The sequence below is a fragment of the Nilaparvata lugens genome, chromosome 11 (assembly GCF_014356525.2).
Source record: "Nilaparvata lugens isolate BPH chromosome 11, ASM1435652v1, whole genome shotgun sequence".
Lineage (NCBI taxonomy): Eukaryota > Metazoa > Arthropoda > Insecta > Hemiptera > Delphacidae > Nilaparvata > Nilaparvata lugens.
The window spans coordinates 14,759,321-14,821,416 of NC_052514.1; the positions used below are offsets into that span (position 1 = coordinate 14,759,321).

General features: G+C 34.7%; 2 protein-coding genes across 2 annotated transcripts; both read right to left on the reverse strand.

Moving 5' to 3' along the window:
- Positions 1 to 12,494: 12,494 nt before the first annotated feature.
- LOC111059961 (heat shock protein 68-like) lies at positions 12,495 to 14,673 on the reverse strand. The gene has a single exon (XM_022347587.2). It carries the CDS (start codon positions 14,599 to 14,601, stop codon positions 12,670 to 12,672), a length of 1,932 nt encoding a protein of 643 aa, XP_022203279.2. The 5' UTR covers positions 14,602 to 14,673; the 3' UTR covers positions 12,495 to 12,669.
- A 9,279-nt stretch (positions 14,674 to 23,952) lies between these two features.
- LOC111059960 lies at positions 23,953 to 58,598 on the reverse strand. The gene is made up of 7 exons (XM_039438204.1): positions 58,463 to 58,598; positions 47,263 to 47,576; positions 39,414 to 39,768; positions 32,224 to 32,634; positions 30,706 to 31,164; positions 27,790 to 28,341; positions 23,953 to 24,306 (listed from the first exon to the last, which is right to left on the reverse strand). The coding sequence occupies exons 1-7, from the start codon at positions 58,484 to 58,486 to the stop codon at positions 23,953 to 23,955; spliced, it is 2,469 nt and encodes an 822-aa protein (XP_039294138.1). The 5' UTR covers positions 58,487 to 58,598.
- Between the last annotated feature and the right edge of the window lie 3,498 nt (positions 58,599 to 62,096).

Consider the following 62,096-nt stretch of genomic DNA (forward strand, 5'->3'; position numbering starts at 1 on the left):
AAATCTTGTGGTTCATCTTGCGTAGAATATCAGCTACGGTATTAGGGGAAACAGCTCATTGATATTTATTTTACTTTTTGAATTTCAATTTCAAATATTTCAAGTTGAATTTCATTCGATCACCATTTAATATCTTTGCAGCAAGCCGAACATCTGAGCCAGCGGCAAGTTGAATACTTGGCTGCTATTCCTATCGAGGAAGGTGATACCGTTGCAGGCGAAGGCGACCTAGCCTGCATCACCTGCGGAGTCCACAAGCGCTCCTACATTACAGAGCCTTGTGGACATTTTGTCATGTGTGGAAGGTGCGTGACTGTACATCGGCACTCGGTGAACGAGAATGACGTGCCATTACCAATAGTGTGCCCCGTCTGTAGAAGCACCTTGTCAGGGTACCGACGGGTATATCAATAAAGTTATTTTACCGAGAATGAGTTTGTTTTGCTTGAGTAATCTTTCACCTATGTATTTCAAAGCCGCCAGACGGGTCGCCGCCAACCTGTCTCCCCGACAACTAGTCTCCTCGCTATTTTGATCGCAGGCGTCAGTAAATCCCCTGGTAAAATATACCATTGCCGTCAACTAGTCTCCCCGACAGTAAATCCCCTACTGGTTCAGAGGGGACTGGTTGTCGGGACCGTAGACGACAACTAGTCTCACCGTCAGTAAAGCTCCTCTCTCAGGAGCTCAGTTGACGCCGTCAGTAAATCCCCTCGAATGTGGTTTTAAAAGGAGCTTTACTGTCGGGGAGACCAGTTCCCCGCCAGACGCTGACTAAAAATGCCTAAAAACGTATTCCTGAAATATCCTGTTGTGATCCAATCCCACCAAATTAATGATGAGTTAAAAATAATAGAGAGAATAATAGTTCATTTGAATGCAAAATGTTTTTTATCTCTCATAGTTTTCAACTATTACATGAATTTTAGTAAAGTACTCTCACTTTGGGAATATTTCAAGTCTATATTTTCCGTTGATGAACAATATTCAATTGTTAATGTAGCTTTTTGAATATTGACACAGAAAAGAGATATTGATGGAGATTAGTTAGAAATATTGCCATATTGATGCACTACCTCCGTAAACAAAGCCACAGTGCATTCTGGTGAAGTCAGCACTGGTAGGGCTCAGGGCTCCTACACCAATAAAAACACTAGCTGATATAGATCAGCTGAAAACCACAGATTTTTATTGGTGTAGGAGCCCTACCTGTGCTGACGTTACCATCAACCACCTGTCATGCACTATGGCTCTGTTTACGGAGGTAGTGATTGATGCAGATTAATTGATAAAGTGCCAAGTGTATGAGGCATGAATTATGATGTTTTCCAATTTTTCTATGAAGTTGTGAAAGAAGAACTTGAGATTCACGAGAATAGTAATTGGTAAGCTTTGTGAAGTTCTGGAGAGCAGTAGGCTTATTTTATTATGTTCTACCATAGAAAAAGGTAACGCTATTGAATTAATTATCATTAGTTTATTTTATGTACAATCGCATCATTGGTCTCTGGTATTATTCACAAAGCGGACATCTCTTTCTAAAAAACACGAAAATATTCTAAGAAATTATAATTATTAAACTAAAATCCCGATTGAATGCTGTAAATCACTCCGAAGACTTCTGCTACTGCAAATATTGACAACAGGGTTATTTAATTGGGATCTTCGTTTAATAATAATTATTTATTTATTTGCATTTGAACAAATGCAACTTCCAGTTTATTTCCATCTGTATTCTATGTAATAGTCTCCATTCATTCAAATTATCATATTCTGAGTATGTAGTTTCCCAATGAATACCAGATAGAATATTGTATATGTTTTAATCTTGTAATACTTCAAATTTCTTCAGAAGAAACAAAACGTGACATTATTTCCAAAAAACGTATACTGATAAATAAAACAAAAGAAAAACTAATAAGAGCAATGAAAAGATTAGGAATAATTCAAAGCAGATAATTTTATTCATTTTCTAATGCAGCACCGATGATAAACTCTTCAAAATTTTTCCTCAGGCTCCTTATATTCATAAGTAGAAAGTTAATAAATTCATTTCCTATATTACAATTCGTATGATGCGAATTTTAATATAATCGTCCAAACTTCAATCTAATAAAAGAAGTTGAGACCTGGACAACTTATCCTCTTTGCCAAATTTGTGATTCTTCCATTCACTGTCTGACTTGTCGAATTTAATATTTTCAACCGTATGCTGGTCTTGCATGGTATTGCAATTTGGCAACGCAGATATTTTGACCGATTCTCGATTATCCAGATTATAAATTGGATCAGCTAGTAGTTAAGGGCTTATGGGTTCACCGTATGTCTCCGCTACCTTCTACCCTATATTGGTTGCTCCACTATGTTTTACCACTCTTGAATACATCATGCTTACTTGAACACCCTCTCAACTACTTTCTCTACTACACTCTACCTTCGCCCCTCAACTATGTTTCTACCCAAAGTGAGATGATTAAAACTATACCGGGTGATTACAAATGAAATAGACAGTTTGAATAGCTTGTAGAGAATTTATTATTTAAAAGTTTAGATCATTACTTACATGATTACATAGAAGAATTCTTGAAGTTTTTATTGAAAATTTACAGATGTTCAATGTGTGCACCATTTGCAACATGACAGATATCAACACGGTAGTCAAATTCTGACCACACACGACTAAGCATCTCACGGTTTACTGTAGCAAGAGAATTTGTGATTCGTTGTTTAAGATCATCGATATCAACAGGGAGCGGTGGTATGAAAACTCTGTCTTTTACATAGCCCCACAAGAAAAAGTCGCAGGGCATTAGGTCCGGACTACGAGGTGGCCACGGCTGAAACACAACGTTTTCCTCACTTGCACGGCCGATCCATCGTCTAGGAAGATGTTCATCCAGATACCCTCTGACGTCTGAGTAACAGTGAGGCGGAGCTCCATCTTGTACAAAAATGAAGTTACAACTATCTTCATGTTGTTGAGGCATTAACCATTCGGTTAACATGTCCAGATAAATTCTTCTGGTTACTGATGGTTCTTGGAAGAAGAAAGGCCCGTAAACCTTTTCACAAGATAAAGCGCAAAACACGTTCACTTTAGGAGAATCGCGTATATGCTGTACAGTCTCTCTTGGGTTTTCTGTTCCCCATACTGTACTCGTACATTATGTCTGTTAACTTTTCCACTAATGTGAAAAGTGCATTCATCACTGAAAATTAGGCGATTAAACAATGTGTCGTCATTTTCAAGACAATGTTGCATCTCTTGACAAAAATTTTTACGTACTTTATCATTGTCATTTAAACTTTGTACTAACTGCAATTTATAAGGTGTCATTTTCAAACGTTTCCGCAGAATTTTCCACACAGTAGGTTGAGGAATTTGCAATTCTAAACTCGCTGATCTAGTCGATTTTCCTGGACTTCGTACAAAAACATCACGAACACTATCAATTTTTTCTTCTGTAACAGAAGGTCTTCCAGTACTCTTCTCCATAAACACACATCCACTGCTTTCAAAACGTTCATACCAGTCATAAATTGATTGCATTGTTGGTGGTGGTTTACCGTATTTTGTTCTGAAATGACGCTGCCCAACAGTAACAGAGTTTGTTTTGGCTAATTCAAGAACACAATAAGCTTTCTCCACTTGAGTAGCGGCCATATTGCTAAACTAAACTGGCTGTTGACCTGTTGTAACACGGAGCAGCCAACAATAGCCAGCAACAGTTCTACCAACATAAACTTTAAGAAATTCCCTACAAACCTATATCACTTACTATGTTGAAATACACCAGTTTAATTTTGTACAGGCTATTGAAGTTGTCTATTTCATTTGTAATCACCCGGTATTATCATACCTAATACTGTAATATGTTGGCTGTATATCAGCGTGTGGCTGATGATATTTGAGGAGGTCAGGAGCAAAACCGGACATATCCACTTTTGGTCAAAATGGAGTATTATATATCTATTTAAACTGTGTTTCGAACTACATCATAATAATATTATGGAGTATCAGTTGCAAAACTTGACGTTTAGCCTACATATATTTTCTTGTATCAAAAATCAGTGTTGGATGCAAAATCGGACATTTTTAAGTGAATCTAAGGCCCAATCCACACTGAAGTGGCACAGTGGTGTGGCACAGAATTAGTGACACAGAAGTGGCTTATTTTCACTTCCACGCCACTCCAATATGAACATAAATGGTCCAAAGCAAACTTAAGTGCTTCCATGCCACTTCTGTTTGCATTGAACCATATGTTTATATGAGAGTTAAAAACTCTCACTGCCACGCGACTTCAGTGTGAATTGGGCTTAAGTATCTCACGTAAGGCAATCAATTCGTTCATAAGTTAAGGTCGTTCATAAGTATGTTCGTTCATAAATACGGAATTCAGATAGGATTTAATTATAATTTATTGGTAAGAATTTTTTATAAATTCGAGGTGGTACTGAATGAGCTCACTATTCTCAAACAATTACTTGAGATCAGTATTCTATTTACCCAATATCAGCTTGTCATTTTTGTAAAGCGTAATTCAATTAGTAGTTATTGATGCTTATGGGAGCATGAATAATAAAATATGGTCTTCCATATTTGACCGAGCGAAGTGAGTTCTAAAATTCAAGTCGACGGTTTGGCATTTCTCTTAATGTTTAAATGTTTATATGTTGCGAATTTACGGCGAAGCGCGGTAATAGATTTTCATGAAATTTGACAGGTATGTTCCTTTTTTAATTGCGCGTCGACGTGTATACAAGGTTTTTGGAAATTTTGCATTTCAAGGATAATATTTTTTTTTATTATTACCTCCATTAAAACTAGTCACTAGGACTAACCATTAATTTTGTTCTCTTATTTCTTATCCTAAAATATTAATTTTTATTGCTAAAGTCTTCCAGTGAAGCCTACAGTTCTAATCTATAATTTATTCTTCTACTTTAAATTCTTTCGCTACACATTTATTTAATTTATACTTTTTTCACTTCACTAGCACTACACCAACTCGAAGGGCTTTGTTCTCTTCAACCTCCTTGTGAGTTCAGTGCTGTCTAGGAGTTGGATGACTTCGGTGTTGTCGTGTTGATGAAGACGTGACTCATGATGGGCTGCCAATCGTCTTATTTCACTGGTCACATAGGGGATGTGTAGATCTCGGTGCAAATCGCTGTTCCTTATGTACCAGGGCGCATTCACCATGTTCCGCAGTACTTTGTTTTGGAATGTTTGAATCTGATTGATGTTAGATGTTCTAGAGCAGCCCCAAAGCTGAACTCCATACGTCCAGACAGGTTTTAGAATTTGTTTATAGATCAATATTTTGTTGTCCAATGAGAGTTGTGATTGTCTGCCCAACAGCCAATAGATTTTACTGTATTTGAGTCCCAGCTCACTCCTTTTCATCTTGATATGCTCTTTCCATTTCAACTTGGCGTCAAGAGTCATTCCAAGGTATTTTGCTGTGTTGCTGTGTGGTACTACATTCCCATTTAGATTTATACGAATCGGATCATTGATATTTTTGTTTGTGAAGTTGATATGAATGGACCTCATCTCATTCAATCGGATTCTCCATTTCTTTGTCCAGTCACTGAATTTGTTGCTAGCATTCTGTAGTTTTGTGGCTGCTTCTTGTTTCCCCTTCTGCCAGTATTGCAGTATCATCAGCAAAAGTAGCAATTGTCACTGCATCCAATTCAGGAAGATCGCTTGTGTACAGCACATAAAGAACTGGTCCAAGAACACTACCTTGTGAAACTCCAGCCCTTATTTCCTTTAATTCAGAGACGTCATCACCTTGTTTTACTCTGAACAATCTGTTAGTGATGTATGATTTTAAAAGTTTTACAAGTGGAGTGGGAAGAATTTTATGAAGTTTATTGATCAGTCCTTCATGCCACACTTTGTCAAATGCCTGTGCCACATCAAGGAAGATTGCTGAGCATATATATTTTTTCTCTAATGAATTCTCTATTACATTAGTGATTCTATGTACTTGGTCCAGGGTTAATTGCTTCTGCCTGAAACCAAATTGATGGGCTGGTATCAGATTCCTGCTACTTATGATGGGAGCCAATCTCTTCATTAGCAATTTCTCAAAAAGCTTTGAAATTACAGGTAGAAGAGATATTGGGCGGTACGATTTTGCTTCTTGAGGACATTTCCCAGGCTTTTGCAGCATAATGACTTCTGCCACCTTCCAAATTGAAGGAAAATGCTGTAATCGGAGTGATGCATTGAATAAATATGTTAGCATGATAATACCTTTCCTTGGAAGTTTCTTCAAGATTTCACCTGTAATCAGATCAAACCCAGGTGCTTTTTTGGTATTCAGATTATTTTTTATTTCTTCTTGAACCTCATTTGTAGAAACTAGATCAATCTCTGTATCTAAATCATCTATTATATCTTCTTCAGGATCAATTTCAGATTGAATGTTGTTTGGCTGAAAGATTTCTTCTAGATGATTAGCAAATATATCTGCCTTTTCTCTGTTATTTCTTGCCCAAGTACCATCTGGTTTTCTGATTGGAGGGGATTGTGATATTGGTCGCTTAATTCTTTTTGTTGCTTTCCATAATGAATAATCTGTACTGGCATCAGCTGTCAAATTTTGAAGGTAGTTATAATTGGACTCCTCAGTTAGTTTCCTTATCTCTCTTCTCAATTGTTGTGTTTTGTTATTCAATATATTTTTGTCAGCAGGATCACGAGTTTGTTGCCATCTTCTTCTTGCCCTTTGTTTCTCTAAAACAAGTTGTCGAATCTCCAGTGGGTAATTGCATCCTTTTGTTTTCCTGGTGTATTGTCTAGTGTTTTTCCAGGCTGATTTCTGGATTAGCCACATGAAATTTTCTGCGGCTTCATCTAACTGCTCAGCTGTTCTAAGTGAAATATTCAAGTCGATTTCATTCTCCAAATCCACTTTGAAAGCTTCCCAGTCTGTTGTTCTGTTGACTAACATTGGTCTGTCTTCTTTCTTTATTATTCGTTCACTGAGTGTGAGAATTCAAGGATAATATAAAGGGAAAAAGGAGCCTCCTTCATACACCAATATTAGAGTCAAAATCAGACTATAGAATTATTCATCATAAATCAGCTGACAACTGTCAAGTTTCTTCAATTATGGAAAAGATTCACAACATCAATATTCACTCTACAAACTTACTCCAATTTAAGGTTAAACAAATATTTAAATACTTAATATATGTTTAAATATGCTATAATATATGTTAAAATATGAAATATATGTTAAAATAATCCAACACAGGTAATTTAGGAAAGAAAAAACTATTACAAAATGCATCTAATAAGGTTGATAACAATTTATCATCCAATATTTTATACAAATACAACACAACTTTAACAGATAATTTCTTCAAAATACTATAACAGTTTTGTCCAGAGATAATTTATACACATAAAAATTTATTTAAATAATATAAAATTACAAGTCTTTCAATAGTATAAGAATGCCGCATAGTAGAATGACGAGAAGTCTAGTCTACCCCATAACTAAATTTACAAGATTTTGTGGTTTTCTCTGACCATCTGTCCATCTCAATAGTTAATGCTGCAATAATTACAGGTTGGAATTTTGAATTGAATAAATTGAACAAGGTATGCTACAGAATGGATCTAGGGGTAAAAGGTTTTTGATAATGATGAACTCATACAATTTTTCAAACCTAGAAAGCATTAATCTAAATTTAAAATTTCCATATCAATGAAAGATGGAGGCGATTCATAGTTTTTCTTTTTGTTCAATAAATTATCGTACACAACTTAATCAGTCAAGATTAAAATATAATAAATAAGAGTAATTTTCAACAATAATTGAAAACAGTTTCTGAATTACAAGTGATAGTATCACTTTAAATTCAAATTATTTACTACCGTATGCATAAAGTTCATGTTTTATTTTTATGAGTTTCTTTTCAATAGCAAGCGGATTCCAGAAAGTATGAGTTAGAAAGACTTTTGAAAAGCTAGAGCTGCCTGTTCCATAAAAGTTAATGATTCTTTAAATGCGGGAGTATCAATTCAATATTTTCACAGAAATTTACAATTTTGAACATTCGAATAACGTCAAACAGCGATTTTAATAAAAGCGGTTCGTGTGCTTGGTGCTGGCTATGAGTAAAATTATTAGATATTCAACTGATAAATCAGCTTGAAATCAATATGAACATTGATCTGACTAGACGTAGGTTGGAAGCCTTTTTCCATACTAAAAGACTTGTAGTTTTTTCAAACTGGCCCATGCAGATTTTTCAATGATTGGTGATTGATTAGACAATAACATGAAGCAATATTTCAGCTAGTAGTTCTCCTACACATAAGATCATAGAAAAAATTTACGTTTAAAATTATAATAATTTTCCATTACATAATTCTAAAATAAACGTTCTAATTCGAATAAGTTATGACTGAAATAATTTAAAATCACAAAAATACCAAATATAGTTCTATGTTAACAAATCCAAGGACAGATCAATGTTGACAATACGGCCTATAACATACAACCACTTTCGTTGACAAAGTTTTTGCAAAATAGGAGGTAATGTTAATTTCCTATGATAATATAGTCAGAGGATATGGTTTTCTTGTATCATTCCCAAAACATTATCAAATATATTTCCTTCTGCAAAGAAAAAAGAGCTAGTAAAAACTATGGTCCTGAACTTTAATTTCTATATAGTGAAAGCAACAACACCTTCAATCCGTTCCAGTAAATTCCATAATATAACTTGATATGAATTCCATAAAAGTGTAGGTTTCAAAAAAATCAACAATCATTTTTACGTACAATACTTGATTTCAACAATAGTAGGCCTACCTTGTCGAACTGACGTTTCCTAACAATAATCTTCATTCTTAAATAAATACTGGTTCCCTATATAAGTAAAATATCTTTGAACTGAAATTCTCAAATACTTATAGCTCCATGTATTCAATAAGAATGGATGATCATGAAATAAAGAAGGCAAAAGGTATTCAGTCTGCTGCATTGGAGAAGTACATCAAGTTTGATGACTACCTTGATTGCCTTAATTTGAAGGAAGAGAGTAGGCTAATAAATACTTGTATCAGATCCAAAGAACACCATGTGTACACAGTGGACATTAATAAAACAGCTTTATCATCAAGTGATGATAAGGGAATCATATTGAATGATGCTGTGTCAACAGTACCAATTGGTTATAACCCTTGAAGAGTTATGCATATTATGTATCTTCTCGAACATAATTGTATACATTTAAATATTTTGTGAATTGAAAAAAATTATTCTTCCATTCCAACCCTTTACTACTCACATCCAGGAGCGCTCCAGTGGTGGATTGAGTAGTCACTGTCTCTCAATTCCCCCCTTTTCCATGATGTCCCCTTATTTTTCACAAAAAAGTTTATTATAATTTCCAAGTTTTCTTTTTATTTATATGGAGGCAATTCTGAATTACTATTATTTTATTCATAATTTGAATTTGAAACATTTATTATAAAAGTTATTTGAGTTTTTAAAAATATTTGTTTATATTATTAGTCTTTATTCTCGTCTCAATTGAAAAAATTATGTTATTTAGAAGTATTGTTTTGTTTTGAAAGCAGAGTAAATTTTTATTTTTGTAAAAAAAGGGATATTCTTAATGAGAAAATGTTACAGTAAGTCATATTTTGAAATTATCCTAGCAGGATAGCTAGATATTAATGGATTTCCTTGTTTATTGTAACTATTAATATTTGAATACTCAGTTATTATGCTGATTCATTTTGTTTTAAAGAGTTTTTTTTATTCATCTCATATTCTCATTAGGGATATCTCCTTTTAAACCCCTTTGATGTTTCCCCGCTTTGATGAAATAAAGGGGCTTGAACCATTTTTACAATGGTGACCAAGAGGGAAACATGTTGTAATCAATTCAATTATGAATCAATAAATATAGTCTTGAAATTTATTTGAGATATTTATGTGTTAATAAAACATATACTATAGTAAGTGAATGGTTGATTATTTCACCTTACTTACCTTATACACAAATAGTGAACATTCAAAATGGAACATAATATATTCGATTAATTCATACATATTTTGACACTATTATAAAAAGGTGGTATTGAACAAAATACTGTATTCTATTTGGTATAGTAGGTATCTATAAAGTGGAGAGGTGTGATAATTTTTCCATCATATTGCTATATTATTAAAAATAGACAGTTTAATAGTTGATGTAGTATACTTACAATTGGAGATAGAGAGTTCCGAATGATCTCATTTCATTCAGAATTTTAATATCTAAAAAAAGGCAAGTGCAATTTTGTCAATCCGATTACGGGATTTGGCAGAAATAGCTGAAACTGGAAAATGAGCCGAATATACGAGGTTGTTGGGCCACTCTGTATCTAGCACAAGGAAATTTTGCATGAAGAAATTGGTTCTGGACTTCTCTTATGTACCCAAATAATATATTAAAAAATCAGAACTACAATATAAATTGCAAGCACATCCCCTTTTTTATGTCTATATTGACTGGACTACTAGTCGTAATATTTTAAATAATAAAGGGTACTTCAAGTTTCAATATTGTTTCATTAACTATTGCAAAATATAACATTCTCAGCCCAGCTTCATTTAGTACTCACCTTTTCTTAAATAATTTGAAGAATATGAATTTTATTTTTTTATTTTGTTGTGAATTTTGTTTCATTATTTTCTATTTCGTTTATATATTTGCTTCTGTGCTAAACCAATTTAAATCAGGTTAAGCGTATTATAATTTTATCTCCTACCCCCACTGGCGAACAAGAGTCATCTTATGCCAGTGATTTTTTTACTTACCGTTTATTATTATTACATTTTGGTTGGATTTTGTTGTCATGTTGAGCTTTGTTTGATTCATGTATATGTATTTATGAGTGTGGAATAAATAAATTTGTAAAAAATTGGAATTTGAAACCTATTAAAAAGGTAATTTATGTTCCTTCCACTTAAAGCCCTTTCCGATTATGACACCGAGATAATTATTTTATGTGCTTGTTTTCTCAATCTCAGGACAATTATATACCGTTTTTGAACTATTTCGAACAACACTACAGCCTAATTTTTGAATATTAGTTATTAAAGCTAGTAGGCCTACTCACTTGTGGAGCGCTTTAGAATTTTTGAAATTCTTTTTCAACACTTTAACTTTTCAGATTAGACTGTAGTGTCGTTGAAAATAGTTCAAAAACTGATTATTACTTGCAGTTCGTCATGGATAATGAAATAGATGAGTAAAATTATATAAGTTATTAACCATGCAATTCATATAAGAAATAAGTTTTGAAATGTATAAGATTTTCGATGAATTTCAGTAATTTATCACCGTTATTATTGCTTTCTGGTTGTGTTCAATTAAAAAAATAAATTACAAAAGCTCACTATATAGTTATTCTATATAATCCATTGATTAATATTCTCAGCTATTGTTTATATGAAGAAATGAAATCAATATAAAGATGGATAATTCTTCAAATAAATAAATCTCATCTATAAAAAGGCTAGTCTTTCGAGTATTGGAGCATAACTATATCTGCACAGAACTTTCTGAAGTGAAAATATTAAATTCAACAATAATTGAACCCATTCCTTTCTCTGTAATAAAAAATTTATCTTTTCCACATACGATGCTCACAAAATGCTGAACAATAGATCCAATATTATCTGAGCAATGGTAACCTACACATTTCATACAATTAAATCATTGTATCATTTTCCTGTAAAATTAGTATTGCATTTTTTTAATTAATGCATCCTGTCTTAGATTACCTCAAGTGGGATTTCTATTCAATTGTTCAGAAAATTATAGCTGCGAATTTTTGGTGGGCCATTTCTTCCTTATACAAAATATCAGACATTTCTCGGCGTCTGATGATTAATGACACCAGAAATTGAATAATAAATCTATCTTGCACGTACATCATAATCGTATGTGAATTGGAGAATGAAATAGGTTCTAATTTTTATAGCGAGTTATCACGAATTAACAATTCCTATGTTCAATAATTATCCATTGTGTCCTTCAGCGTTCTAATCTCAGTGCATTTAATATGCATAAATGAATATTGTCTTTTTTCTTTAGGGCTATTTGTAATATAAATAGAAATACAAATCTGAGATTTGTATTTCTATTTATTTTTGCATATGAATATATGCATATTTGAGAAAACCAAATTCTTATTAAGACACCTCATATTCAGAATTGCTCAATTCATCAATCTAATTCCATCTTAATGCAAAAAATAATACTGATTTCATCATCGCAAGCTATTTTAATAGATTTGCAATAAAATCCACAGTATCAAATTAATAAGCCTTGTATTTATTGGAATTGTAACTTGTAAAATAGAATGACTGAATTAGGCTATATTAAAATATTTATGAAGGGATGTGGGTATGTGAGTTTATGAGAGGGATATATTATTTATGTGAATAAAATACAACCATTAAAAAAACGTATAAATTTATTGACTGGTCATTACAAATACATATTTAAATTTTAAATAGTTATACACATTCATTATAATACTCATCACACAATTGAGAAATAAATAATACTATGGATAGTGTTACGAGCTATTTTACAGTCTCTGTTTTCTCTAGAAATTTTTGACTAGTTTTACTTTCAATCCACTTCCTCGACAGTGGGTCCACTTCTAGGGAATGACTGGCCTTGGTTGAACTGTTGTCCACAAGATGTCGGTCCATTCGCTGCCCCACTCGAGTAGATCTTGGCCATGATTGGTGAGCAGAGCTGCTGCAGCTCCTTCAACTTGTGCTCGAACTCCTCCTTCTCGGCGAGTGTGTTGTTGTCCAGCCACTGCAAGCACTCGTCGCATCTCTGTCTGGCTGCCGACTTGTCACCGTCGCTCAGCTTACTTCCTGCTTCTTCAAGAGCTTGTTTCACACTGAAGATGTAGTTCTCCAACTGATTTCTAGCGCTCACTTTCTGTCTTTGCTTTTCGTCCTCCTCCTTGAACTGTTCAGCTTCATTCACCATCCTGTCAATATCAGCTTTAGACAGACGTCCTTTATCGTTCTTAATGACAATGTTCTTTGTAATTCCAGTTCCAGTCTCCTTAGCTGACACATTCAGAATGCCGTTTGCATCCAGATCGAATGTGACTTCAATTTTGGGAACTCCTCTGGGTGCTGGTGGTATTCCTGTCAGATCGAACGTTCCCAGCAGATTGTTGTCCTTGGTCATTGCCCTCTCACCTTCAAATACTTGGATTGTCACAGCTGGCTGATTATCTGAATAGGTGCTGAAGGTCTGCGACTGTTTGCATGGAATCCTGCAGTTGCGTTCAATTATTTTCGCCATCACTCCTCCTGCAGTTTCAATGCCCAGTGAGAGAGGTGTCACATCAACTAGTAGGACGTCCTGGATTTGTGAGCTCTGATCTCCACTGAGTATGGCTGCCTGAACTGCTGCTCCATATGCTACTGCTTCATCTGGGTTGATTGACAGGTTGAGAGACTTTCCATTGAAGAAGTTCTGTAGCAGTGACTGTATCTTCGGAATGCGAGTGGATCCTCCAACAAGTACAACATCATGGATTGATGATTTGTCCATCTTGGCGTCGTTCAGGGCCTTCTCAACTGGATGTAGTGTAGAACGGAATAGATCAGCACACAGCTCTTCAAACCTCGCTCGTGATACTTTTGTGTAGAAGTCTACTCCCTCACACAGTGCATCTATCTCAATGCTGGCCTCTGTACTAGAAGAGAGTGTCCTCTTTGCTCTTTCAGCTGCAGTCCTCAATCTCCTCAGTGCTCGTGGGTTGGACTTGATGTCTTTGCGGTATTTCCTCTTGAACTCCTCACTCAGGTGATCCACAAGCCTGTTGTCAAAGTCCTCACCTCCAAGATGAGTGTCTCCAGCTGTAGATCTCACCTCAAATAAAGATCCCTCATCGATGGTGAGGATTGAGACATCGAACGTACCACCTCCCAGGTCGAAGATGAGGACGTTGCGCTCTCCTTTGAGGTTCTTGTCCAATCCATAGGCGAGGGCAGCAGCTGTTGGCTCGTTGATGATTCGAAGCACATTGAGTCCTGCAATAGCTCCTGCATCCTTGGTCGCCTGCCTCTGTGAGTCATTGAAGTAGGCTGGAACTGTGATGACTGCATCCTTCACTGGTGCACCCAAGTACGTTTCTGCCGTCTCCTTCATTTTTGTGAGCACCATTGCACTGATTTCCTCAGGAGAAAACTTCTTCACTTCACCCTTGAACTCAACTTGAAGCTTTGGTTTTCCGCAATCGTTGAATACGCTGAAGGGCCAATGCTTCATGTCCTGCGTGATTTTCGGATCGTCGAAACGGCGGCCGATGAGACGTTTGGCGTCGAAGATGGTGTTTTTCGGGTTCATTGCGACCTGATTTTTGGCCGCATCGCCGATCAGCCGCTCCGAGTCCGTGAACGCAACATAGCTGGGTGTCGTCCTGTTTCCTTGGTCGTTGGCTATAATTTCCACTTTCCCCTGTTGAAACACTCCGACACACGAGTACGTTGTTCCGAGATCGATTCCAATAGCTGGTGTTTTCACTGGCATGATGATAGAGTTTGTAAAAGTGAAATTTCAAATAACGTATAGACGTGTACTCGCACAATTCTCGATTTCAAATGATGGTGAGAAAACGCGCGGCTTGCTTATATAGGTCTCCCATTGGCCGAGAAGCTTGTAGAAAAATCTCGAAGCAGACGATTCTAGAACTGGACGCTGATTGGCTAAGAGCATATCGATTTTCTAGACTATTCGATACTTGTTTGTTTACGCTTCAAAATTTTCTACTTTGTAACGGAATGTTCTCGAATTTTCGGCATTGTTAAAATCTAAATAAGTAACCTACATATTTTTTAGGTAAAAATTCTTAGATAATATAGACCTACGTGTTTTATTTCAACACTTCTCAAATGTAAGTAATTTGTAAAGATGTGATAAATCTAAAATACGTAAATATTTTGAGGTTAAGTTATTTATCTTTGGAATGGGGAACTACTATAATTTATGAAATGTATTCATTATTTTGAAATTTCATCTATATAATTATTATACTACTCATCAAGAAACTCTTCTATTTTTCCTTTAATGCATAGATAACCTCATTGATCTAATCTAAAGGTTATCAGGAAACTTGTTTTTAGACTATATATATTGTAGGTTCAGTAATCTTTATTGCTCTTTAAAAAAGCAATAAAATCTTTATTTCATAATTTGTTATTATTTTATTGTTTCCCAGAATAATTTCTCCCTTTTTCACTCTTCCTTTCAGGGCTACTGATTATTTAAACTATTAAAAAAATCATTCAAGTAGGCCTACTGTATTATTTTTTTGCAACACTACTAGTTTCAACTCTACATGAGCAATTTAAATGTGTAAATAAACATTTTTTATTTGTGTTTTAATAGTATATTTCTATCGTAGCAATCATATACCGAATTGCAACAAATTTCAAACGTTAACAAAATATAGGGTCTATCACAGCAACAATAAGAATTATCCAGATTTTATGCATTTCAAAAGGATATTGTGTTGTCAAAATATCCTTTTTCTTTTGCCAAAGAACTACATTTTAGGTCTACTTGAAATTTTGTTATTCTATTTAATATTAGCCCACAAGAAATCAGTTTAGTAGGCTAGTCCTACTAATTAATAACATCTGTTCTGTATGTGAAAATCAATAATTACTCATTTATTTTTATTTCACAGGAGATTGAAGAAGCAAATAATATTTCTTTCCATGGAGGTTGAATTATGCTACAAGTCGCGCTCATTGCAAATTAAAGATAATGATGAAGGAGGCTGACCTTATAAACTGTGAAAAATTAAGTTAGCCTAGACCTCGAAAACAAGGTAATTTGAATTTTTCAATATTCCTTGTTAGATCTGTAAAAAGCTAGTGAATCGATTGATTAAACTTAAGTTACCGCTAGTGATTTTTAATTTTTTGTTGATAAACTTTGCATTAGCTTTGAACTCACTTGGAACTTAGTCTATAAACTCTATTCATTTTAAATTATGAATTGAATCAAATTTTACACATATTTTCCAGATTCCAGTGTTTATTCATGACATAGAAATCTGTACCTTTAATACCTTCTGCTTCATCTATTACCTACACTTGTGGGATTGATGGCGTCATAGAATTCGATTTTAATATAGGCTACATAATAACACAACAACTATTCAGATGGCAGATAAAACAGAGACCACTTTCAAAAAAAAATATGCCTCATCACAAAGCAGCTTCCTGACGGCTCTCTTGAAGGCGGCCTCATCCAACTGCTTCACACTAGGAGGCAGCTTGTTATAGAAAATTTCAGCGCAGAAACTCTTTAGCTGGCTTGTGAACGGTGGAGACGTTATACCTGTGGTCGTTATACCAGAAATGGAATTCATCTTACAAATCTTTGAAAATGTTAAATTTTAATACTAGAATATTCAAAACTTGAATATTCAAATACGGATTCAGCTTTCAATAATAAATAATAATATTGATGCTTGTAATGAAATATATACCTATGTTTGCTATCTAATCCATGAAACTATTAAAATTCGTTTTCGATTAAGTAGTAAACTGTATCTCCAATTAAAATCTTTTATGATTCATTTACAAATCTTCATTTATTTCATTGGCAATTACAGATCATAATTATAATATGATTGGGAGAAGACAACAGGCATAGCCCAAAACTGTCTTCTCCCAAATTTTTACAAATGAAAGTTTCAAAAAAGAATAAGGTTAAGATTTCACTTTCACTTTAAAAAGTCCAATTTCCACTTCAAAACTAATGACTAAACTAAAAACATTTATTACTTTTTTCAACAAAAAATGTGATCTATGGAATGGTCAAAAATTATTAGGGTGTGTGTAGTGTACACAGAGAGCAGTATGTCTTTCCAAACTCCAGCGGTCTCTTTAGCGACGAGACGCCTGGCTAGAGCTGCCGCTGCTAAAGCACATACCGTAACGTATAAATTCATAAGATTAGACGATTCATTGGATCTTTATGTGGTATGATCGTTATGGGGCAGATGAACTGAAAGTTTTGGCTACTGTATTGTTTTTATGATCCATGTCCAATGAATCATCGAATCTAATTGAAATTGAAATGAAATTGCTTTATTTTCTCTTCAAAATAGATACATAATTTACATACACTATATTATTATTGACAATAAAGTTTAATAACAACCTGCAAAGGAGATCCTGATTGCTGGTGTGAATCAATTGTAATTACATGATACAAAATAAAATCACAATAGTAATAAAGAAAAGAAAGAATACAAAACAAAAGCAAAAATATTAAATCATATCCTCAACATCCTAAAATTTAGACATACACGAATGTATCTCAAACTCTTATTTATTAGATTAATTTAATTAATTTAATGTTCCTGTCAATCTATTCCTGTATAATTCTATTTAAATTCCCAGTTATATTCCTGTTAACAAAATCTAGTGGTATTTTATTGATTAAATAATTGCAATTGTATTGAAGTTGATGTCTGCATATTGTAAACTTTATGAGATGTATGGTAAATGTATTTGTGAATTTGTGTAATGTTTTTTTGTATTTTAATGAATTTATAGGTTATATTTAGCCTCGGCGGCTCTAGCCGTGAGGCTCGAATCGTCGCTAAGGAATTTTCCCTTTAGAAGAATATAGTAGATTATAAATTCTATATGAATATCTATATTCCTATCCTCCTGAGACAGCTCTGACCGCTCTCTGTGTGCACAATCTCTCAACTGGCAATTGTAACTGCTCGAAAGTTTTTTGGACTTCCACCAAGAAAGCTATAAAAATATAGTTAATGTAAATCTCAGTAATATCATATCGCTAAAATTCTATATTTTATTTCTAGTCCAATGAACGATGGAAAATCAACAGATGAATTTCCATGATTCAACAAGGATGACAATGGCGGGAGCCCCCTATCAACAGTTGAATGCATTTGGAGATTCAGGAGGCATTATGATTGGAGGTGAGTGCATTGTGCTCGGTCATTACTTCTATTGTGGGGTTCACTTCTAACTGTCAGCATTCTGTATACCTAAATTGGGCTACTTTCTGTCAATGCTTACAGTCAAGGTGAATCTCACCATAATGTACAGATGTTCAATATGGCGGTCAATTATCCAAATTGAAAATTATCAGAAATGACGTCAATGGCACAGCCAACATGAACCTGATTTGATAGGATTACAAGAATGTTGGAAATGTAGAAATTGTTTGGTCAAGTAACTTATTTTTGGTGTGATTTCAAAATGTCAGCTTTCCCTGAAACAACATCAATGTGTACGTTCTGGGAACACGGTAAATTGTTCCAAGTGGTAAATTGTTTCAATCACAATTCACTGGTGAAAAGTTCCTTGTGTCATGAGAACAATTTCGACTGTAAGGCTATACTTACACTACCACGACTCAAATCGTACGACTCGAGATGCGAGTACCTGTATTTTGGACCTTTTGACTTGACTCATTTGAAATGGTATGATTATAGGCTTGTTCTCAAAAAACTTTTTTTAAAAAGGTGTAAAATGTAAAATTTTACCCATTTTTCAACAAATTTGATCGTGTTTGCGCTAGTTTAATTCAAATCCTAACCTCACTTTTTGATCATCCAATAATCTCAAGTCGCACGGCTCTAAGATAGGAATAAGCCTATCATTACACAATTTAAAAAAAGTCGAGTTAAAAAGTATGAAAAACTGCTACTCGCGACTGGAGTCTTACAATTTGATTAGCGGTAGTGTGGGTAGTGTCTGAATGTTTCAAAATCCAGTTCCGGTAAATAAATCCTGCCTTGCACTGTGACCGCAGTGCATTTACAATGAACCATATCGAAGAGCTCTCATTGGTCGACAGGATGAACCGTCTGCCCATGCGCAGATACCTTGTTGGTCACATATGGATACATAACCAAAAAATCAACAAAATAATGATTGATAACCATTTGTTGAATGATTTCTTCTATTATTTGACTATTTGAAAGTGATGAAGTGCACACTTTTCTAGAAGGTAAGTTTGTACAGCAGCCTTTGTTAATAATATTCATTAAGCTAGTAAACGACCCATTTTGGTGGAAATAACTTCAAAAGTGAGCGTCAAAAGCTTGAACCAAAGATTCTGAAGTAGCGTTCATGAGAACAAGTAGTTTTGCACCAGTCACGTGGCATGGAACAATCTATCACTGGAATTGGAACAATTTGCTACTTACCGTTTTCCCAGAACGTACCCAATGTTTCCCATTCAACCAATTCTGAAACCTTTGGTCGGGTGAACACTCGAGACAAGCACAATAGAGAGTTTTGTCGTGATTTTCAAGGAATTCTGACAGTTCGGGAATTACACTATTGAATTACGAGATTTGGAGTTTTTATAAGAATTTATTCATTATAATTATTTAGTAACCTTTATTCTCTTTCGAATATTTATGCCGTTTTCATTCTATTCTGACCTTTCGTGTCTTATTCTCGCTTTTGAATTATTTATCAATATTCAATATTTTCCTTGCATTGTCGCATGCATAGCCTAATGAATAGTTTGTAAATTTTTCATAAATTTAGGGTGCGTTTCAAATAGTGGGTTCCATCTTCGATGTATAGAGATACTTTCAGTAGCTAGAGATGTGTCCCAGAATCTTCAAGGCGTTTTTAATTCAAAAAAGATATAAATTTGATTCTCCATCATCAAATAGTTAGTAAACACTTCGATACAGATGAAACCCTGAGCAAAAGCTTCTGGTCATATATTATATTTTGAAAGTCTATTATATTCGTTCTGTATTTTTTAAAACTTTCTTTTCATAATAGGCTAATATTTATCCTTTCTCTGTTATAAAAAAGAATTTAACTTTGAATTATCCATTATAACCTTGCTCGACTCAGTGACTCAATTGATTTTATAACTCTTGAATATTTCTATCTCTCTTCAACCTGTAATACAGGAGGATAATGAGTGGTTTTTCTGTTTTTCTTGCAGTACAAACGACTGGAATTGGAGAGAAAATTGGAAATGCATCGTGGATTTCTGAACAATATTGTCTATTCCATCATTTTTACAAGTAATTATTTCTACTTACTAGTGGTGTGGCTCATCCCGGAACGGAAATAATTTTTATTTAATATTATATTCGTTTTATTCACTAAAGTACGGTATGTTGTGGTTCAGTATGATTTCATCTAATTTTTCAACTCATTGATTTCAGAAAAAAACATTTTTAACAATATATATTTTGGTGAATTTTGATTTCAAAGCACTTGCTGTTGTCCACACTTACTCGAATAACAGTTGTTGAGACCTGGACAACATATCTTCTTTGCCAAATTTGTGATCCTTTCATTTACCGTCTGACTTGTCGAATTTAATATTTTCAACCGTATGCTGGTCTTGCATGGGATTGCAATTAGGCAACGAACAATTTGGCAACGCAGATATTTTGACCAATTCTCAACTTGTTTTATCCAGAGTATAAATTGGATCAGCTATTAGTTAAGGGCTTATGGGTTTACCGTATGTCTCCGCTTCCTTCTACCCTATATTGGTTGCTCCACTATGTTTTACCACTCTTGAATACATCATGCATTACTTGAACACCCTCTCAACTACCTTCTCTACTACACTCTACCTTCGCCCTTAACTATGTTTTTACCCATAGTGAGATGATTAAAACTACATTATCATTCCTAATACTGTAATATGTTGGCTGTATATCAGTATGTATGGCTGATGATATTTATTAGTAATGCATCTATGTTTTATTTATTTATTTACAGACAATAGCATTTATTTTTAAGTGAATCTAAGGCCCAATCCACACTGAAGTGACGTGGTGGTGGCGTGGCATTGACTTTTTCCACTTCCACGCCACTCCTATATGAACATAAATTGTCCAAAGCAAACTTAAGTGCTTCCATGTCACTTCTGTTTGCATTGAACCATATGTTTATATGAGAGTTAAAAACGCTATCGCCACGTCAGTGCCACGCGACTTCAGTGTGAATTGTGCTTGACTATCTCACGTAAGGCAATCAATTCGTTCATAAGTAAGTTCGTTCATAAATACGGAATACAGAGATGATTTAATTATAATTTATTGGGAAGAATTTTTATTAATTCGAGGTGGTGCTGAATGAGCTCACAATTTTCATACAATTTTTTTGAGATCAGTATTCTATTTACCCAATATCAGCTTGTCATTTTTGTAAAGCGTAATTCAATTAGTAGTATTGATTGCTATGGGAGCATGAATAATAAAATATGGTCTTTCGTATTATATGACTTTGAAAGTTATTTCATTCCCCGTCATTTTGCATTACGTTATTCTTAATTGTTTTAGTCCAAATTTAAGTGGAAAAAGGGTTGGAAAATGAAAGCTTAGAAACAAGCAAGTTATTTTCCCAGACCAGACTATACATTCTGTTCCAATGTAGAAGCAACCTGAAGAAGAAGATGTAGAATCACCTTCAATACAGGGTGATATAGGAGGGAAAAAACTCCCTCCAATTCAGAATTAAAGAGACTTGAGAAACTGTCTAAAATTTCATGTTATTTTAATAAAAATTTTATTTCACAGGAGCATGTTTTGGTGTGTGCTCACACATCATCTGATGATTTTGCACAGCAAATAAAGTGGATTTTTTGACAATTTCTCAAGTTTCTTCAATTACGGAAAAGTTTCTCAACATCAATATTCACTCTACAAACTTACTCCAATTTAAGGTTAAACATATTTTTAAATACTTAATATATGTTTAAATATGCCATAATATATGTTAAAATACTCCAACACAGGGTAATTTAGGAGAGAAAAAACTTTTACAAAATGCATCTAATAAGGTTGAGAACAATTTATCATGCAATATTTTATACAAATACAACACAATTTCAACAGATAATTTCTTCAAAATACTATAACAGTTTTGTTCAGAGATAATTTATATAGACACAAAAATTATAAAAATAATATAAAATTACAAGTCATTCAATAGTATAAGAATGCATAGTAGAATGACGAGAAGTCTAGTATATATCTAAAATTACAAGATTTTGTGGTTTTCACTGACCATCTGCCCATCTCAATAGTTTATGTTGCAATTACAGGTTGGAATTGAATAAATTGAACAAAGAATGGATCTAGGGGTGAAAGATTTTTGATAATGTTGAATTCATACATTTTTTCAAACCTAGAAAAGCATTAATCTAAATTTAAAATTTCCATACCAATGAAAGAAGGAGGATTCATAGGATTTTCTTCAATAAATTATACAAAGGAAAAATAGTTGTGAATAACAATTTCTGCATTACAAGTGATAGTCTCACATTCATTCAGATTATGTTACAATACAAGGCATATTCATGTTTTATTTTATGAGGTTTTTCGATAGTAAGTGGACTCCAGAAAGTATGCATTAGAAAAGCTTTTGAAAAACTAAGGCTGCCTGTTTTGAAACAAATTATAAAATACGATTGTTAAACTCAACATAAAACAAATAAAATTTCTCATCATCCATTGAACAATCGCATAACATCAAACAGTGGTTTTAATAAAAATCGCGGTTGGTGTGCTAGGTGTTGGATATAAGTAAAATTATTAGATATTCAACTGATAAATTAGCTTGAAATCAATATGAACATTGATCTGACTAGACGGAGGATGGGATTTTCCATAGTAAAAGACTTGTATTTTTTTTTCAAACGTGTCCCTGCAAATGTTTCATTGTCAAATCCATCACCAATCAATGAACTGCGGAACTACAGATTTTTCATTGATTGGTGATTAATTTGACAATGAAAATAATATGAATCAATATTTCAGCTACGGTAGTAATTCTCCTACACATAGGCTTATAAAACAAATCTACGTTTACAATTATAATAATTTTCGATGACATAATTCTAAAATAAACATTTAAATTCGAATAAGTTATGACTTTTATAATTCACCATGAAGGTTATTGAATAATATAAACGGTAATGAAATACATACCGTACATGTTTTTACAATTATTTTACCGAAATAATTTGAAATCAAACGTTTTGTACTTGAATAAATTATAATGAGACTGAAATAATTTAAAATCACAAAAATATCAAATATAGTTCTATGTTTACAAATCCAAGGACAGATCAATGTTTACAATATACAACCACTTTCGTTGACAAAGTTTTTGCAATTAATTGGAGGTAATGTTAATTTCCTATGATAATATAGTCAAAGGATGTGGTTTTCATATATCACTACCAAAACATCATCAAATATTTTTCCTTCTGCAAAGAAAAAAAAGCTAGTATTCACATAAAACTATGGTCCTGAACTTTAATTTTTATAATATAGTGAAAGCATCAATACCTTCAATCCGTTCCAATAAATTCCATAATTGTAGGTTCCAAAAATTTTAAAAAACATTTCTACGTACAGTACTTGATCTCAACAATATTAGGTACCTAAAAATATGTCGATCTGACGTTTTCTAGCAATAATCTCCATACTCAAATAAATACTGGTTCCCAATATAAGTTGAATATCTTTGAACTGACGTTCTCTAATACTTATAGCTCCATATTCAAGTAAATACTGTTTCCAAAATAAGCCAATAGACCAACAGACATTTTCCACTTATTGTTGGCAAACCATCGAGCTTCAGTTGCCTGCTAGTGTGCCAGGGTGGTGTTGATGTCTCATAGATTTCACCTGCTGTTCAGTTAACTCAGTTGCTCCAATGTGTCTCTCTACCAATAGCAACATAGTTGCTGCAGTTTGTCCACACCCCAACTGCCATTTTCTACCGTTAGCAACTTAATTGCTTCAGTATGCTCACACCCCAATTCACTGCCGTTATCTACCGATAGCAACTTAGTTGCTCAGTGTGTCCACACCCTAACTGCCTTTCTCTACCGATAACTCCTGACACCATAAACCGTCTGCGCGATAATTGGTGCGTTCCTATTTGCCGCGTTTTTTCTTAAAAGTTCCTGCGACAGTATGGCATTGAGCACGGTCTGCTCGCCGGCGAGGTCACGTGACGGCCGCAATCCGGGCAGCAGATTACTGACGACGCCACTGACGCCGGACGGCTGCACTGGCCGCAACTGCACTATGGTGCGGTACTTGGGCGGTTGCGGTTGCGGCTGCGGTGCGGGTGATGCTTGCGGCTGATCGAACACCTGGTAGGAGAACGACGACCCTTCCGAACTGGCTGATTTTTCTGGTGAGGGTGGCTTCAGCACGTACATGCTGGTGGGAACCTGAAATGCGAGCATAATACTGTAGTTGTCTTTTTCTTTGGGGTTACTTTCAATATAAATAGAATAGTTAGTACACTTTATAAATATATCTTAGTACACTTTTAAATTATTCTATCACAACATGTTTCGGACATTAAAATGGCATTTAAATGGCCAAATAAAATGGCATGTCCGAAAAATTTGTGATAAAATAATTTAAAAGTGTATTAGATTCATGTTATATTATTATATTACTGTAGTTATATGTAAAATAAAAATTAATGTTGCTTTCCATGACGAAGCACTTTATAATAACTCTGTTGTAGTTCAGACACTGTGTTACATTTGTATATATTTGAAAACCACTTACTTTTCTTGGCGTATTGAGGAATGCATTTCACTCCTGAGGGGGAGCTTCAATGAGCATCATTCAATCTTCTCACACATTTTGTCCACACTGTCCAACCCATAGTCAACAAGCGCCCCTGGTGTCAGGCTGATGAAGCTCTTCCTCAGGAGTGAAATGCATTCCTCAATACGCCAATGAAAGTAATTGTGTTTTCAAATATTTACAAATGTAAACCAGTGTCTAAACTAAAAGTTAAAAATATATGAATGCGTAATATAGAAAAGTATAAAAATTTAAGACGTTATAATATGTACAACCGTACTATCAAAAGTACTATAATGTAAATTTATCAAGATGTTGCTTTCATAAATTGGACTGCTGAATGGCTAAACAGAAGAGTGTCTAGAGATGAGTAGGAGTACCTATAACTATAGAGTGGAGCAATGGATGAGCATCAGTTAAATAATTGTAAACAGAGAAATAAAAGTAATAGGTGTAGATTTGAAAGAAAATAGCTACTGAATAGCTTAACAGGAAGGGTTTATCTAATACCCCAACTAATAAGTATTTCAATGTCGATGTAATGATTGTTAGATAATTGGAATTAAAATATGCATAAAAGATGTAATTTTTGAACTAACTTTGAGTATCATTGAACTAGTTTTAGATTTTTCAATGCAATAATATTGACATTTATATTATAAAGTTCTTGTATGAAAACGAGAACAATTGGCATTCATTAATGTACTTAGGACCTTATATTTACAAAAAATCGACAATTGAATTCAGAAGGTGAGATTCCTGTATCATTTTCTGTGACAGGGCCAGGGCAAAGAGCTGGTTATTTACAATAAACGATATATGGATGGTTAGAGATGTTGTTAGATAATGGTGCATGTTGAGCAGGTATTGTTCAGCGGCACAATTCGGATAACAAGACTTCTTTTGATGTTTTATTGAATATATTGTTGGCAATATTTGTTAATGGTATTATTCATATATTTACAAAGCATACCGGTACCGGTACACTATTTTGTTTTTAGGGCTGTTTCTGTTTTTTATCATGCGCTACAGGCAGTTGTTTTTGTAATGTTTTGGTAATTCATTTAAAACCTTAGACTTGGCTCACATCTTTCAATTCTATTTTATACTAGTTTTTTCTTTCTATTATTTATTATATTTCATAATGTTTTTACCTTGTTAATTTTTTCGTCTATCTGATCACACTACTGGAAACGTGATCGGTAAAATTTCCAAAATACTATTCAACTTCTAATTATATGTTATGTAATTAATAATCCGCACAAAAAAACATAGTGGAGTAGGTAAATTTCCACACAGAAAAAACTAAACAAGTAGAGGACACATTATAAGAATTTTTGTAACTAACTATTGTATGTAATTGTAATTTATCTAATATTTGTGTAATTGATGTTGTAGTTTTAGTTGTTTTTGGGAAATAAACATTTATTTATTTAATTTGAGGAGGAAATAAATTCATTTCTTCATTTATTGTAGACGTTGTAACCAAACTTGTTACAGTTTCCCACCAATCATATTACTTCTGTGGTCTTCAATAATAGATTTTGGTTGCACTTTTTTTACTTTCCTTGCCCTACTACCATAGGTAAGGAAAGTATTGCTTTCCAAAAAAAATTAAGGTACCCCAATTTCAAGTTTTCTATACGTTTCAAGGTTCCCTGAGTCCAAAAACATGATTTTTGGGTATTGGTCTGTGTGTGTGTATGTGTGTGTGTGTGTATGTGTGTGTGTGTGTATGTCTGTGAACACGATAACTCCATTCCTAATCAACCGATTGACTTGAAATTTTAAACTTAAGGTCCTTATACCATGAGGACCTGACAATAAGAAATTCAATAAAATTCAATTCAAGATGGCGGAAAAAATGGCGGATAATTACTAAAAAACCATGTTTTTCACGTTTTTCTCGAAAATGGCTCTAACGATTTTCTTCAAATTTATACCATGGATAGCTATTTATAAGCCCTATCAACTGGCATGAGTCTCATTTCAGGGAAAATTTCAGGAGCTCCTTAATATTCTTGAGAAAAATGGCGGATGATGACTAAAATACCATGTTTATTACGGTTTTCTCGAAAACGGCTCCAACGATTTCCTTCAAATTTATACCATGGATAGCTATTTATAAGCCCTATCAACTGGCATAAGTCTCATTTCAGGGAAAATTCCAGGAGCTCCGTAATATTCTTGAGAAAAATGGCGGATAATGACTAAAAACCATGTTTTTCACGGTTTTCTCGAAAACGGCTCCAACGAATTCCTTCAAATTTATACCATGGATAGCTATTCATAAGCCCTATCAACTGGCATGAGTCTCATTTCTGGGAAAATTCCAGGAGCTCCGTAATATTCTTGAGAAAAATGGCGGATAATGACTAAAAAGCCATGTTTTTCACGGCTTTCTCGAAAACGGCTCTAACGATTCTCTGCAAATTTATACCATGGATAGCTATTATAAGCCCTATCAACTGACATGAGTCTCATTTCTGAGAAAATTGCAGGAGCTCCGTAATATTCTTGAGAAAAATGACAGTTACTAAAAAACCATGTTTTTCACGATTTTCTCAAAACGGCTCTAACGATTTTTTTCAATCTATACCCTGTATAGTTATTTATTAGCTCTATCAACTGACATGAGTCTTTTTCCTAGGTACTAATGGGGGGTCTACCCATCCTTGAGAAATGGACTTTCTAACCTCCTTCTCGTGCATGAGATAGGTACACGGTTTTTACTTTTTCTTCTTCCATATACCGTGGGTACGGTAGGTAGAGCAGTTTATAAAAAGAACACAGTCATAGTCAAGAAATTTCATCTGTAGAACAGCTGTTTTGACGAATTTAAAAAAAAATCATCGAATTTCACAATTTACATAAAGGAAAAGTACTCTGAAAACAATTGTATATACACATATACAGTAGTCTGATCGTAGTTGCAATATGTTGCCGTCAATCGTCATTATGTTACTCACCTAAATTATTCTCGTTTGATAATGAGGCTTATAGTTCAATGAGCAAGGAAAGTTGTGTGAGTGTACCACACCAGATTTTTTTACAAAGGAGATTGATAAGATTGAGAATACAATTCCGTATTCATGAATTGCAACCAAACTAACCTGGCGCTGATCACTGGACTCGACCGCCTTGAACCCTCCACCTCCTCCTCCCTCACTGACGACACTCCTGGTCGCATAGGGCGGCCGCTGGCGGTGGTGCGTGTGCGCGTGATGTAGCGGTGCATGTGTGTGAGGGTTGCTAGATATGGTGAAGCCGTCCAAACCGAGTGGCTGCGACGGTCTGAAAGGTTTCAGGCGTTCAGGGTGGGGACTAGCAGCTGACGCCACCAAATTTCCAGAATGTTTCTGGTGGTGATTGTGGAAATTTGAATTTGAATTTTGATTGTGGTGGTGTGGTTCGTGCCTGTGGTGATCGTAGGCATCTCCTCTGGGAGGGTGTGAGGAGGAGGAGGAAGAGGATGGTCGGTGGTGGGGGAAGAATGAGTTGGGGTGGCGGGGAAGGGGTTGTGCTGCCCCCAATGCAGCCACCGGAATGAGATAGGCGGGAATCATCTGGCCGTCTGCCCCCGTCACCAACACATGTTGCATGGCTGGCAGTGTGAGACCGTCTGCTGTCTGTAGAGTGCCAGTCGCCTGGTGGAACATGTTTTCCTGTAAAAAGGAAACCACAGAATAATTATTCATCAATAACTGGTGTAGAGATTTGAGATATAGAGATACGAAGTTGTAGAAAAGTAGATACATCTAGAGATGTAGAGATACAACATATTGTTGTAGAGAAATTTATAATATAGAAATAATTAATAAATAATTCATACTGAATATCTAAAAATTAAAATAATGAAACTAAAAATTAGTTTTCGACTTGCAGTTTTTTATTGGTGGAAAATCCCTAGAAGAGAAAGCTACAATCTATAGTGAGGTCCACGTTATAATGGCAGTGGATAAAGATAGAAGAATAGCGATGCCGATTCTCTGCATTAATTAATGATATTTCTACATTGTCAAAACATAATTGGCATCGTTGTGGACCTAGAAAAGGATAGTACCACCGGCTTTGTCGAATGATAGACTAGGATAGCAAAACCAAAGTTGATCAAATACTGTCATTATAACGTGGACCTTACTATAGAAACTTTTAGGAAAATTAAAGAGAACAAAATTTGAATAGTGCTTCTAATGGTAGACACGACTTAAAAGCTCTGTATTAATTAAACTTATTACAAATACTGCAATCTGCCTGGAATCATAAAGAACATAATCAAGGGAATCATAAGGGAAAATCATAATCACAGCCAAAACTGTAATCTCCTATGGTACACTTGAATTAGGTACCTTGAGCGTCTTATCCTTTGACAGGTTTAATTTGTATTTGAACAATTATTAAGGTATGAGTGTCTTATTTCATATCATTATTGCCTATTAAGAATAGTTTTTCTACTCATCATCAAGAGTGAATGCTATAAATAATTTTAGTAATAATAAAAATCATAACATGTATGGAATTCAATAGATTTTTTGAGGAATTCAGATGGATTTAGTGGTTTTTCTATGATTAAAAGATTCATACAGAATAGAAAAACTAACCTTTTTTTCTAGAAAATTCCACTATAGGACCTTCAAACACAATAATGAAACTTTTTAAATATTACTACACTAATAAATTATTCATGTACTAATTCAATACAGAAAAATTCTTAATTTATGAATAATAAATATTATTGAATGTGTCAAGGGAACTTGATGAAATTTCAATTAAAATGTAGAATGGGTCTGTGAAAGACGATACACAAATAGTATCAATAAACTTGGATACAAACATTTTATGATTCCTCACAACAAATTTAATGTATGTGAGTGAAATTAGTGATATCAGGGAAAGAGAGAAATAAACATATCTAAAGTTTGACTTACTTTCGTACGGTATGTATATATGGTCCTATTGATGAGATGAATCTAAAAGCGAAATGGCACTCACTCACTGACTGACTGACTCACTCACTCACTCACTCGCATAACTAAACATCTACCGGACCAAAAACGTTCAAATTTGGTAGGTATGTTCAGTTGGCCCTTTAGAGGCGCACTAAGAAATCTTTTGGCAATATTTTAACTCTAAGGGTTGTTTTTAAGGGTTTGAAGTTCATCTTTTAGCATGTATATTCTTCTTCTCCCAATCTCTTAATTATAATTGAAATTTCCATACTATAGAACCTATAGAACTATAATCTAGATAGAGTACCTATTCGAAACAGTTGTTAACTGGCAACTAAATTAATAATTTTGTGAGGTTGGCATTAAGTTGAGTTGACTTTGTTAGGTTTGCACCAAGTTGAAGATTTAAATGCATTTATCGCGGAAAAATTGACTGGTCACTGCTACTTCAATCCTGGGAATATTATATTACTAGCCGTCAGGCTCGCTTCGCTCGCTATATCCGTTTAGCCAGACGTTTAGTCTGGACCCCCGACTGGATTGTCCTAAAATATGATAAAAATGCTCAAACGAAAAATGCAGGCGAGCGAAGCGAGCCTGCTGATCTCATTTTTGGACGATCCAGTCGGGGGTCCAGGGGGCGGAGCCCCCTGGCTAGACGGATATGGCGAGCGAAGCGAGCCTGACGGCTAGTTCTTTACTATGGGCATAAACTATATTTTATGTAAATGTGATATTTCACGAAAACCATGTAATGTGATATTGAACTGTGTTTACACTTTTATTGATTTTAACTTAGTCTTCTTATCTAAGTTAAGAAAGAGACAACTGATACAAGTACCTATCTTTTCTATCTATCTAGTAGCTTATCTTACGCTATCTTTTCTTTATGGTTAAGTATAGTTATCTTGCGATCTGTATCTTGTTATCTGCAATCGCTGTTGTATTTATAAATGATTTATTGTTGATGACGAAGCGAGACTTACATTTATTGTATTGTGGGCTGAATAACAAATTATTATGATTATGGGAAATAACATTATTCTCTGAAAAATGGAACTGAGATTCAGTAAAACGTACCTGAGGCAGAAGAGTATGAACACTGTGCAAACTGGCTAATGGCTTGGCATCGCTCGGACTATCGGTGGGCTTCAGTTGCAGGGAGTGACCAGTGCGAAACTGTCCCGGGGTGACGGCGACCGGCGGCAGGCCGGTCCTAAACTGTCCCGGCGTGACGGCGACCGCCTGCGGCAGCGGACGACTGACAGCGGCCGACTGCGGCGGAATGAACACATTGTCGAATGCCGCTAGCGGCAGCGGGAAGGTGAGCGGCATCGCTAGCGGCAGAAGCGGATCCTCTACCGCGTTGCTCGCGTCGAACACGTTGCTCTGGCCGAGTGCTTGGTCGTGGTCGAATGCGTAACGACCCTGGCTCAGTGCGGAGGATGCCGACGACATCTCAACGTTGGGGCTCAGCTGTTTCCACACAGAGTTCTTCCCTTCGACGCGCACACGCTGTTTCGGTTTGCCTGTTACTACCTGTTGCAAAACAGAATTATTTTTATTTCATTGGAAAATGTATTTGATAAATATATTTATTTTTATATTATTCAATTAATCCATTCTTTTCAATTTAATCCATTACCTGTAGTAGAAATAATTTATTATCGTACAAAAGTTTTGCCTGTAGAAGTAAACTATCTGTGTAAACTAAGATTCTGAATTGAATGTGTATTTTGTGGAATTGAATTACAGATTAATAATATAAGCTATTAATTGGTTTAATCAATAGGCGATTCTATTGGTGAGAGTTCCTTATCAAAATCAAATCAAATAATTTATTTCGCCATTTAAAAAAACAATCACAAATAAAGAGCAAATCAAATATGATGAACAATAAATTTAAACAAAAAGTGTTAACTTAAAAATAAGAAAATAATAATACAAAATCATAAATTCTCTTTACGTATGTATACATGGCATCACCAGCAAAAGAATAAACTTTGCCCGCTGGTGACCGTTGCAAATCGAAAAATATTATAATATTAAAAAATAAAATCATCATTGAGTCATTTCTGAGAATGAAGAAAAAGAGAAAAGTAAAATAAATTATAAGGGATATAATAAATTTTAATTTAAATAAGGTTTTCTATTGAAGTGAAATAGTTTGCAATTATCCAATTTTTTATATCATTACTGGTATCTCTTGTTATATGTGTTAAATTTAAAGGTAATTTAAAGTTTTTCAGTTATAAAAGCAGTATGGGGCTGCCACTTCAAGCATTCATCAATAATTATTCCTAAATACTTTAAATTACATACATTTACAATACTTGGACAACTGCAGAGGTCCTTGTTTGTGCACTTTAAGTGCAGTTTTATTTTTAAGTTTCTATCAGGCTTTCCAGCTGCATTTGCTGAAAATGAAATATATTTAGTTTTCTGTTCATTCAAGCTCAATGTATTTAGTTCAAGCCATTTTTGAATTTTAGACATTTCACCTTCAGCAATCCTTATGCTGTATACCACAGAACATTGCAAGTTGAACAATTCCAACAATATTTTGTTCCCCCGAAAAATTCTCCTCAGTTCATTTACTGTCTTACTGATTATTGTGAAGAAACTTGTGTTCAATGAGAGATGTGAAAACTGTGCCGGTGTGGCGGCGACCGGCGGCAGGCCGGTCCTAAACTGTCCCGGCGTGACGGCGACCGCCTGCGGCAGCGGACGACTGACAGCGGCCGATTGCGGCGGAATGAACACATTGTCGAATGCCGCTAGCGGCAGCGGGAAGGTGAGCGGCATCGCAAGCGGCAGAAGCGGATCCTCCACCGCGTTGCTCGCGTCGAACACGTTGCTCTGGCCGAGTGCTTGGTCGTGGTCGAATGCGTAACGACCCTGGCTCAGTGCGGAAGATGCGGACGACATCTCAACGTTGGGGCTCAGCTGTTTCCACACAGAGTTCTTCCCTTCGACGCGCACTCGCTGTTTCGGTTTGCCTGTCACTACCTATTGCAAAACAGAGTTATTTATTGAACAATTTATTTAACTTATTCATTTTTTAAATATTTTCAAATTATTTTATTCCATTAATTTATTTTACTGAACAGTTTTGACTGTCACTTGCTGTGGAAAAATAATTTATTATTATCAAACAAAAGTTCTATCTCTAGAGATAAACTACCTGTGGAAATTAAGTATCTGAATTAAATGATTAATTGATAGAATTAATTTATCAATTAATAATATAAATCAAAATTGATTGGTTGAATCCATATAAATTTCAACACTTCAAACAATTTTTCCTTCCCGAGAAATTTACCTCAGTTCGATTACTGTCTTTACTGATGATGATTAGAAAAAAACTTTGTGTTCAGTGAGAGTGATGCAAACACTGTGTAGTCTTAAGAGGCATTTACACACATCCTACTCATCTAAAGTAAGCCATGATTTACACCAAAGTTATAAACAACCTGTTAATAACTTAATCCTTATAGATTCTATTAGATTGAACGGACCTTGACAAACACATATGTTCACATGTGTATGATAAGTTATGCTCAATCCAATAGAATCTATAAGGATTAAGTTATTAACATTTTATTAACAAAATGTTAATAACTTTGGTGTAAACGCAGCTTAACTATCATTCACTTATATTGATAGGTTAACCCACTTTTTATTTATTCATTTATTTAAAAGGAAAATTGTGAATTAAGCTTACTTCGACTGTTTCAAAGAGAATAAAATATGATTTCTTCATGGATCACACTGTTGAGATACATCTATTTCTTAAATTGAGTTGAAGATCACCATATTTGTTTGGGAGATCGATTATAATGTTTTAAAGATTTGAGTTTGAATTCCTAAATTAATCATGGCTGGGGATCATTCAAAAGCGGATGATTTAAATCCTAATACTACCCAATTTGGGCCAGAAGTCAACTACTTGAGTTGGAAAACAGCAGTAGTAGGTACCGGTATGATTCTGAACACATTTGAAGTGTCCACTCTTCCCAAGCCCATTGACGCATTCCCCTGAATTTATAAAAATTCATCTCTCACCATTCAAGATTCTCTTTTGAGCTCATCCCCCAAGAATTTCAAGGACATCTACGTCCAAACCTCCCCCCTGTGGGCACCGCTGGTCTCTCTATATCTACTACATCTGTTACTCTCGCATCTAATCTATGATTGTAAAACTCATTTTGTTTCATACATTATCTCATTTCAATTCGATTCTTACAGTCATCCAATTACAACACTTTTATAGCATGAACAAATTTAATTATCATACATTTTCACATTACACATCCTCTACATAAAACTTCAAAGACAATCATCCACAAAGATAATCCTCTACAAAGACATCTTCTACCAACTCCACCAAACCGGTCCTATTCGCGGCAAGCCTATATTACAAACATCGACCTAATAACAAACCTAATATAACAACCAACCTAATAAACAAATCTAATCTAACAACCAACCTATTACAAAAAAAACCTAATATAACGCAAACCCGAAATAACAAACATCGACCTTGAGTCGTCCGTCCACTTGTAGCATCCCGCAGCGTGACACGTGACTACTGGCAACAATGTATCTAGGAAATTGAATCCTGGTCACGTGCGCTGACACATTTCATTGTTTTCTGCAATTCCGTGTTGCTCCTGTCTCCTGTCTGCCTCTGACTCTGTTGCAAGGAAAATCACTTTCTCCCTTCTGGTGACAGTGAAAGTGTAAATGGAATTATGATATTAATACGGATCCAACTACGCAGCCATCTAAAGTCTGATTGATAGACACATTCACAGTTGGCTACCTGTGATCCAGTTCATTTTTCATATGTAGGCCTACTGTTCTGAATGAGATAAGTTAACTGAATATCAAATTAATAATTATACTGAAAATTACACTGAAATTTAATAATTATACTTTACAACCGTTTCCGAATCAGGTTTAATACTGATTCTAGATATGGAAATTGTTTGCCATTTGTCATTTGATTCTATTTGAGCTGAGTTTCCCTTATTTGATATCAAATTCATCCGAGAAGCGGTTTTTATCTAGATTCCCACATACCGGTATCAGAATACGTTCCGGTTCCGTGAAAATTCCTTCCATGAGTTTCAATGCAAAGAATATTTTCACTGAACCGGGAACGTATTCTGTTACTGATGTGTGGGAACCCAGCTTTTTAAAGAACATCTGATAAAGAATCTGATTAAGGGATTTTGAGGAGATAAAATTTCATTCAAAAACATAAAGGATACCTGTCCTATCCTTATTGGACCAAAAAATTATAAATTCTTAAAAATGGGTTGACAATTACACCTGCTCTAGAACATGGGTTTCCCATAGTTGAGTAGGTTAATTTCCGTAAAAATGCAGTTTATTTATATTTGTAGTAAATTTCATATTATTGTATTTTTGAATATTATGTACATTTTATTAATTAGATTGTTTATTTTTATATTATTGGAAATGAAATTTATTTGTACTGTATTGTAATAATTTCAAACGGTAATACTGAAATTACAATATTTTTAATGTAAGATAGCGTGGTTGAACAATCGGAACAGTAGAATAAAACCAGTTTTTATTCACTCGAGAACCTTGCTTGTGAATATTTTACAAATTTAAATCCAATCTAATGAGAACTGAATGGCAATGAAACATGATAATATGATTCTTAGGATTGTAAAGTTCAGAGTGAATTTCATATCATGAAGTTGATTTTTATTTAATATGAATAATTACCAGAATATCAACTTCTCAACTACACAAAAAGTAATAAACAAATCTAATCTAACAACCATTAACCATTCTATTACAAAAAACCTAATATAACAACCAACCTAATAAACAAATCTAATCTAACAACCAACCTATTACAAAAAACCTAATATAACGCAAACCCGAAATAACAAACATCGACCTTGAGTCGTCCGTCCACTTGTAGCATCCCGCAGTGTGACACGTGACTACTGGCAACAATGTATCTAGGAAATTGAATCCTGGTCACGTGCGCTGACACATTTCATTGTTTTCTGCAATTCCGTGTTGCTCCTGTCTCCTGTCTGCCTCTGACTCTGCTGCAAGGAAAATCACTTTCTCCCTTCTGGTGACAGTGAAAGTGTAAATGGAATTATGATATTAATACGGATCCAACTACACAGCCATCTAAAGTCTGATTGAAAGACATTCACAGTAGGCTATCTGTGATCCAGTTCATTTTTCATTTTCATATGTAGGTACTGTACTGAATGAGATAACTGAATAGGTATCTAAATTTAATTATACTTTACAACCGTTTCCGAATCAGGTTTAATACTGATTCTAGATATGGAAATTGTTTGCCATTTGTCATTTGATTCTATTTGAGCTGAGTTTTCCTTATTTGATATCAAATTCATCCGAGAAGCGGTTTTTATCTAGATTCCCACATACCGGTATCAGAATACGTTTCCGGTTCCGTGAAAATTCCTTCCATGAGTTTCAATGCAAAGAATATTTTCACTGAACCGGGAACGTATTTTGATACTGATGTGTGGGAACCCAGCTTTTTAGAGAACATTTGATAAAAAATGTGATTAACGGATTTCAAGGAGATAAAATTTCATTCAAAAACATAAAGGATACCTGTCCTATCCTTAATGGCCCAAAAAATAATAAATTCTTAAAAATGGGTTGACAATTACACCTGCTCTAGAACATGGGTTTCCCATAGTTAAGTGGTAGTTTAATTTCCGAAAAAATGCAGTTTATTTATATTTGTAGTAAATTTCATATATTGTATCTTTGAATATTATGTACGGTACATTTTATTGATTAGATTGTTTATTTTTATATTATTGGAAATGAAATTTATTTGTACTGTATTGTAATTTCAAACGGTAATACTGAAATTACAATATTTTTAATGTAAGGTAGCGTGGTTGAACAATCGGAACAGTAGAATAAAACCAGTTTCTATTCACTCGAGAACCTTGCTTGTGAATATTTTACAAATTTAAATCCAATCTAATGAGAACTGAATGGGAATGAAACATGATAATATGATTCTTAGGATTGTAAAGTTCAGAGTGAATTTCATATCATGAAGTTGATTTTTTATGATAAATTGGTGGTGAATTCATATTAAATGAATCACTTATAACTTAGTTAGCTGGCTTGGCAAATATGCATTTTTAATTTCTATATTTTCTACGTTTACCAGAAACATGAATTTCTTATCATAATAGGTCGCCTCCAGTGCGACAGCAAAAATGTTTTGATCGATCTCAGCAGTTAGTATCAAATTGCTTTGACTGAAAGTGCGTCTATCATTACTTTTTTTGAAGATAATATTAGTTTTATCAAAGATATGAACAGCTAAATTTAATGAAAATTGCTTCCACCGACACTGCCCCTATTATTCTTCATTTTTTCAAAGCGAACATAAGTTTTATTAATGACATGAAAGCGCACTCAAAATCAGATTTCCTCGAGGCATTTGATTTTTTTGTCGTCGTACTTCTTGTTCAAATTCAAACTAGCCGTCACCGCAGAGCCACCGCAAGTACAACAAGATAATAGCGGCTAATAACAGCACCCATTATTCATTCATACATTTTCTGTAGTGAAAGTAAAAGTTTGAAATATTTTCGGCCATTCATTCATCCACGGCCACTTTCATCTTTACAATTTCCAAACGCAAAGAAAACAACAGGCAAGAACAAAAAGTACGGTACGCAAATTTGAGTGACTGCTGCCTTCATAATCGGAGCAAATAAAAGCTCTACGTAATTTATGCGCGTGCGGCGTGCACATGATGATGAGATTGAAAGCATTTAGTTCCACCTGCTACCGCCAGAGTGCACACGGACGTGAGGCGGGAAAGTTTAAATATATTCGGGGAAACGTGATGCGGCAAAAACGCGTCTAATTTGACGTTTACACGCGCGGTGCTGGCACTGAGTGACTTAATAATGCCTGGCTTTGTAACAGACAATATTCTAAATTGGCCATACAACTCTTACTTATGTCAGGAAACCGGCTACAGGAAGTAGTGGAAGTTTTAGTATGCAAATAGTGGAACGATTTCTACATAAAATTTCTTGCGAAATAGACAACATATAGCTTTGAACACCTTCTCTTAGACAACCGTGGGCCATTCGTCCAATATTCAAATTTACTCACAAAGGAATAGGAAAGATTCATCAAGGTACATACAACATTTTTTGTTTACTCAGTAGAGGGTTTCCTACCACAATAATACTGTATTGAATATATTACTTGTTCAAATATAAATTTAAGAAATTATTCACCAAGAAACCCACAAAAAGATAAATTGGGAGAACAGTTATCCACAAACTGGCAGAAAAAAGAAAGTGAGCTTACTTCAGCTTTTCCAAGTTTTCCAAGTTCAGTTAACAACTCTCAATTTCAATAAATTTTCAACTGGACTGGTCTTTTATTTTGATGAAGTTATAGATTTTCTATTATCCAATTAAAAAATAATTATGTTTCGTAGAATACTACATTGAGGCAAAAATCTTTCATTAAAAATCGAAATTCCTTTGATATTCTAACAAAGGATTTTCAATTTTAACGATAGGTCCTCCAGTAGGCTACTCTATTCGGAAAATTTAACACTACCTAGTTTAAATAGAACACAGTTTATCAGAGTTGATCGATCAATAAAGTCCTTCAAAATTGACTTCAAAATGGAACTTTTGAATCAAACCGCTATTTCCATTTTTCAATTATCAAAATATTTCAATCACCAAAGTAATAATTTTATTTTAAACAAATAATTTAATATATTTCTTCCAAAAACCTAACACATTCAATTCTATTCTTATAGAATAATTCACTTCCCATTCTATTCAATAATGCCTATTTTTGATTCAAAAAGTGGGTTGACAAGTCTGTGAAAACCTCAGATTGCAGCATTGCTTTTATGGAGTACAGTGCTGCCAGATATCAGAGAATCCGGAGAGCATGTGAGCTAATTGTGTGAGAGAAAGAGCGAAAAATATAGCTTAGGCCTTTTTGATAGAATTAGCATAAAAACGGCAACAGTGTCCTCCTATTGTATTGTAATTTAAATAAAATATCGGGGAACCGAGTTTCGCTCGTTATTTTTATTTCTTGATAAACACAACACAATTCCCTAAAATGATCGTCTTTATATTTTACAGCTGGCTATTCGTCAGCTTATGAATTTCGGGGATGCGATACTTTGATTTTCCACAGACTCACTCGCTCACTGACTTTTCTACTATCCACAGACGACGAAAGTCTCAGCTGTATCAGTCAAGGAGGAATTATCCTTCTAATGTCGTTCAACGAGTTTTCCCAAGGATGAGACCTAGTGCAATCAAAAACCTACTATGTTCCAAATTTCGTGAAAATCGTTAGAGCCGTTTTCGAGATCCGTTGGACATAAATAACCTTAAAAATAGTCTATATACAGAAATTATTGCTCGCTTAATATTATAGGATTTAATATTTCCTCAATGTTTATGTATGTATTTTAGTCAAGTGCAGTAGCATATACTTATTAATTTTTTGTATTTTGTTTTTTTTTTGGCAAATAAATTATTCATTCATTCATTGTTGTATTGAAATAACATTGGTCATAATAAAGCCCCATGCTGCAAAATAAGGTTTGCACTGTCTAGGTCTAGACTATACTATCATCCTTTACCAGGGAATACTTATATGATTGATACTAATAATAAGATTGTTTTATTCTATGCTTATACTAATCACATAGCACTTGAATAATATTGACTAACCTCTTCATGTCCGACAAGAGCCTGCGGATGGGGTTGTCTGCTTCCTCCCCCTCCTCCTCCTCCTCCTCCACCATCCGACCCTCCTCCTCCACCTCCACCAAACCCGATGCTATATCCGACATTGAAAGCGGTCTGCTGCGACCCCGGCACCACACTCTTGTACTTCTTGGGCGGATAGAGCAGCTTGGTGGCCGCTTGTGCCACTGGTCCAGCCTGGGCCACTGATCCACCCTGGGACACTGACTCACTTCCGCCCTCGAGCTTGCCAAACGTCTGCGGCTGCTGCTTCATCAGGCTCTGTACCAGCGAGGGGTTCATGTTGCTCATGTAGTCCTCTAGTTTGGGGTGGTACAGTCTGTCAAAAGACAAGAGTCGTAGAAAATAATATTCAAAGTTATTTGTGGAATACTGTTGGAATTAGTAAACTCATGCAGTCCAGTTTAGAGCAGTCTCTTGAAGGAAGATAATCTATAATACAGGGACCGGCATATTAATCTGACGATTTTGTAGTAATTGTTGTGTTGATACCACTGTCATTGAAAAGGTGGGAATGTTGTACATCGACAGGTCTATTCATGCCATTTCAGTAGCCAGTATGTCGTGGTAAAGTGAACATCGAGCGTTTGTGATTGAAGCTTATTTTAAAAGAAGCTCAATTATTTTAACATAGCGTTTATTTCGCAGGCTTTTCAATCGTCACGCCCCTGTTCCCAGTAGGAATACGATCTTGTTGTGGGTAAAGAATTTTAGGTACACGTCGTCTACTTTATAAACAAACCCAACAGGACGAAAACGGACTGTGAGAACGGCTGAAAACATCAAACACTAACACGGTAAGAATAGCTGTTACACGGTCTCCATGACGTTCAGAAGCGAAACATGCTGTTGCGCTAGCCATTTCTGATCGAAGTGTGCGATGAATTCCTCATTCCGACCTAAAATTCCATCCGTTTAAGATAATTTTAGTGCAACAACTCAATGGGGCACATCGCAAAGCCGCTTACGAGATAATTTTCGAAAATGTCCACCAGGATGCCATTAATTATTCTTTCAAGTGACGAGGCACATTTTCATTTGTCGGGATTTGTGGATAAACAACATTACCGTTATTGGGCAGTGGATAATCCACAGAGCTAGAAGAAGTCATTCAACGAGAAATTGAAGTAATTCCACAGGTGATGATTGAGTAAGCAATGGCAAATTTTAGAATTAGCTCAAGTGAGTGTGTGAAAAGTAACGGAAAACATTTGGATGACATAATCTTTAAATAGAAAAACTTTGTGAGTGATCTATCCAATTCACTGTAAATTGCAAAATTCGATCTTCAATTTGATACATAACATGTTTTAATTGTACGGATCACACTTTGATTATCATCCCTCAAAAATCGTTAGGCTTTTATGCCGGACCCGGTAGTAACCTATTAGTACGTAGGATAATACAGTACAGTCTCTTAAAAGAAGATGACAGTAATCTATTAGTAGAGTAATTTTTGTTGTTATTAGTAAGTTCATGTAGTCACCTATAGTGTGGTCCACGTTATAATGGCAGTAAAGAAAGATAGGAAAACAACGTTGCCGATCCTCGGTCTTGTCAATGCCTTCTATAGATGATAGCTGATACAGGTTTATTGATGTGATATTAACTGTTCATTCTGGTTTTAAATAATAAATTATATTTTTCAATAATTTCATAACTAGTAGTTCTGTGAGCAGTAGACCTCACGCAGTATTCTCATCCACAAGTACCTGATTTAAACTATAGACCTTATGGAAATACAGCAATAGACTGGCTTCTCCAAACATCTGTGTAATCACTTGTCAGCTGATTTATGATGAATAATTCTATAGTCTGATTTTTACTCTAATATTGGCGTATGAAGGAGGCTCCTTTTTCCTTTTATATCATCCTTGAAATGCAAAATTTCCAAAAATCTTGACGCGCAATTAAAAAAGGAACATACCTGTCAAATTTCATGAAAATCCATTACCGTGTTTCGCCGTAAATGCGCAACATATGAACATTTAAACATTAAGAAATGCCAAACCGTCGACTTGAATCTTAGACCTCACTTCGCTCGGTCAATAAGTAGAATAATTCTTGTTGTTATAAGTGAGTTCATGTAGTCATATTATGTGGGGTGGTACAGTCTGTCGAAAGACAAGAGTCATTGTAGAAAATAGCATTCAAAGTTATTGTGAAATACTGTTGAAATTAATGAGCTCATGCAGTCCTCCAGGTCAGAGCAGTATCAGAATTTTTGTTGTTGGGAGTTCATGTTCTCCTCTAGTTTGGAGTAGTTCAGTCTGTCAAAATACAAGAGTCGTAGAGATTTATGTAAATATTATATGCAATTATTATGAGAATCATGAATTGTATATTATTCAAAGTTATTTGTGGAATACTGTTGAAATTAGTGAACTCATGCAGTCCTCCAGATCAGAGCGGTACAATCTCTTGAAAGAAGATTATATTAACTTATTACTAGAATTATTGTTGTTGCTTTTAGTGACTCCATGTACTCAGCTAGTTTGAAGCGGTATAGTCTCTCTAAAAAGAATATAATAATTCTTGTTGTTATCGGTGAGTTTATCAGTTTATGTAGTTATATAGTTTCGGGTGGTAAAGTCTGCGGAAAACAACAATTTTTGTAGAAATAATATTCAGTTATTTGTGGAATACTGTTGCATAAGTATAGCCTACTCTTGTTGTTCTCCAAGATTACCAATTTTAACGTGCAAGTCATCTAAGATTATTGTTCTAGCTCTGTTTTCACGGTTACTTCCTCGTAAAATTTACTATCATAATCTGAGATGCTGAGTGTTATGTAATGTAAGTGTATGTTCAAGAATCACAGTAATTATGCATAGAATGAGGCTAATCCGAGCTGGAGTGTGAAATAGATTAGTAATGTTGAGCAGATATTGCAGCATTTAATTACAAAATAGCAAGCATAACCATAGAAATTTCAGTTCATTTCCGGCTGAAATCAACCATGACAAATGGTAATCAATCTTTCGAAGGAGAGGAGAAGATTTTCGAAATAGCAGAGATATAGTCTGTTCATCATTATGAAAGTAGAGAAAGGATTCTCTTTATATTTTATGTATCTAGCTTGAAGATTTGAAATTAGTTGAATACTTTTGAAGGAACGAGACTTAAGAGTGCATTATGAGTAAGCTACACTGATTTAGAGCCATGAAACTAAGTTGAAATAATTCAGACATAGACATACATAATAGTGAAAATTTCGTTAACAAAATGATTCTATGTTGTAATGAATGTAATGATACAACATGGTTCAGTATTTCCGTGTAATGATGGTAATCCGAGAATCAACATTAGTTAGAAATAAAGATAGACCTGCCAGTAATCGATTGGAAAGGTTCATATTGGTTTAAATACACGACGCTCCTTTAAAATAAGTGCAACAATCGCAAATTGCAAATGTATCATCCACTTTAAAATTTCCCATTGTGGAAATGCATTACTAAGAGGTGCAACCAAAGTGAGAAAATAATCATATTTTTCAGTGAAATAGTACATGCTTGTCATCTCTTTATAGTGGAATTTTGTGGAAAGTATTTCCTTATTACCTCAAAAATTAGAAACATCTCTTATAACATTGATACTTAGGGATTGCTCGAAATTGAAATAGAAATTTTCATCAAGCTAACAATTATTATTCCTCAGCTCAGTCTTCGCTTACCTATGGAATTGTAGGATGGAGAGGAACAAACTACGATCACCTCGACCCCCTTATAAAAGTGCAAAAACTATAATAATTAAAATCATCAAGCAGAAGCCACTTCGTTATTCGTCAGACCAGCTCTACAATGAGTTTGGTGTGATGGACGCAAGACAACTCTACTCCCTAGAAATTATTTGCAGACTACACAAAAACCCAGAAAGCTTTCAAAAAAGAAATCACTCTCACAACACAAGAAATAGAAGCCTTCTTATCACGAATGTGGCTAGGAAGGCAACATACCAACAACACTTCAACCACCTGCACCAAAACTCCATAATTTACTTCCTGTACACATCAAGATAAATATCTGGGACGGAGCTTCGCTCTGGAGTACAAAAGCATAAAAAAATTATTACGAAAGAAGAAATTATAATAACATTCATACATAAATATTCCATCTAATAACAGTAGATTAAGATTAATTCCCAGAGGAATGCAAAAATTTCCCTCACAAAGGCCCAGTTGCACAAAAGCCGTTCAAATTTTAATCCTGATTAACTTCACGTGAACCAAATCAGAGAAGACCATTTCAAAAAGATGGATCTACTGGAATTAATCAGGATTGAAAATAACCCGGCTTTTTTGCAACCGGCACTAAGTAGGCTACGTGATTGAATGATTACAAAAGTTCAACAGCTGAGTCATAATTTTGACACAGTCCCACACACATGAACTCGCTCACTCACTTCCATCACCAACAGACGACGAAATAATTATTATCAGATGTTTTTCCAAGGATGAATAATAATTATCCTTTTAATGTCCTTCATCGAGTTTTCTCAGGGATGAGACCTAGTGCAATCGAATCTTTATATTATAACCTATTATGTTCTGAATTTCGTGATAATCGTTAGAGCCGTCTTCGAGATCCGGTGAAATACAAACATATAAACATGTAAACAGAAGCTGCTCGTTTAATAGTATAGGATAGAAAACTCAAGAAAATAATTTACATGGGCCGTTAAAAACTGGATCACAACAGCTGGAAGGCATAAATATTATAGAAAACATATTCGAAAAATATGTAAGCTCATTTACCCAATGTATTTGCACCTCCCACTCTGAATTTAATGTGTTACTACCAAACCTGCTCTAGAACATGGGTTTCCCATAGTTGAGTAGGTTAATTTCCGAAAAAATTTATTTATATTTGTAGTAAATTCCATATATTGTTTTTTCGATTATTGTGTACATTATATCGATTAGATTGCTTATTTGTATATAAATGGAAATTAATAATTGATTAATTATTATATTATTTATCATACCATATATAGCACGGAGTAAAGAACCACTTAAGCCTACTCCTCATTCCTTTTTCCGTTACCATAGTAGCATGACTAGGATGTTCAGTAACATCATCCTTAACAAGACTAAGAGGATGTGTTTGGAGTAAGAAAGAAATATCGGTTCCTTTAAGCAAATTAGTTTGGTAGTGTAGAGAGCATCTCAATTGATTTCAATTATAGTGGAACTTATACAGCCATGTGACAAAAGTAGTCTTTGATGATACAGAAAAAAATTGAAATAGAGAAAATTGAACCACGAATATAGTGGGGCACGAAAATAGAGGAAATTCACAAAAATGCAGCTTTTACAACAGAACACAACAAATCCAAACGTTGCATGTTCTTCCAATAAGACAGTTAGAAAAATCGTAGTAAGTTGCACTAATAAGACAGATGGATTGCATGTCTGAAAGTGAAAAATGCGAGAAGGTGCTTTACCAGAGCGCAACGACAACAAATTAATGGACAGACGTCGCCTTAATTGGAATTTACTTTAACGCATGGAGGCCGACTGTGACTGTAAAAGCGTAAAATGGCTACCGTCACTGGATGGCTGATGCTAAAGCTGAAGCAGAGGCTATCGATAACTGTTAATTCTATTTGACTTTCTCCGGCAGTCAGTGTAATCCGCGGTGGCTCATCAGTTAAAGACGATTATCGAGGCTGCTTCTGTTGTAATTCTGAGGTCTGTAGTACTGTACTGGGGATGTTTCACAGAGACAAGTTCTCACAGAGACAAGTAGTGTTTTTGAACGATATTCGTGTCACAGAGACAAGTTTCACAGGAGCAAGTATTTCTATAAATGGCAGTCTCACAGGAACAAGTTCCCACAGAGACAAGCAGTTTCATAGAGACAAGGTCTCCGTCCAAAGTAGTAGCGCTATAAATGGCAGTCTCACGTTCCTATGAAACTTGTCTCTGTGACACTAATATCGTTCAAAAACACTACTTGTCTCTGTGAGAACTTGTCTCTGTGATACGGACCCGTATTAACAACAAAGGGATTATGAATGGACGGAGTATGATTGGGCCGCTGCTATTAAGTCTGTGTTGCTGTGTTGACTTTTCACTTCAATAGGATTATAGTAGCTGAACTGCCTACTAATGATCGAGATTTGGGAGTTTTGAAAAAACCAAATTAATTTATATAAACAGATTACAATAATTGTCTGATTATTGGACTAGAGGTGTGAAGAAAGTAATTAATTTTATGAGAATGGCTTGAAAATTTGGCTAGAGAAGGATAGGAGTAGCTGGAATAGAATGCTGAGAATAAAAAAATATAAAAACTTCTAGTACCCTTTTATTAAAAACTTTAAAATATTTTAAATAGTTCTTATATTGTTTTTATTTGAATCAAGTAGCCCATATAAGCGAATATAAGCGAAGTGATTTTATAGAATGCTGAGATAATCTTCTCTTCACACCTCACATTTTAGGTTGCCTACCCTTAAACTTCAAGAACATCAACCTCAAAGACTTAAACCTTGGATGACATTTTTCTTTTTCATGTTACTGTCCGCTTCCAGACGTCGGCTATGTCGGCTATCATGGTGGTTTGTTTCACCCTATCCATAGCTCCACGGAACGATTCCGTTGTGTTCATGGAGAACCAGGCTTTCAAAATTTTCAGTCATGATATTCATCTTCTGTCGACCCCTCTCCTTCCCATTACTCTTCCTTGTAATATGCACTGTAGGAGATCATAACGGTGTAAGTTTTTCCATAATATGCCCCAATGCAACTTTCTTGCTTTTATATAATTCAGCAGCTCTGTTATTTGCCGATTATTCTAAGAATTTCAGAATTTTTCACACGATCCATCCCTCAAACACCATGGATGACATTAAGACACCAAACTACCTCAGATAACCTTTTCCTCCACATCTCACACCTTAGTAACCCACAAACCTCTAAAAAAATCAACCTCAAAACCTTGATCCTTGGGTAACATTACACCTCTCAATTACCTCAAATAACTTTTCCTCCACACCAGCACATCCTTAGGTGCGTACAGACTTTCGCTCTGCTCCGCAACCGAACGTCACTCCAGCAGAGCGATTAATGATCGACCGGGGAGCAAGAGTGCAACGCGAGAAGAGCTAACATCTCCCGTAACGTTCATGATCGGTGCGAATGAAGAGTGGGGGCGGAGCTATTGCGGTGCGTTGGCGGAACGAGGGCGGAGCGTGCGCGGTGTGGGTTGGAGGTGTGTATATCTGTACGCAGCTTTACACTTCACATAACCTAAATCTTGGATGAAATTGAGGTTCTAAATCACCTCAGATAACCTTTTCCTCCACACCTTATACCTCAAGGTTCAATTCATAACAGGCGACTGAGTGACTCTAGTCGCGCTGTATATTAACGTCTATAGTCGACATAATAATAGACTATATGAATGATACACAGTAAGGGCCATGCCACACGATGCATTTTTACAGTCGGCACGATAGGATAGGAAGCTCTCCGATTGCCTGAAGCTCACTTCAAACGCAAACCCAATCAATCAGAGCGATTCCTGTCGAGTCGTATCGACTGGGAAAACGCCTCATGTGGCTTGGCTCAAATAGACAACAGCCGTTGAATTGAATCGAATTGAATTGGACAAATATTCTTTTATAAACATGTACAGGTACATCAGGAACAGCGTCAATATACAAGCCGTTGTTTCAATGAATAGCCGTTGAAACCGCGGCTGGAGTCGTTGTTTTGGAGTTGGATCTTGAGATATCCTTAAACCTTCAAAAAACATCAACCTCATAACCTTAAACCTTGAACAAGAATAACCTTGAGGCACTGACTTACCTGAAGCTAGCAGTGGACTCAGCTCCAGCAGCGGCGATGTCCCCTAGAGCAGCCGCCTTCGTCACCCTGGCAGAGTGACTCCCCTCGTTCCCCCCTCTACCACCCCCACCAACTCCGCCCTCATGCTGTGGTGGATCGTGGTAGACCACAGTGCTGTAACTGGTGGCCGGCTGAGCCACTGCATCACCACTGTGATGCTGGTCTGACTTGTCCTCAGCCGATTTCTGTTCTGTGGTCTGCTGCTGCTTGGATTGTGGTGAAGATGATGATGGTGACGATTCAGCCAGTACCAGGGCTAGCAGCACTCCCACAACCTGTCAACAGTAATCAAATGTTTTTTTAAATGTATGGATTCAGGGCTACTTTCTTGTATTTATAAAATAGAATTATAGTACCCTTTAAAATTAATAAAATATTAAAAAATACAATTTGTATTCTTGTTTTTTAATATTTTAGTAATTTTAAAAGTTACTATAATTCTATTTTATAAATAGAAAGAAATAAAAATGATTTTATTTTATCACATTTTTCAAATTTTTTGTTTGATTTATTTATCTTATTATATACTGGCAGGTAGCCTAACCCATGTTTTGTTTGCACTGGGGAAAATTTTGAATAGTGAATTTCTCTACCTCTACTACCATTGATGAGAAATCAGGTAGCAGTACTTTTCTCATTATGTCTTTGATTCAATGACTTAATCTAGAAATGACAATAGATTAACCTCTGTCTACCATGTGGTAGATAAAGTATGCATAAGTACTGTATGTTACTGCGGTTTGATGTTCGTAATCGATTGAAAATTTGACGTTTCATCATGAAAACTATGTCCCTTATGTCAAGGAAACATCAAACAAATGAAATAATTATTCATTATTTTGTCAACATGACAAGTGGATAATCTTCATCAGAGTTGGAAATTCTCGGCAAAACAAAAATTATTCTTAATCGGTCTCTAACCCATAACGTTACGTTTCATTCATATGTCACCCGTGGTACCAATTAATTCACGGACGGAATCACTTGGAGGAATAACTGTTATAATGGGCTTCTATTGTTGCTTAAACTTTAAATAACGAATTGAATAGATTTGCCTCAATTATTAAATCAATATTTATTGATATATGAGAATAAAAATAGACTTATCACGCACCTCTCCTCTGTAATTAGAAAAATACCCGTTGAATTGAAAAAAATCTGGTATGGCGCACTCACACAACATTCCTGCCGCTATGAAGATTTCCATTATTCTTCTACGTACATTATTATGCTATCATCTGTGAAATTCTCATGGAGGCTCAAATTCAGTAACTATGAATTGCTTGGACTAGAAGAAGCATGATGATACACAGTGACATAGCCTACTATAGATTACTTTATTTAAAGTAAGCCATGACAGTGATCAAAAAATAACATTTCATCAGTGTTCTTCAGAGTCGAGTTTTCGGAAATATTATTTTAAATAGTGATCAGCTGACGAGATCAATAATATTATTCTGCTATCTCTTCCAGTGAATGATTTAACCGAATCAACAGTTGAATCTCTCATTGAGTTTGCATTTGAATAATCAATTTTTTTTCGAATTTCGAGCTTATTTTAAATTTTAGGTGAAAATGTTATTGAAGATAAATTGTAGAGATTACCCCTCCCAGAAGATTTTCAAGGACGCAATTTGCATCCAAAACCCACCTCCTGTTGGTACCTCTGCCTTTACTATCCTAAATGAAAACTCCTGACATTCCACAGAGAACAAGCCGTGTTACTGTAATAATAAAATCACTTTTCATGAATTCACTTAAGTGAAGGTGTCCAGTTTCATCACGGAAATTAATCAAACGGAATGACGACTTCTAAAATATTCTACGTGACTAGAGAAGAATAGATTCCATTGTCAACCATCGTGATTAACTCAGCAGGCTCAGTCATTGATATAACATCTCAATATAATTTTCAGAGGCTGTAGGAAATGAAAAAGAACCTACCGCTGTGAATTACACTGAGTAAGATTCACTTCAAACTGTCAACATTGTTTGAATGTGGAGTACTGATTCTAATCATGAGGAATGCTGATAGTCTGTAGAGAATCTCACTTTACAGATAATTTCATCGTCTTTCTCCAGTTAAAAAGATTCTCAAGGACAGAGAAATGAATCACGATGGAAAAAGAGCGAGAGAGAGAAGTCAAAGGAGGTAAAGGAGTGAGAGGATAGTGGCTATGGAGCGTGAAAAGTGAAAAAAAAACTAGAAAATAAGGAGAATAATCTCATAACAAGACGTTACTCTATGGTCAACAGTCTAGACTGGTCCATTCATTTTCGATATCCAACTATTATCCTGTACATCGATCTTGCAATTGATCATCTTGTTTGAATAAAATCGATTTTCACCCGCGGTAACGAGATTGGTTCCACTTCACAACGAAATTTACTGATATCTTCCTGAATCGATTAGGATTGCAGTATTCTACTGTTTGTAAAGAGAGAGGAAATAAACGGTACCGATACGGGATTATCTTTAGTCATAATCTCCTGGAAGTAGGCAGGGAGCGGAAGAAAGTCGTTAAGAATATATAATAGTGGAATAAGAATGTACTATCAAGAAAGTGTACTTATGCATCACCATTAAAATCTTGCAGGGACCATTGTCTGTTAAGCGGCAAATATTCTCTCAATTGTATTTTGTTTTCAGATGGAAATAAATTATTGAATAATTGCAATATCTCATTAATTATTATTAAACGAAAATGCAAATTAAATGCTGTAATTCACCCCGAAGACTTCTGCTACTGCAAATATTGACAACAGGGTAAACAGCTAGATGGAAATTCGATGAGCGCTACTATTCAAAAACTATTTTACAGCCCGGGAATCGAACCCAGTACCTCCTAATTGCCGGTCAGGAATGCTTACCCTTACACCAAACTGACAATCTCTGGATAGCAGCACTCATTTTATACGAAGCCATAGTATGCTGGAATTCGTACTAGGTTTTATGTGAATCGAACTCAAAGGAAGAACAATTATAATTTATTTGAGATGTTATTACTGAATACACTACGGTTATCACTTATGATAAGACTGTAGCCAGTCTACAGATGGCGCGGAGAGCGGCTCATCGAATTTCCATCTAGCTGTTTACCCTGTTGTCAATATTTGCAGTAGCAGAAGTTTTCGGGGTGAATTACAGCATTTAATTTGGATTTTCGTTTAATAATAATTGGTATTTTGTTTTATTGATTTTGTATAGTACGTTCATCATTATAATTTATAGATGTATAATTTTGTGAGAAATAGGTGTTGGAATTCGTCCAGGTTTTATGTGAATCGCTCTTAGGGGAAGAAAAATTATAATTTATCTGAGATATTATTACTGAATACATTACGGTTATCACTTATGATAACATTTTTTTGGAATTACTAATTTTTTCAACTCTTCTCAATGCCTCCTCTTCAATTACTTATTCGGATTTTTCTTCATAATATATATTTCCTTCACCTTAATATTATACTCTCCTTTCCGAATACTAGAGTACTATTCCACTTTACTTACCTGTAACTTAAAGATTTCCCTATCATTGTCTTATTCTCTCATTTCACATCTTTTTCTAACCCTTCTTATAAGAAAGCTTTCTCGTCTCTCCTTTCACTTCTTCATATTCTGTCTCGTTCCCACTTATAACCTTTTTTCCATCATTCATCTGCTTTGTTATTTTCCTTTTCACTTCTATTCCTCCTTTGTCCACCTTCCCCATCTTCCTTTTACTCTCTTCTCTTCTTTCACTTCTCTCTTCAACCTAGTCTTCCTCCTCTTTTCCCGGTTTTGTAATTCTCCTGCATTCCCAATCTGTTTTCCTCAATTTTTTCCGATTTTCTCTTTGAACAGGTAGGTACTTCCTCCCGGAAAACTCAATACATCCATCACATACCAATCAATACTTTTCACACTCATTTACATGGTATTCTCCAATTCACCCTTTTCAACGGGCACAAAACAAATAGATCGGAACGACTCGGTTTCCATCAAATAGAAAACCGACATCAAACAATTAGAACCTGTACAATCTGATACGGATCAAACTATCTTTAAAAAAAACAGAACACGAAAACGCACTTCAGGATCAAAGGGCCTTGTTTTCACAGCTGAGAGACTCCATACAACATTGAACGCTCATTAGTAAAATATCACATAGTGTTGTTGTGTTTATCAACAATGAGTACCTACTCAAGATCGAAACTGAAATGATAGAAGTTCTTCGTAATATTTTCACCGGTACTTTCAATTAGATTGAATGACTCAGTAAGTGCTGCTGATCCATAGTATAACTGAATGCTATACTGATTTCACTCCGTCTGCCTAGTGCCCACTCTCTAAAGGTCTAAGCCGCAAAAACATTGATTAATATATTACTTTTTCTTGTCTGTCCCTTTTGGTGCAAAGTTTACGGACAAAACGATGCGATAATGATATACTTAACCGATCTATTATTATTTAGCTTTCACTATTTTTAATGAATGACAACTTGAATGTTGTTCCAATTAAGGCATCGCATTCTACACGCATCACTATCACTTATATAGATGATTTTTGTATACACATTCCAGAAGTATTTTTCCTGTACAAGATACGCGTTTCTCTTCTCTCTCTCTCTCTCCAAGCATATTCTTCCCTTCATAGAGAATTTCATTCTTAAGAAGAGATCTTGAGGTCAGATATAATCCGAGGCAGCAATCACAAGATCATTCATTATGAGAGTTGTAATGATGATTCGACCACAAGATTCTTGAATGAAAAATACCTCCATTTTATTTAATTTGTCATAGTAATATTCAGTGAAATTTAGTAGTGAATATAATTATTTTCATCTTTCAGGAAAAATGAATAATCTAACATTGAATTTCATGGATCCAGTTTGAAATAATTTGGTCTTGAATCAATTGAGAATGATTATGCAGAGCAATCTTTTACACGATCATTTCAACTTTCGTTAATGTGCCTATGATTGCATGGTTCCTCAGTGAAGTTTATTATAATTCCATAGCTTCAAATAATCTTTTTTTTTCAACAAATATTAGCTAAGATTATTCTAATTGATCATTTTTCAAAGTAATATTTAAATTTCAATGTGAAGTCAAGTTCAAAAATGTTTACAGGTATATGCGTAAACAAGTCAGAGTATAAGCAAATTTTTGTTCAGGGAAAATGTATAGGCGAACATCTTATATAGAATTGTACGAGGAGGAATTGTACTATTACTATACTTGTCAATTCGGCAAATTCCTCAACATGCTTCTTTAGCCTACAAGCCTGAACGTAGCTTAAGATCAAATTAGAAATAGTCGGATTTTTAAATATTCGTAGAATTTAGATAGATAAAACTCATAAATGAACAATTCGCTTTATTTATAAGAATCGATATTTCAATGAAAAAATGAATTTAGCAATAATTTCTGGACTAAAAACTCACACAGTACAAGGAAGTTAATAGCTGAGCTGAATGTGGAGAACGAATTTATAGAAATTGATAACTTCCATTATTATTTTGAAAGATATTGAATGAGAAACTCCAACATTATTGAATGATTTTCAAAGAAGTGGATACGTCCTATGCTAGGCTTTGCTAGCTTGATAACCAGCAATAATAATTATCATATTCATTTATTTATTAATACAGTCGTAAATCATTTAGTAAATATTCTGTTCAATTGAGAACTACGAAAACAATTTCAATTACTAAAGGACAAGTTATAAGAGATGTGGGTTAATCAAAAGCTGGATATAAATACACGCATCATCAGGGAGAGCTGTTGAGGTAGGCGCACACAGATCGTCATCGGACGGACGGCACGCATCGGACGGATCGGAGGATTAGATTTGATGCATTGTTTTCAATTGTTGTTTTCCGCATCGTAATAGGTATGAGCACTCCAATTGAAAACAATGCATCGAATCTAATCCATCCGATGCGTGCCGTCCGTCCGATGACGATCTGTGTTCGCCTAATTTTAAGCAGCGTTTACACCAAAGCTATTAACAAAATGTTAATAACTTAATCTTTATAAATTCTATTAGATTGAACGGAGCTTGACAAACATATATGTTCATCATGTGTATGATAAGTTATGTTCAATCTAATAGAATCTAAAAAGTTATTAACATTTTGTTAATTTTGTTAATAACTTCGGTGTGAACGCAGCATTACAAGAATTTTTACCGGCATCAAAATTTCTTTCCCTAAACAACCTTACAACTTTCTTCCAAGGATAGACAGCAGTTTCAATAGTATCTCATTTTCTCAATACTCCGGCTTCTTTCATGTCTTTGATGTGAACAAATTATTGCGACCACATCTGATCGGCGAATCGTTTATCGAAGCTCATGACTCTTTTTACAAAAACGGACAGATGTATGACACTTTTATGAGCTGCATCAGCCTCTATCAGCTGATGTCTCATTATTGTGTGTCTCCAGACACAAAGCAACATCTGTCAATCGCACAACGAACATCGAACAATGTCAATCGAACAACGAACATCCCTTCTTCTCAAATCTGCGCAATCGGATTCACTTAAGTCTGTCAGGATTGGTTGAATGGAAAGCGTCAGGGCTATTAATAAGGATTGCTGACAGTGAATCTCACTATGGCTGTTGAAGATGTCTCCTCCATTCAAAAACGACAGCCGACATCCTGGCTTTCTTTTTACACGTGGTATGATAATAATAAATTAGTCATTTTCTGTTGTCAATGGACGTCTGACTTTCGTTTTTCTTCAGTTGGTAGCCATTGTCATTGTCACTAATATTACCCTGCTCTTGCACGATTATCACCTATCTCTTCCGGAGCGAGGCGGCTATTTACATTCCGATGTGTCTGTAATCTCCGAATATCGTCTCAAAAAACGATTACAAGTACAAATTTCTCTCCTAATGCCCACGTACAATTCATTATAAATAAAAACATTAAAAATAGAGTAATTTGAATAAATTTCACTAAAAATAGAGTAATTTGAATGAATTGCTCTATTTATCTCCGAACATCAAGTTATCCCTTATAATCTATACTCCTTACTGTGCTTCTTTATATATTTTGTATTCAATTCTTCTATTATTTATATTTGATATCCACATATTTCAATGATATTTGTGCAATTATTTTGTTCCTATAGTAATTTTATTAGTAAAATCGGCGTTGTACCTTCGGAAGTTAAATTGATAAGAATAGATAAACTTGAATGAAATAAGTCTATTGGATCTACTAGTATTTTCATATCAACACCGTAGGATATGAGAAACAGATTGAAAAGAAATTAAAGAATTTTTTCAAATAATTTTTTGAACTGAAAAAATGGTTTAATGATCTTCAATGGAGCTGAAGGAATGGTTTATATTCATTATTAATTACTTGCGTATTTATTGAGGATGAGAGAGATGGACCATTATGAAATAGTTCCATTTCTCATGCTCATAGAAATTCTTCACGTTTCTTTTAGAGTACTGTACAATTCTGAATGTTGAATATTATTTTTTTTCGTCGGAGCTAACCGGTTCAAGAAATTGAAGAAATCAGACCGATATTATTTGTTTTCAGGACTATCAAAAATGATTGTATGATGTGTAAATCTGATGCAAAGTTACATGCAATTTATTAAGTTACATGAACAAATAGAGAAGAATGATAATAAAGAAGAAATTGGCTTGATAAAAATAAGTTAGAAAAACACTTCTAGAATACTATGATTTGGATTGTAATGATTATAAATAATAAAGATATCATATCACTGTTATATTACATTAATTGAGATCAGATTTATAGAGATAACTTCGGATGATGGATATAAATTTTAAATTGATGGAATGTATCAAGCAACTGACTTCAAGTGTGATATGGACAGACTACAGCAAACCCAAACTGATAGATTTCGTATTTTAGAGCTCACTTCCATCTAGAATTGCATTCCTTGCAGTTGAAACTTCCAGTTAATTTTTTCTAATAATTGATGAGATGAGTAAAGATCGAAAGTTTATTAGAAGCTGTCCTTCACTGGAATCTCAACAATCTCCGCACCGAATGAAATACCATCACAGCCCGCTGCAGTATCGCATCTCGAAAGCTAGGACACTCAAACTGGATGCCATATGGTTCCAACAACTCTCTATCTTGAGATCTATTTCTAATTAGCTTGCTCAATTCAATTATTTTTGTACAGGTTTCTACACAAATAATGGTTATTTTAATTTTTTAATTTGAAAATTAATTTTTCATTTGAGATGAAACATATCACAAAATATTAGTGAAGACTTGAGAGAACTGTTGCTAGATAATAGTTTGTTTTCCATTATTAATTTTTCATTTAAGATGAAACATCTCACAAAAAATTAGTGAAAACTTGAGAGAACTTGTGCTAGATAAAAAATGATAGAAGAGTTTTCCTCTAGGGCCCGGCTCCCGGCTACACAGAGAGCGTCTTGCGTTACTATAGGTTTACTGTATTGTCTATAGCATAATAAAGAGACGAATTGACTTATACATGTAGGGGATAGGTAATTCACGAATGACGCATCATCAAATCTAAACTACTGAACTGATCAACTTGAAATTTTACATATGGATTTTGATTTACGAAGGATGGTTCTAAGCCTATTTAAAATTATTCAAGATTCCATCATGTCAAGTTTTCAGTATGTTGAGTTTTCAATTCGTCCAGATTGTTACACGAAACCATAGAAGGCCAACAAAACAGGGCTTCCTCCAAGTGATTCCTTAGTTTAGTTGGTAGCGCGCGCGGTTCATGAATCAAAGGTTGTGGGTTCGAGACATAATAGAACTAATTTTTCTTGCTGGAAAATTTCAACTCTTCTGAGGATTTATCAACGTGATTTTAAACGAAATAATAATTAATAATAGTATTATTATTTTTCTGATGTTTTCCTAGACATAAGGAGATTGGATTTTACAATACCAAATTTCCCCCGGTACGAAGCACGGGTCACCTGCTAGTCTGCAATAAAATGAGGCTCAGTTTACACAGAACGGACGTCGGGCATGGACAAGGCGCGGACCTTCGGTCCTTCCAGGTCTCTTATTCCAGGTCTATTGGAGCTTCTCGCCAGCGCCGTCTCTCTTGTTTGCATTGAACAATAATATTGCATTTTTTCGCATTTTTAAAAAATCACTTGGAATTATCACCGGAACTAGTCGTGTTTGATATGGAATATAATTAGAGTACTAGTGATTTTCTGTAATTTAATATTAGAGTAGTATCACTGAACTTGATAGTATATCGTATATTTATATTATTAATGATGATAATAGTATGAAACTTTCATTTATCTCTATAGAGCTACTTGATAGTTCTAGTAGTCTCTTTTCAAAGTTAAAATATAAAATAATCCAGCTGCCTATGAAACCGTTTTAATATTTGATTTTTTCCATTTTTTCAGCACTATAGCCCAATATGAGATTTGGCCGTCTTCACTACAGCTCTCCGGCTTCTCGATCCTATATTATTCTTATCCATTCTCTACATACAGTTTTTTGGAGATCGTCTCTCACTTTATCCTCCCATCCTATTCTTTGTTCCTTCCTCTCTTCCTTCTCAAATGCAGCCCCTCTTTGAATATTATTCTGCTTTCATTCATTCCACAGATATGTACAAACCACACGCTGTGCATTTAAAAATCTCACCAATTTAATATTTTTTGTTTAATTAAAAATAAATATCGGGGCACCGAGCTTCGCTCGTTATTTTTATTCATTGATAAACAGAGCACAATTCTCTAGAATGATCGTGTTTATATTTTACAGCTGGCTATACGTCAGCTTATGAATTTCGGGGATGCGATATTTTGATTTTCCACAGAATCACTCGCTCACTTTTAACTATCCACAGACGACGAAAGTCTCAGCTGTTTCAGCCAAGGATGAATTATCCCTTTAATGTCGTTCAGCGAGTTTTCCCAAGGATGAGACCTAGTGCAATCGAATTTTTATATCATAAACCTACTATGTTCCAAATTTCGTGAAAATCGATAGAGCCGTTTTCGAGATCCATTGAACATAAATAACCAGATAACCAGATATTAAAATATAATCAGATATACATAAATTGCTCGCTTAATATAAAACGATTATCAACTTAATAATGGGATGAATAGCTGAAGCCGGTTGTGTCATCAAAGGAAATGGAAAGGGTACAAGTGATTCTATATAATAAAAATATTCTATATAATAAACTTATCTTCCTGTCCAATAATGTAATTGCAATTTATGCTGTTCCTTATTGATTGAAGGCAGTAATATTTAAGTTCAGATGATGCATGATCAGGCAGCATAATAGTAAGGCAGGCACTGATAAGGCAGCATTATGATTGAATTTTTTGTAAAAATATAGGCTCCGATACGCATGTTTCTGGACCCGGTAGAACGGTGGTTCTGAGGGGTATTGAGATGTATTGGAGGAAGAATCATGAGTTCAGTTTCAAAAGTAAGTTTTCAAGCTATTTTGGAGCAAGGAAAATATTCGGAAAAAAGCTACAATTTATGTTTTTTTGCCTCAAGAGGGCATCAACTTCAGAAGAAATGCATCAGTGTTGAGTGCTGTATCGAACCAACATTGAAAGAGCAACCTCTACACTTCATGGTGTTATCCACTACTCTGAAAATTTCTCAGTGCAAAAGTGTTGACTAAATAGTTTATAGCTTATGAAATTTGATCACTGTATTCTATAAATTATTATGATTTTCCTAGCAGTAGAATATTATTCTCATGTCTCATTTGTGCTGAGGCTGATACGGAAATGAGGTTTAGTAATCAACTGCTGGTGAATCTAAAAAAATAATTAATTATATAATAGGGTGATATACATCTATAATGGCTTTGGACACAAAAATATAAGTTTGTTAGTTCTACTACCTATTATAAACATTAACGCAGATTCGGTTTCACAAGGTTCAACTTAAATCAACTATATTTTCATTATTCAAAAACTATTTATCAAATAAACTGGTAATCTTAATATACAACACTCTGCCATGATCACACAATCAGCACTAATTTAGCAAAGTGAAACACTATGTTTTCAAATAATATCTATCAGATGAACTGATAATCTTCAAAAAGTAACAGTGTTCTTATCATACTAAAAACTTTTCCGAGATTCTTATGATAGAGATAGCACAAATTCAGCAAAGTAAACACTCACAGAACATAACAGAGCAGTCCTCATACTGTGTGGAGATATCCCAAAGGTAAGCACTGACTGACCGCGCCATGCCCAAAGTACTTGCTTTTATCTCTTCACTCTTCACTTTCATCCGGCGGCCAACTCCCACTAAAGACAGCACAAAGCAGAGGCGCTCATGAATTTTCCACCGCACAAAAGATGCGTGCGGTTTACACGTTATGCAATCTTCTCACACATGAGATCATATTGAAATACTGGACCCGCAATGTCTTTACTCTTTAGTACTTTGACAATGGACTCAAGCAATGTATTAGAGTATGTAGGCCTAAGAATAAAAAAGGCACAGAATTCAAATGGAGTACCCACAATGCCCATCTTATTTTGACAAAGATATATCTATTCCAAACAAAGTTTCTACCCTATTAGAATATGATGAAACCATCACATGAAACCAAATTAGCATAATCAGCACATTTGACAGTGATTGATAAATTCCAAAAAAGTATCAAGACATTCATTATGTATGCTCATAAGACAAACCTGTAATCCAGATGTCTACAGTATTTCAACGATTCCAAAGAAATGAAACAGCCATTGAGTAATTGTGTAATATTGCGAATGTGGTAATATTTTGCCTCCAAAATTATTCATACGTGTCAAACAGACAAAATATATTAGTAGGTAATTGAAATATTATGAATTTAATGAATTTATGGACCCATGGACACACTCCCACAGGAAAATTCAGCTCCTGCTCCCCCTCCCCAAAAAAGGTAGTCAGTAGTAATTTTAAACACTGCTTGATATTTTTTTGGAGGATCCATCAAGATTGATTCAAGATTGAAGAATTTCAAGGACCAAATTTCATGATGGCGTCATGATAGCACAACTATTATGACACAGTATTGATTTGTTCTATCGTATCACAAGTGATAAGCTAGATGACTCAGATTCATGCTGTATTTATCAGCTCAAGATTACGTTTACAACACAGGATAGTGTTTCTCAATAGACCAAATTATTCAATTCATCACTACTTTTTTATCATCATTTTAAACTATCATAGTATTATGAACTGTATAGTTAATCTAGAACAAAAGTAGACAATAATTATGGAGAAATATCACAACTCTTCTCATACAACAAAATGTTTAATTAGCTCTTTATTCTCTTTATCATTTTCTGTATAAGTTTACACATAATTTTTTTCATTTTTCTGTAAATCTTAATGCTTTACATCAAACGTTTTAAAGAATAAACCAATTCTTAGTTTACTTTTAAATTGAAACCGTTTCTCCTTTTTTTGACCAGTAAAGCCAGAAAGCCTATCAAATTCTAGGAATGATGTTCTCACAGAGGACTTTGCTAACTACTCATTTGATGGTAACGTAACTGTAATTTTCTTAATCTGACATTTACTCTTTAATTATTTATCTCCTATTCAGATATTTTTCATTTGAATGTCAGGTTATTTTAAATACTCTCAATGGTAATACTGGGGAATTTGGGGTCTCGAATTGATTCACCTGTTATAAGTACAATTGATAACTCACTGTTGTACGATATACAATATCATTTCTGATACATTCAGCGCACATAATTCTATTGATTTTCTATTAAGAGATTAAGCTCTTCCATTACTCAAATGAATAAAGTGTTAAATGTCTTGAAACACCCTCAATCCTTCAATCCTGCGTTTCATTCTAATGGATAAAGAACTACAGATGGAAATAAATTAGAAGTTGAATTTGTTTAAATGCGAATTGATGAATATTATTATTAAACGAAAATCCCAATTAAATGCCGTAAATCACCCCCGAAGACTTCTGCTACTGAAAATATTGACAACAGGGTAAACAGCTAGATGGGAATTCTTCGGGGTGATTTAATTGGGATTTTCGTTTAATAAGAATAAAGGACTCATTGTTGTAATATTATGATTCTCTTATCTATGATACTTCACCCATATAACTTCAATGGATTTTCCAGAGGTTTTTTTTTCTTTTTGACTGTAAAGTATTGAAACACCCTCAACTCTGTGGAGTCCAGAGTTTTATTTCTATTAAGAGAATATAGAATGAATTGAAGAATGGCTTTGACTCTCCTATCTGTGACATTTTGCCCATATATATTTGAGTGTAGAATAGCTTGAAACCACCCTCAATACCGTACGTACGGTTTCAAGCTATTCTACACTCAAATATATATGGGCAAAATGCCATAGATGGGAGAATCAAAGCCCTTCAAATCCAATAGAATCAAATTCATTCTATATTCTATAACCTATAGGTTTCAGGGTTTGAATTTTGATTGGAAGAATATCGAACTCACTGCTGAAGGATCTAATAGGTTCTCTAAAGTGTGACATCTAGCACAGTGAGCTCACCACTCATAACGGAAGTGTATTTTTTGAGGCATTACAGCCGTGTGCTCGCCATGGCGTCTTTGTGTGCCACAAAAAAAGAGTCGTTTCGTTGGTCGATCAGTCGTTCGACAAGTGTTTTGTAACAAATTTCTGTCAAGTCATTTTTTGTTCACCTTAACACTCACTGTTCGAAACAATGTTATCTGGTTCTTCCGGTAGGTGACACTTTTGCAGCAATTGCTGGGTGTTCGTTCACTGCATGTTATTTCTTACCCTGATTGTGAGAATATTTTTTGTTTATTACTTCCATATGAATATCGTCCAAGTAATTAGAAGAACAATACGCACAATTATGAATAGATGAAGTAATTGAGTTTACTAAAGACAAAAAAGGTCTGGGTAATCTATAATATTATAAAGAAAAGAACTGGCTTGTACACACGTACGGGAAAGGAAATTTACGAATGACGCATCATCACATAGATGGTATGAACTGATGAACTGAATAACTTGTAATTATGCATATAGATTCGTAATTTACCGGGGATGGTTTTAGGCCTATTTTAAATTCTTCAAGATTTTAGTATGGCAAGTTTTTAATAAGACCCTTGCGGAGCACGGGTTACCTGCTAGTTAATGAATGAAAGCAAATTTTCAAAACTGAACTATAAATTCTAATGACAATACTCACCTGCTATTGATGAGGATTCATACCGTTCAACTCCATAACTCATTATTGAATTCAACTTATGAATCCCGAAAACGAATTGAGAAACATACATAATAAGAAACAGATATACAAGATACAGTTAAAACAGTGAATTGCATGTTTCCGTTTTTTTTTCAATTGTCGGAAGCTTACTGAGTTTCATTTGAAATTGGAAAGTTGAAGCCAGCAAGTAAAAGCCCTCATGAATATGAGCTACTCAGGTAAAATTCAACTGGAGGATTATGACTGCGACAATCATCATAGAAATCATTTTTAGGCTTGTAGACAAATTGAAAGTTTTAAGTATATAGACAGTAGAGTTCAACTTTCTGTGGTTAGAAGTATATCTCCAATATGTAATACAATATTTGACTACGGTATATATATTCCACAATATTTTCAAATCTTCCAATACGCAATATTGAAATAATTATTTCAATACTCAATTATATTTCACAATATCTTAACAATAAAAATGTTTTCGAAGGACATTTCCACCATCTGCCAATCTACAATTCAGTATTCTATGTGGAAAGTGATGAAAAGATAGTATTCAGTACAAGTTGTTGTGAATTTCT

Bases quoted from the DNA above. Each gene is read 5' to 3' on its own strand.
- LOC111059961 (XM_022347587.2), bottom strand. From the start codon at position 14,601: ATGCCAGTGAAAACACCAGCTATTGGAATCGATCTCGGAACAACGTAC.
- LOC111059960 (XM_039438204.1), bottom strand. From the start codon at position 58,486: ATGAGGACTGCTCTGTTATGTTCT. The intron at 32,635-39,413 runs GTTAGTCAATAT...GTTTTGCAATAG, and splicing joins CTCTTGTCGGACATGAAGAG to GTAGTGACAGGCAAACCGAA. The intron at 28,342-30,705 runs GTACGTTTTACT...TCCTTTTTACAG, and splicing joins TTCATACTCTTCTGCCTCAG to GAAAACATGTTCCACCAGGC.